General features: G+C 55.9%; 5 protein-coding genes across 9 annotated transcripts; all 5 read right to left on the bottom strand.

Annotated features, from left to right (window-relative positions):
* Positions 1–4,645: 4,645 nt before the first annotated feature.
* CD248 (CD248 molecule) lies at positions 4,646–7,134 on the bottom strand (the record flags this gene model as incomplete). Its single annotated transcript, XM_079929276.1, has 1 exon — positions 4,646–7,134. The coding sequence occupies one exon, from the start codon at positions 7,132–7,134 to the stop codon at positions 4,840–4,842; it is 2,295 nt and encodes a 764-aa protein (XP_079785402.1). The 3' UTR covers positions 4,646–4,839.
* Positions 7,135–17,324: 10,190 nt separating this feature from the next.
* Positions 17,325–23,976, bottom strand: RIN1 (Ras and Rab interactor 1). Its single transcript, XM_079929511.1, has 10 exons — positions 23,771–23,976; positions 23,447–23,627; positions 23,235–23,349; positions 23,070–23,142; positions 22,836–22,927; positions 21,944–22,681; positions 21,035–21,340; positions 20,592–20,723; positions 20,315–20,466; positions 17,325–19,367 (listed from the first exon to the last, which is right to left on the bottom strand). The coding sequence occupies exons 1-10, from the start codon at positions 23,854–23,856 to the stop codon at positions 18,882–18,884; spliced, it is 2,361 nt and encodes a 786-aa protein (XP_079785637.1). The 5' UTR covers positions 23,857–23,976; the 3' UTR covers positions 17,325–18,881.
* Positions 23,977–24,870: 894 nt separating this feature from the next.
* Positions 24,871–32,039, bottom strand: BRMS1 (BRMS1 transcriptional repressor and anoikis regulator). 5 transcript variants are annotated; one of them, XM_079929237.1, is made up of 11 exons: positions 31,909–32,039; positions 29,163–29,308; positions 29,005–29,095; positions 28,762–28,889; positions 28,535–28,614; positions 28,354–28,450; positions 27,689–27,781; positions 26,478–26,542; positions 25,942–25,981; positions 25,699–25,808; positions 24,871–25,429 (listed from the first exon to the last, which is right to left on the bottom strand). In XM_079929237.1, the coding sequence occupies exons 2-11, from the start codon at positions 29,299–29,301 to the stop codon at positions 25,364–25,366; spliced, it is 909 nt and encodes a 302-aa protein (XP_079785363.1). In that variant the 5' UTR covers positions 29,302–29,308; positions 31,909–32,039; the 3' UTR covers positions 24,871–25,363. The 5 variants fall into 5 exon arrangements, with proteins under 5 accessions (XP_079785363.1, XP_079785364.1, XP_079785366.1 ...); XM_079929238.1 differs by having other exon boundaries at positions 28,762–28,880; XM_079929240.1 differs by lacking the exon at positions 25,699–25,808.
* A 278-nt stretch (positions 32,040–32,317) lies between these two features.
* Positions 32,318–35,961, bottom strand: B4GAT1 (beta-1,4-glucuronyltransferase 1). The gene is made up of 2 exons (XM_079930456.1): positions 33,420–35,961; positions 32,318–33,178 (listed from the first exon to the last, which is right to left on the bottom strand). Exons 1-2 carry the CDS (start codon positions 34,473–34,475, stop codon positions 32,987–32,989), a joined length of 1,248 nt encoding a protein of 415 aa, XP_079786582.1. The 5' UTR covers positions 34,476–35,961; the 3' UTR covers positions 32,318–32,986.
* A 5,433-nt stretch (positions 35,962–41,394) lies between these two features.
* On the bottom strand, positions 41,395–48,370 carry SLC29A2 (solute carrier family 29 member 2; the record flags this gene model as incomplete). Its single annotated transcript, XM_079929943.1, has 12 exons — positions 41,395–41,506; positions 42,153–42,352; positions 43,219–43,304; positions 43,403–43,508; positions 43,770–43,906; positions 44,474–44,558; positions 44,780–44,877; positions 45,523–45,657; positions 46,043–46,182; positions 46,416–46,576; positions 48,009–48,090; positions 48,342–48,370. 12 exons carry the CDS (start codon positions 48,368–48,370, stop codon positions 41,395–41,397), a joined length of 1,371 nt encoding a protein of 456 aa, XP_079786069.1.
* Between the last annotated feature and the right edge of the window lie 9,629 nt (positions 48,371–57,999).

The following is a 57,999-nucleotide window of genomic DNA, read 5'->3' as shown; positions in this document are numbered from 1 at the left end:
GCTCCGCAGCATGTGGGATCTTCCCGGGCCAGGGCTCGAACCCGTGTCCCCTGCATTGGCAGTGTGCCACCAGGGAAGTCCCTAGGGTGCCTGGTCTTAACCACTGCCAGTTGGTCTCCTGGAAAGAAATCCCCAAACTCACCAAAATCACGCTAAAGCATGGCCACTCTCAGGGGCCCTAAAGCTGCATCTGGTCTGGACCCCTTGTCTGGATCCCACGAGGTCACAGGCCATGCCTCACTTAGCATCATCATTCACCAAAACCATAACAACTGACTGTGAGGAAGGCTTCACCTGCCTCCCCACACCCAATCACATCATGATCAGCCTGGGAGCCCACATCTTGCAGCCTCACCCCTAAAAGCAAGTTCCCTGGGAAGTGGGCATTTTCTGATCAGAGACATGGCGGTCATTATGCACTGGCTCTGCTCTAGGGGTGAGGATCACAGAATCTACCTGGATTCAAACCTCTACTTGCTAACTTGGTCAAGTAGGGCAGGTGGCTTAACACAAGGCACTCAGGCAAGTGCCTTCAGCTTCCTCATTCATAAATTGTGGTAAAAATGGCAATTCTTGGGGATTGTTATGGTTCTTAAATGTTCTTTTCTTAAAAATTTACTTATTTTATTTATTTATTTTTGGCTGTGTTGGGTCTTTGTTGCTGCATGCGGGCTTTCTCTAGTTGCGGCGAGCAGGGGCTACTCTTTGTTGAGGTGCGCAGGCTTCTCACTGCGGTGGCTTCTCTTGTTGCGGAGATGGGCTCTAGGTGCGTGGGCTTCAGTAGCTGTGGCACGCGGGTCCGGTAGTTGTGGCTCACGGGCTCTAGAGCGCAGGCTCAGTAGTTGTGGCGCACGGGCTTAGTTGCTCCACGGCATGTGGGATCTTCCTGGACCAGGGCTCGAAGCCGTGTCCCCTGCATTGGCAGGTGGATTCTTAACCACTGCACCACCAGGGAAGCCCTTTTAAATGTTCTTTAAATGCTATGTTCTTAAAAGATTCTTAAATGTAAAGCCCTTAGAATTGGGCTAGGCATATAATAAGGCTGCAAGCATCTACTATTCTTTTAATTAGTATTTGGCACCAAACCCCACTCGCATTTGTAGAGGCCAGGACACCAGAGGTGGAATCCCCTCTGGAAGGCATCCTACTCCCCAGGCCTGAGTTTGCCGGGGGTGGTTCTGAAGCAGGGAGTGCTGGCACCTAGTTGAGCTCAGTAGGTGTTAGTTCCAACCCCCCTCAATTATAGCTCCCCGGCCTGTTCCAATATTGTTTGAAGAATGTTTTATTGAGTTCCTAGCGCTGAACTCCAGAACCTCCAGGGCTCCCTGGAGAACTCCCCCCAAACCCCGTCTAGTGTAGGAGTCAGCAGACTAATATTTTCCAATGTAGGGATGAGCACTGTTATAGAGGTCGGCCTTGAGATCAATTCCGCTCCAAAAACTGTGACTGTCAGATCCCAGCTGAGGACCTCTGAGCCCAAACCCACTCCCTCCCGCTAAACACACACCCCTATGAAAGGTGTCCACACATCCGAGCGCTAGTTGGGGGAAGGGAGGGCCCAGCACTAACAGTTCTTGACCCCAGGTGAGACGCTGTTCTTTCGCCCCCGGGAAACAGGATTCAAGAGGAAGAATAGCAAGAGTCCCACCAGCTGCTATGAAGACTGGCAGGGACAGCCTCAGCTTGAGGACCAATGTGAAGCCGTCTTGGGGTCTTCCAAATACGACGGAGGGCACCTGCGAGCAGATCTGCCGTTTTGCCGGGGGAACTCGGCAGATATTACGTAATAAACATTTAATAAATTAAGCAACTATTCATTGAACACTAGTGTGCTCTGGGAGAGGCCGGATTGAGGCTTTCTGGTGGCTTCAAGCCACCGAAGGTAGGTGGCGCCAAAGGCCCATTCATGGACACCGTCCGCCGGACTCTTGATACCGTCTTGGAGCTCCCTCCAAAGAACCCGCGATCTAGACGAACGGAAACCGGGGGCAGGGAAGGAGAGTGGGCGCCCGGGTCGGGTCCAAGGGGCATCCTGGTCAATAGGGTTCGGACCCAGTAGTCTGAGCATACCCGGAGGCAGTGAGGACTTCGAGGGTCCCAGGTCCGGAGCGGGCGTGGCTTCCGTCCTGAGAAGGTGGGGCCTAGGGTGGGTGGGGCTATACATTAACAGGAGGCGGAGCCTGAGAGGAGAGGTTGGGTTACTTTCTCTGCGTGGTTGATGCCTGTGCTCAAAGCCCCAGAGAGCAGCGCTCTGGGTGGGCGGGACTTAAGGGACCATCAAGGGCGGGGCTTCTGGACATTCTTAGTGGGAGGGCCCTGGGGCTCTGCGTAGGTGGGCCATTACCTCAGTAAGAAGCGAAAGTGTGTTAGCCATACGTGGGCGGAGCTCTTCCCTTGGTGAGGCCGGTCTGGGGTCCCGACCCTACGATGTTGGATGCTGGGGGGGGGCGTGGCTTGTAGCTGGGTGTGTAGCCTGAAGAGACGCTAGAATGGAACGCGGTGAACCCCTGGAGGGCGGAGTTTGCATCTCTACCGGACAGAGTTCCTGTCTCTGCGGGATTCCCTACACTCGTGGACCTAGTCCCCAGCTCTGCAAAGGGCGGAGCTGCGTGAGGAGAATGTGCAAACTCTGGGCGGAGTTCATACCTCCTGGAAGCTGCAACTAATAACCTCCAGTCTCCTAGCGCAGGCTGCGCTTAGGAGGCGGGGCTATGGCCCTGGTGGGCGGGGCCTAGGTACTGCCTTGGCCGGGGCGGAGCTGATAGAGCAGAGGGGCGGGGCAATCGCTCGGCGAGAACCTCTGAGCTGGCAGGGGGCGAGGCTTGTGGCCTTGGTGGGCGTTGCCTCTGGAGAGTTCCCGAGGGGACGCCAGACAGCAGTGGGTGGGCGTGGCTCGTAGCTCCGAGAAGCCAAGCTGATAGTACAGGCCCGGGTCGCGCCTGGAGGAGGCGGGGCCTGAATCAGTGGGCGGAGCCTCAAACGCAGCGCTGGGTCTGGGCGGAGCCCCATTTCGGCGCTAGTGGGGGCTCTGCCCTGGGAGGCTGTCTGTTTAGGGCCGCACGCAGCTCCGCATCTGGTGCTCATTACAGGATGACAAAGAGCCGGCTCTGGGCCCCCTTCCCCACTCCCATCCCCGCCCTCTGACAGCAGTGCTTTTAACTCCTTCCTGCCCTCGGGGCGCTGTGGATCTCCTGCCCAGGGTCACAGGAGGGAGCTCTAGTTCTTCCCGTCCTGGCAGGCTTTGTCAACCCCCAGTCTGCGCCCCCCACCTTCTTCTCAGACCTAGGCCTTTGGACCACCTCGCGACCCCCACTCCCATCCAGTGAACCTCTCCGGCGGCGCCTCCAACGTTAAAAGCTTGGGCTAGATCTGTCGGGGGCGTCTGGTTTGAGTTAGGGGAACGTGAGAGCGGAGGGGGGGGGGCGGTGCGTAGCGTTCCCTCCGCCCCCTCCGTGCCGCCCCCCACCCCGCGCCTCTATTCGTCCCCAACTCCCGCCCCTCCTCTCCTGGTCCCTTGGGGCCCAGCTCAGCCTTCTAGCCCAGGCCCAGCCCCTGGGGTCAGAGGGTGGCAAAGGGCACTGCATAGGAAAGGGGGCTCTGGGTCACCCCTCCTCGCCTGCCCGGGTGGTCGTGGTGGTTCTGCTCCGTCCTAATTAGAGGTCCCTTAGAAGCTGCAACTGAAAAATCACAGAGGTGGTGGGAACCCACGCCTCCCCCTCCCCCTCCCCCTGCCACGCCTCCCCCTCCTTGGTCCCCCCAAGGCAATGAGCCCAGGATGAGGGAGGTTGCTGGGTCCCCACAGGCTGTGATTTTTTTTTACTATCCCCTCCTCCCGTTCATGGCACATCTCAGCCTGGAGCAGCCTGAGCCTTGCTCGGTCTGCTGTTCTCCCTCTCCCAGCACCATCCACACAGAGAAGGGCACAGTGTGGTCCAGGATGGGAAGGCCTTGCTCAGGAGGCTGCCCAGGGAGCTGCGTGTGGGATCTCGCTCCTGGGCTCCTGGCTCTCCGCAGCCCAGCTTCTAGGCTCTTACTCCCACCGCCTCCCCAGAGCAGAGAGGAGTGCCTCCCATCGCCTACACCCCAGGGGGGTGACAGCACCCTTGACTCAAGCCGCCTGAGCCCCAGACACCAACTTCTGGGCGGCCTTTGAGGAGGGGAAGGGAAGTACCAGAGCTGACTCTCTAGACCGCCTTCACTCTCCAGAATCACCAGGCCTAGAGCTTGCCTTTGACCCCCCTAAACCCCAGTTTGGCTCCAGTTCAGCAGAAGCCCTCATTCCAGATTCAGTCCCACCTTCTAAGAGTTATGGTAAAAAGAGGAACCAATATGAAATTCTCTTCATGCCGAACCTCCCACTCCTAGGCTCTCTGTGTGACCTTGGGCAAAGTTCTGCCCTCTCTGGGCTCCTGTTTCCCTGAGAATCTCTAAAGCATACCCTGCCTTGAGGAGTCTTACCTTATTTCCTGGGGAGCCCAAAAAAGCTGAAGGAAGATCCCCTCTTTTTTTCTGAGTCCTCCCAGACCCTCCCCTCAGGCACCAATGGGGGTCAGGAGCTTTGGATGAGGTTGGCACCCCGTTTATTGGAGAAGACCCCAGAACCCACCCCCTGAGGTCCTGGGGGGCCTCGGCATCTCCTCCGTCGTGAGTGCTGGGCCAGGAAACAGAGCTCCCAAGAGTCAGGTCTAGCGGTTGACTGAGAGAGGAGCCTGGCTGGGCCCGGGGGACCAGGACGCCTTCTGTCCAGCTGGGCAGCCCCCGTGGGTCCCTGGTGCAGCCTGGCCCATGTGTCCAACGCATGGCCCTTCCCCCACCCCACAGAGCGGGGGCTGCGCCCCATCACACGCTGGTTCTGCAGGTCTGCACCCCTGTGAGGCTGCCCCGGTGGGGCACGGGTTCCGTTGAGCCCTTGCTCCCGGCGTGGGTGACCCAGCGATAGCAGTCGGTCACGCGCTTATTGGGCGCGTGGGGGCCACAGCGGGTACAGTACACGATGCCCAGTGCAAGTAGGACCACCAAGAAGACGCATGTTGGCACTAGGAGTGCCACCAGCAGCCACCGATCATCCCTGCGGCTGCGGCCTGCTGGACTGGCCTCCCCCAGGGCTGTGGGGACTGCCGAGGGCAGCCACGGGGCCAGGTTGGGGTCAGGGGTACCTTCCCTTGGGACTTGTTGGGCTTTGGAATGGGAGTGTGTCGGGCTAGCGAGTAAGGTCTGTTTAGTGGGGCTCTCTGGGGGCAGGGGAGTGTGGAAGGCTGGGGGCTGGGTGGCAGCAGGCACGGGGACTTGACGGGCAGGCGACACAGGGGGCCTGGAGGTAGTGATTAGAGAAGATTGGACAGTAGAAGTAATGGGATGGTGGGTGGCCTGGGCTTTGAGGACCGGGATATCTGGGGTCACAGGGGTTTGACGGGCGCTGGAGGTGGTTACCAGAGGAGCGTGGTTAGCTGGGATTCGAGGCAAATGAGTGGCGTTCTGGGTATCTGGAAACATGGGGGACTGGTGAGCGGGGAACAGTTCAGGATATTTGGCTGAGATACTTGGGGGCCGGTGGGCAGGGGTCGGTCCTGGGTGTGTGGCAGAGATAACGGGGGGTCGGTGGACAGAAGGCAGATCTGGAGAGTTGGCTGAGATCTTGGGGAACTGGTGGTCAGAGGGCAAAGCTGGCTGTACTGCAGGGATCACGGGGGGCTGAGGGGCAGGGATCAGGGGTGGACGCGTGGCAGAGACAATAGGGGGTTGGTGGGCAGAAGGCAGTGGGGGGCGTGTGGCAGAGACCACCACAGGCCGGGTGACAGAGAGCACTGAGGAGTGGTAGGGGACCCTAGGGGCACTAAGCGGGGGTGGCCAGGTGGGGTCCAGGTAGGGCATCCGTGACTCTCTGTCCTCTGGGAAGCTAGGTCTATAGGCCAGGCCAAAGTCAGGTGACTGCGTGGCCTCCATCCACGGGATCCCAGGCATCTCTGTCCAGCCACCATCGAAGACCTCCCAGGCTTCATCTTCATCCTCTTCATCCTCCCCATCATCCAGCAACTCGTCCCCAAGGTCCTGGGAAGCCCGGGCGCCCATGGCCCCAGCGGGGCTGCAGCTGATGCCATCAGCCTCCAGCTCGTGGCCCTCGCTGCAGTAGCACTCAAAGCCACCAACGTAGTTGACGCACATCTGCTGGCACACGCCGGCAATCTGGCATTCATCTGTGTCCACGCAGCGGTGCGGCTCATCCTCGGCTGGCCGGAAACCCAGGCGACAGTGGCAGCTGTAGCCCTGTGGCCCTCCAGGCTCACACTGCTGCTCACACAGGGCATGGGCACAGGGGTCCTCGCAGCTGCGCCCGTCCACTGCCAGCCGGAAGCCCTCGGTGCAGCGACAGGACACCCGACCATCCGCCTCCTCCACGCACTCGTGTTCACAGCCCCCGTTGTCCGGGCCGCAGCCAGTACCGGGGCACAAGGGCCCAGTCCGCGACCAGCCCACGCCACCGTCAGGCTGCTTCACGCAGAGCAGAGAGGCTTCTCTGCCAGCCTGGCACGGCACGGCAGCCACAGAGCCGAAGGGCAGCCACTGAAACTCTGCAGAGACCAGGTGGAAGGGCGTGGTGTAGACGGCGGGGCCGGCCTGGCCTGCCTCATCGGGCAGCGCTGGGCAGGAGCCCTCGAAGCCAAACTGGCACAGGTAGCCATCGACGGCCAGCGTGCACGAGCCCTCGAGCCAGCGATGCTCGCCACTCGCCTCAAGGGCCGCACAGCGCTGGGCCGGGCAGGGCCCACCCGTGGCGGGCTGGGCCCAGTTGGTGAAGGCCGTGTCCTGGTCCCCTGTGGTCCACGTGAAGCCCCGCAGTGGGCGCTGAGGCTGGCAGTGCCGGGCCTGCCGCTGCAGCCCGATCCACAGCAGCCGGCTGGCCGGGCCGGGGCCCACCAGGCTGTCCACGCGCCGGGCCTCCTCGGGGGTCCGCGGCGTGGCCAGGTCGCCCCCCAGCTCACGGCAGGCCCGCCAGGCCTCCAGGAAGGTGCGGCGCCGCGGGAAGAGCGCGTAACAGCTGCCGGGGCCGCAGGCAGCGCGGGGCTCGGCGGCCCAGGGGGCCTGGCCCAGCGTAGGCACCGCGGCCGCCCAGGCCAGCAGCAGGCGCAGCAGCATCGCGACGCCCCCTGACTGGCCCGGGCCCGGCCGGCAGCCGCTCTTGACAGGGGGAGGGACTGGGGCCTCCGACGGGCGGGCCGGGGGCGGGCCCGGGCCGGGCTCAGGCCTTGTAAGGAGTGGGCTGGGGCCGCTGCCAGCTCCCTTCTCTCGCTCCCCGGGGGCCGCCAGAGCAGGAAGCAGTCGGGCGGGGGGCAGGGGTGTGGGGGGGGTGCTGGGAGTGGGGGCAGGGGAGGGGAGGAGGCGCTGCTAACGGGCTGGGAGTCGAGGAGAGGAGGCTGGACGACCCTCAGAAAACTCCAGCGCCGTCTGGGGCTCTTGGCGGAGGGTTGAGGTCGCTTCCCAGAGACTCACAGAGACCCCAATCGGGACACACTGACCTCATCACACCCGTGAACAACTGCTTGTCATGTGTGTGGAAACATGCTCTGACTCACGCTCTCACATCACACACGTGTGTATGCTCCTCTCCACACACAAGAGCACTCTCTCGATACTCTGTCCCTTCGTCCCAGGTTGCACATACTCTGACATGCTAAACCCTTTAGGTGTACATGCGAAAGTGGTGTGGCGTTCTGCAGGCCCTAACACAGGAAGTCACCCACCTTCGCATGCAGGCCCTGGACGTGGGAAGCACCTCGATCACACAGGCGTGGGCATCCGCAGCCCTCATTTATATACTGAGCTCCTACCTCTGCCCTCAAGCCTCCTGGCTCCAGCTGGACCGGGTGTTGGGGGTGGCCGGGGAAGGAGGAGGGGCAGGGGGCTGCCCTCCCTTCACCTCTGCTCAGCCTGGGGCCCTGGGAACCTGGACTTAGAGGGGGAGGAGGCGGCCCCCAAACAGGAAATGCTTCTCTGGGCTCCCTACTGCAGGAGGGCAGGGTGCATGGGGGAGGGGGTGGGCAGGGTGAACAGGGCTGGCTGGGAGGGGACTGGTGAGAGGCCACGTATGGACATGGGGCGCACAATGGTACACACGTGTGTGTGACACAGCCGTCACATGTGTGGAGCCCTCCTTGCCCCCAGACAGGGCCTGCTGCGCAGGCCTGGCTGGGGTCCTCTTCCCGCCCCTCCTGGAAGCCTCTGGAGGCATGTGTACTGAGCCCATTATTCAGGATGGTCCCTGGGGAGCTGGTTGTCAGATTAACCCGTGCACACCCACTGCACTCTTAGCAGAAATTTGAGCCGGGGCGGGGATGCTGAGAAGAGGTTCTGCCCCTCAGCGTGCTGTCCTGATCCGGCTTCCCACTCTGCCACAATCGGCTGTGTGACTGCAGGAAGTCGCTGACCTTCTCTGGGTCTCCATTTTTCTTACCTACAAAACGGGGCTAACGTGTCAGGGCCCTTCAGCTCAGCAGGGCTATTGTATCACGGCACTCAGGGTGTGCAAACGTGCTTTGTCAGCTGCAAAGCATGAGACAAATGTTCCTTAGTCTTCTGAGCAAATCTGGGGGGGGGGGGATGGAACCAGGGCGGCTTTGCTAACCTTCTTACAGTGGCAGGGCTGGCCTTGCAGACGCGGCCAATCCCCTTGAGAACCAGGACTTTAGAAGGGCTTGCTATATGCCAGGAAGGTCATTCTTTCAAGGTTTACATCTGTGAAGCACAGAGAATTATCCCCCTTCTCATGAGAGGAAAGTCAATGCGGGGCAGTTCATCCTTCCCCTGGCTCAGACCCAAAGCCTTGAGGTCATCCTTGACTCCTCTTTCTCCCACACCCCACATCCAATCTCTCAGAAAATCCTGTTGTCTTCACCTTCAGAACAGATCCAGAATCTGACTGCGTCTCACCACCTTTGCCACCCATGTCTGGCCCAAGCCACTACCCTTGTCCATTTAGATTTGTGCAACACTCTCTCCTCTGGTCTCTCTCTTGCCTTCTCCATCCTGCCAGAGGGATCTTTTTAAACCCCAAGTCAGATCCAGTCACCCTCCTGCTCAGAACCCTCGAGGCCCCCGTCTCAACTCAGAAGAAAGGCCAGTCTTTACCACGCTCGGCCTCCAGGCTCTTGTGATCTCCCCACAAACTCCCTCTCTCATCCCTCTCCCTTCCCCTCACTCCCTCTGCTCCAGCCACTCTGGCCTGTGGATGTTCCTTAAACTCACCAGGCACATGTCTACCTCAGGGCCTTTGTATTGGCTGTTCCTCTGCTTAGAACACTCTTCCTGAAAGATGCGAAATCTCTGCTTCTTCACTTTCTTCGGGTCTCAGCTCAGGCATCAACATCCCAGACCACCACCCTCCTCCGCCGTACCCTGGGGCTCCCTGGCCCCCTGGTCTTGTTCCATTTTTCTCCTTTGCACTTACCCCTATCTGACGTGGTATATATTTGCTTGCTGGCCTGAATTCCCAATAGCCAGGGTTTCTCGCCTTCGGTATTATTGAGATTCAGGGCTGGGTAATGACACTTTCTAGAGACTGTGTTGTGCATTGTAAGATGTTTAGCAGCATCCCTGGCTTCTGTCTAGATGCCAGTAGCATCCCTCCAGTTGGGACAATAAAAAATGACTCCTTGGGACTTCCCTGGTGTTCCAGTGGTTAAGACTCCACGCGTCCACTGCAGGGGGTGCAGGTTCGATCCTGGGGAACTAAGATCCCGCAGGACTCACGGTGCGGCCAAAAAATAAAAAAGACCCCAGACATTGCCAAATGTCATGTCCCCTGGGGGCAGCATTGCCCCTAGTGGAGAACTCCAGCCCTAGGAGACTGCGAGCTCCATTTGGGCAGGGTCATTGTCTTATTCCCTACTGTATCCCCTGAGCCTGGAAAGCTCCTGGCCCACAGATGCTGCTCAATGGGTTTTGCTGAACGAAAGAATGAATGAACGCACGCATGAATGAGTGAATGAGACTCAGCTAAGTGAAGAATCTGGCTCAGGGCAACGCAGGGGGGGTGATGCGATTCTGCCTGGAGCCAAAGCCCACCTGCTCCCCACATTCACCCAGCCTTCCCCAGAAGTCATACCATCCCAGGCCTGGGAGATCCCTGGAAATCAGCAAGCTTTTTTGTGGGTGGGTACACTGAGGCCCAGGGAGTCTCAGAGAGTTTGTGTGGGAGGCCTCGGACCCTTCTTCCAGTTCTTTTTGCTGCAGTGCCCTGAGGAGTCGTTGGAGCAGTCTGAGAGTTGGGTATGATGTCAAGAAATGAGGATGGAAGGAAGGCATGATGGGAAGAAGGCACAGCCTAGACAAAGTTACTGAGCTGCGAGAGCTCAAGATGTGTTTGGAGAATACAAAGGACTCTGCCGGGCCCGGAGGGAGGTTTAGGGTTAGAGGGACAGTGAAGACTGGAGAGAAAGTATCAGAAACGGGGTAGAGGCCTGGCCTGGAAAGCGATGGAGCTGCCCCTGGAAGGCTGGCCTCCATCATGGGGGTCACGGGGAAGAGGCGTGATGAGAGATCCCTGTGGCTGGTATGCGGTGGGTGGAGGGGGGACTGGAGGCCAGGGACCAGTCAGGAGGTTGCTGCAATAGTCTGGGAGAGGGGAGGGAGCTGGCTGTAGATCTGGGTAGCAAGGCGGGGCAGGCTGGGGAAGGCAGCCGCTAGAGGCTCTTCAGGGGCGGGCGGGGGCTGGCCGGAGCCTGGTCCAAGGGTGTGGCGGTCCCAGTCATGATTCGGGCAATGGCCAGTGCTGGGGCGTCTGAGGGGAGGCTGCAGGCCGTCTGGCGAGTGGGTGGGTCAGATCAGAGGTCAGGACTACAGCCTCAGTGGGGGTGAGGCATTGGGGGGCAGGCAGGAGGAGGAGGGTCAAAGGCCAAATTCCAGATGGCCTGGCTGGGCAAGTGGAGGGAAGCCTGAGCCAGGAGGCGGGCGGTAGTGGGGAGGAGTGGGACACCCTGACCCCAACAAGACTAAGGGTTTGGTAGGTAGAGAATGAGACTTGGAGATGCACCTGGGTGCCCAGTTTGGGTGGGCATCTAGCACTCACTTACCCCCCACCCCCAGGGCCATCCATGTTGGGAGAGGTGAGGTGGAGGCTGCCTAAGGTTTCCTTGGTGGCGCAGTGGTTAAGAATCCACCTGCCAATGCAGGGGACACAGGATCGAACCCTGGTCCAGGAAAATCCCACATGTCGCGGAGCAGCTAAGCCCGTGCACCACAACTACTGAGCCTGAGCTCTAGAGCCCGCGAGCCACAACTGCTGAGCCCATGTGCCACAACTACTGAAGCCTGGGCGCCTAGAGCCCGTGCTCTGCAACAAGAGAAGCCACTTCAATGAGAAGCCCGCGCACCACAACAAAGAGTAGCCCCTGCTCACCGCAACTAGAGAAAGCCCATGCAAAGCAATGAAGACCTAACCCAGCCAAAAATAAACAAATGAATGAATGAATTAATTTAAAAAAAAAAAGAATTTCCTACCCTCGTCAGGAGAAGGTATTTAGTGGGCACAGCATCATGGATTTGGGGGTGAGGGGATAGAGGGGGGCTTGTTGTGGTCTTCATGCCAGTCCCGTTCAGCCGGACTCATCTTGATTCCCCCATAGCACAGAGAAGATGCTAACTGATGCAATAAATGCTTGGAGGATGGGGGGATGGATGGATAGATGGATGGGTGGACGGATGGATAGATGGATGGATTTAGGAATGAGTAAGTGGATGGATGGATAGATGGCTAAGTAGATGGGTGTGTGGATGAGAAAATGTTTAGATGCGTGGTTGGGTACAGGGAATCAGGCAGAAATGCTAATTTATAATTAGCTGCCACCGTGATGGATGGCACACTCAGAATGTAACCCTATGGGTCTGTAGGAGTGCAGCCCAGGAGGACGGGACAGCTTGGGTCACCATCAGCAGGCAGCATGCGTGACGCTTCCCGGTTACCACACAGCCTGTTTTCTCCGTTGGGGCCTGAGGCCAATGTGTCTCCCTGGCTGGGGTGGGGACAGCTCAGGACACCAGGCGTGGCTGACTCACATTGGGAGTCAGGAGGCTGGGGTTCCCTGCTCTGATCATGGCCCTTTTGGGGAGAGCTCACCTCAGGAGGGCCATGGAAACGGAAGCCCACTTCCCCAGAAGGAACGTTGTCTTCCAGCTACTGGGACAAGCCAGACGGTGATTCTGGATGCAGTATGTGGGCCTGTTGGTGTTGGGGTGAAGGCGGCTTGCAGAGGGACTGGCCCTCAGAGGGCCCAGTGGAGCAGCCAGCATGGGGGAGCCGAGTGTGATTGGGGGGCGCCCCCTCCCCCCCGGGCAGGAGTCCTAGAGAGCATTGGCATGAGGGCCGCTGAGCCAGCACATTGCTTTGTGTACAAATCACCTCCTTTCCTCCTTTCTCTTTTGTCCCCATCCCCCCACCTCTCTCCATTTCTAAATTCTTCCCAAACCACCCCAGCCTTCAGGCTTCAGGAGGAAGGGCCAACGGGTGGGCGGGAGGCGCCTGGTCTTGGGTGGGAGAGGTCCCAGGGCAGGAGTGGGGAGGGAGGGGAATCTGGGAAGGAGGGGGTTCATTGCGGCCCCCTCCCCTGCCCCACGTGCTGTGCCACACCCTGTGTGCTTCTGGATGGGAGAGACCCACAGGAGGGGTGTGTGGCTGGACCAGACAGGGTGGGAGAGAGAGGCTTGGAGAAGGTGGGACCCAGGATGAAGGGTTGTCTCCAGGCCTGGCCCCTGGGGTAAAGGATTCTGACAGCTGGAGGGGGCTGAGGTGGGGCAGAGGTGTCTTTGTCATACAGAGAGACTGTGTGTTTGTGGATGTACCTTGGTGTCTGTGCATGACCGTGTGTGTGTGTGTGTGTGAGCATGCGCGCACGCTTGTGAAAGCCTGGCACTGCTGTGGGTGTGCACAGCTGGGTGACGTGTGTGTCCTCGAGGGCCCGCACGTGTGCCCACAGCTGTGAGGGGAGAAGCATATGGCTGCCCCTGGATTGCCCAACCTGGGCCCAGCTGGAGCCCCAGTCTCTCTCCTGGCAGATGCCTGACCTGAACATCTGGCCACATCTGCCCAGGGGGCCATGAGTCCTGGAGCTCCCATCAGAGCTAGAGGGGCCCGGCCCTTCCACTCAGTGTTCACACGGCCCAGAGAGGGACGAGGCTTGCCCTAGGTCACACAGGCGGAGGCAGAGCGGGGACTGTACCCGAGCCTGGGGATCCCAGGACAGGTGCTCTCCCGGCCCTCACTGTTCTTGTCCTCCCTCTGGAGCCCTTTGCCCGTGCAGCTCCATGGAGCATCCCTGAAGCTGGTCCTGCCTTGGCCCTGCCATGTGCTCCAGGGACGTCCCGGATGGCCCTTCTCGGGCCACAGCTTCCTCATCTGTGTGAAGGGTACCTATGCGAGTGGACTCTGATCCCTGTGGCATCTGGCAAAGGCCTGCCACCCAGGGTGACCCACTCTTCCCCGTTTGCTGAGGACTTGCCTGGTCTCAGCACTGCAAGTGCTGTGTCCCTGGAGCCCCCTCAGCCCCGGGCAAACAAAGATGGTTGGTCATCCTGTCTCCAGGGACATTTCTCTTTCCACCACATTCTTTCCATTGCTACCCTGGTCTCCGCCCCTGCCGTGTCCACTGGCACCTGGAACTTTCCCCTTCTCTTCCTGCCCGTTCACATTCCCCGGGGACCTCTGTGTCTCACTGTCCCTCCCTCTGACTGCAGGGTCTCTTCCTCCCTGTTCCTCTCTTCCCTCTCTGTCGGGGTGTCTAGCTCCCCTGTCTGTCTCTGGGGTCCCTCTTTCTCCTCTCCTGTCCCCAGCATTGTCACCTTGTTGGTTTCTGGGGTCTCTCTGTTCTCTGCCCTCTTCTGTTTCCCCCCCTCCATCTCTGGTGTCTCACCCGCTCTGTCTCCCTGGTCCTGTCCCCGGGTCTCTGGCTCGCCACCTTCCCTGGGTGGTCCAGGCCTCCCTCGCTCCTCTCCCCCAGCTCGCACCCCCAGTGCTGGTTGGGGTGGGAGCCAGGTCTGGGGGCTGTGACCGGGCTGGGAAGGGGAACCCAAGCAGACATGGTATTTATGTTAGGACTTCAAAGTGGAGCAGAGCCCGAGGCGGGGGTGGTGAGGGCTGTCAGGGGTGGGAGGGGTGGGAAGATGGCGGGCAGAAGCCAGACTGAGGTCAGCTCAGGCCCCTCCCTGGTGAGGGTCTCCTTGGTGACACACACCTCCCCCGTGGGGACACTGAGACCCAGAGTAGGAACAGAGTGGGCTATTTTGGTGCAGAGTTCCAAGAAAGGCACTTCCTGCACCCCCGCCCTGTCCCCTCCTTTCTTTCTTTCTGTCACCCTGCAGGAGCAGCTGTGTCCTCTGAGCATCAGCCCGGCCTGGGAGGCAGGGGCTCCGGGGGCAGCAGGAGCAGAGGGCTGCATCTCAGCAGGAAAACATCCCTGGCGCTGGGACAGGAGCGCGTTCTCAGCTCTCTGGCAGAGGTCTTGCCTGGCAGGGCAGCGAGGGTCTGTAACCCTGTCGGCCCCGACTGGGCCAGGCTGGTTCAGCCCCTCGAGGCCTCTGGGGGCCACTCGGGCTGCCTGCCCCACGGCCCAAGGGGCCAAGATGGCCGTGAAGGTCACCCCACCCCTGCCCCCCCACCCTTGGCCTAACCCCTGCTAAAGACACCCAGCTGCTGGGGCCGGGAAGGCACGGGGTCAGGGGCCCAGGCCATGGGCGGGGTGGGCAGGAGGGACTGATTGTCTCATCCTGCGACTCAGATCTGTGTCCTAAGCCCCTCCCAGGAGCCAGACCCAGCAGACACTCCTTCAGCCTGGGCCACCCCCTCGGGAAGCCCCCCTCCCAGACCAGAGGCTTGCTCTGGACCCGAGACCCTCTGATCTGAAGCCCACCCAGGCCTCCAAAGCCCCTGCCCCTGGACCAGTCTCCCCCCCCCTTCCCCAGGCACTTCCCGTGAATCACTCAGGCTGGAATCTGATGAGCTCAGGCCTCCCCACCCAGTGCTGCCGGCCTCTGCCTTCTGCCTGGCCAGTGGGGTCACCACGCCCCCAAGAGGGTCTTCTCAGCAACTCCCAGCCCCCAGCAGGGTCCACCATGGGGTGGGGTAGCTGAGTGGTGGCAGGGATAGGCCACGGCTGGGGGTGAGATTAGTCAGGAGAAGGACTTGGACCTCTTTTGCATCATCAAAAATGTATGTGTGTCGCTATGTTGTATGTGTATCTCTGTGTGTGTCTGCACTTGTCTCTGAGTTTGTGTGTGTGTCTGCACTTCCACGCCTGTGCAGCGTGGGAAGCAGCAGGCATGTCCGAGAGGGGGCCTTGGGTATGTCAGCGGCAGTCCTGCAAGGGTAGGTGTAAGCGTGCCATGAGGGTCCTTGTGGAGCAGGTCACCACATGTCTCTGTGTTGGCCTGTCTCCATGTATGTGCGTCAGGGTGTCACATTCTGAACCCGAGAGGGAGAGTGTGAGGGAATATCTCTGAGTTTGCAGATCTAGGGATGTCTGCGTCAGGGTGTGGCTCAGGGGAGGGGCCAATGTGTGTCACTGTGTCCCATCCTGCAGGGCATGAATGGCTAACAGTGTCAGGGTGTCCTAACACTCTGGGTGTTCCTGTTAAGGGTGGCGGTGCTCAGGCTTCACTGTAGGTGACCCTGGCAGGGCAGGGTGTCACACAGCCTGTGTGCAAATGTGAGTCAGGGTGTTTGCGTGTTAAGCTGTGGACATGAAGGCGGTCACAAGGCCATGGCGGGGAGTTAACTGCTTGGTGTTGAAGTTGAGTCAGGGTGTTGTGGGTCTCAATGACCGCTTTCCTCACCACCCTGGCAGGGTCCTCTCTCAGGCCACCCCACAGGCCTGGCTCCTGAGCCTGCCTGGCCAGAGAGCCCTGGGGGGAAGAGGCCGCTCTCTCATTCCCTTCCCAACCTCCATTAGCAGGATCCCCATTCGCAGGACGGTCCCAGGGCCCTTCCTGGCACCAGGCCCTGCACAGGTCCTCTGAATGCCCTGGGTCCCCGGGGGGGGGGGGGGGGGGGGGTGCTCAGGAGAGAAGGGAATCTGGCATGTGACTGGGAGTGGGGCACGCCCGCCCCCTGGTGGCAGCAATGGAGGATGTGCCGCCCCATGTCCCAAGCCATGGGATGAACAGTTAGGCGGAGTCTTCAATCACTCCACATATATTTACTACATGCCAGTTCCGGGCCAGGCATTGTTCTAGGCCCCCAAGATTCAGCAGGGAACAAGGCCGACTTGGCTCTGGCCTTCTGGTGAGGAAGACAGACAATAAACAAACTCACACAGGGAACTACTGTGAGGTGATAAGTGCAACATTTCCAAGTGAGGAAATGACTCTGCTGCTCCTCCAGAGATCCAAGCGTCAGGGTTCCAGCCCTGCCCTGCAGCAGTGGATGCTGGAAATGGCACGGCACCTCTCAGAGCCCTGACTTCCTCTTCCAGAAGGCCAAAGGTGGAAGGCAGTAGTGGGAGTGGGGGGGGGGGGCAGTACAGAGTCTGAGCGCACAGTAGGCCGTTACTGCCCAGATCACAGCTGTCTCCCTCTGGCTGGGGCTGCGGATGCTTGGTCCATACGGACACAACGGATTGCTGAGTGGATGAGTAAACAACTCCTTCTGTTTTGGAGGATTGCAGAATCCGAAGCTCCACGGAACCTGGTGTCTGAGTCCTCTGCCCTGTAACAAGCCACTTTGCCTGAGCAAGCCTCAGTTTCCTCATCTATAAAATGGGGACAATAAGATCAGTTCTAGACCAGCCTGTCATTGCCTGCCCTGCCTGGAGCCCCAACCCCTGTCTCATGACCCTTGGTCATGCTGATTTATCTGGCCGGGACCCCTAACCCATCAGAATTTCTTCAGAAGGTAAACCAGAAGATTCAGGGAGCAGGCAGGGCCTGGCAGTGCTCCAATGAGCCACTGCTGGGGGCATGCTGAATTCTCAGAGCCAGGAATTAGGACTGAGCATGGGAAGGAGGTGGGAAGGGCTTGCAGAGGCCCCCTCGCAGGGGCCCAGAAGCCTCAGCCAGCCCTAGTTCCCATGAGACCAGCTCTTCATCCGGCCCTGGGGTTCTCTGAACACCCCCTGCAACCATTCCAGGTCCTTCCTCTGAGACTGAACTTGAGACATCCTGTGTTTAGTTCCCAGAACCCAGCCCTCCCTTAACCTCCCAGCCCGCTGCCCTTCCCTCTTAGTTATCAAACTCCAATTAGTGGACAACATTTATTGTGCGCCTGTGGAGTGCCCAGCACTGTACAGGGCACTCGGGTGGGTGCGGGACTGGGGGGGACATACAAAAGAGTGAAGGGAGACTCCCCACCAGCGAGAAACTTGTGGGGGGCGGGTAGAAGTGGGGGAAGTTAGAGCTGCTGATGGCCTAGTGAGAAATTTGGGAGCCCTGCAACCTGGGCTGTATCTGGAGGGTCTGAAATCCCAATGTCCAGGATTTCTACCTTCCAGCTGTCATGTCTGATATATGAGCTGATGTCCCTTTGTGCTCAGTGTCTGAGGGAGCACCTCAGAGACTGGCTAGGGTCCTCCTTCCACCAGGGGCTAGTTCCTTCCCAGGGAGTGGTCCCCTGAGGCTGGCCTCATTCAGACCCCTGACTCCCAAGACAGCTGAGGGCCAGAGGTCTTGGCCCTGGCACTGTCCCCAAGTTGCCTGGCAGCTGCCAGACTGCAAACCCCGTGACCACCTACACTGCCGCTGCCCTGGAGCTGCGTTCGTCCATCAGGTCACCCTCTCGGCAGCTTCCTGAGCCATGTGCACCCCCTTGTGGTTGTTGCTGGTATTTTCTTTGCTCATTTGTTGCCTGATCCGGGCCTCCCTTTGGGGTCTACCAGACCTTGAGGGTTAATTTACTGGTGGTTTAGAACACAAGGAGTAGCTGGAACCTGACCCCTGGTTTGGGTGTGGGGATCCCAATGGCCTCCTGTGTGGTGTCTTAGGAGTCACTTTCCCAAGCCTCAGTGGGTAAAAAGCCAGGCCCTGTGTCCCGTAAAGCTCTTGTGAGGTCCAAGAGAGTCAAGTGCAGAGAAGATGATTTCTGAATCCTCACCTCACTTCAGAAGCCTGTCTCCTCTGTCCCATTCCCTTGGGACATCACAGTGCCTGGGAGGACTTCCCATCTTGGGGAAAGACCAGAATGTGGGTGTTCTCTCAGCTGGACCCGACCCAGTCCCCAGGGCTGCCTGGAGAGCCTCTCCCTTCTGTGAGAGTGAAGAGCAGACCCTTGGCGAGGTGTGTGTATGTGTGTTGCTAGCAGGCCCCTTTCCCCTAGTCTGAGCTCTGCTTTGCCACAAAACCATCCATTCTGACCCATGGAAGACTTCTGGGAGAAGGTAGGGCAGCAGTAGCACCCCGACTTCACAGATGAGGACACTGAGGTTTGGAGGTGCTTGGCCTCCAGGTGGTCTGGGCAGCACTGGGCCCCAACATCTTGCTGCCTCCCCAAATCCTCCTGACACCCAGGAGTGGGTGGGGCCTTTCAGGGCCTTGAAGCCCCACCCTCCACTGCCAGAGGTCAGGCCCCTGTTTGATTTGTCCCCTGTTGGGCACACTCACCACTGCGGGACGGCTGGCCTCCAGCTGGGGGAGAAGGATGAGAGGCCAAGGGGCCTTGGGCCCTTCGTCTGGGCCCCCCCTCAAAACCCCCTGGGCTTTACTCCAGTGCCCAGATGTGGCCAGTCCAGGCACCTCCCAGCAGGTGTGATCAGAGGGCTAGACAGTCAGAGGAGGTGGCAGACACGGAGCGGCCCGGGGTGGGGAAGACTAGGGGGCTGTGCCTTGGCCAGTGGGGTGGATGGCTCTGAAAGGCCTTCCCCCCAGGCTCAGAGTTTTCTGCCCCAAATGGCCCTTCTGCCCACTCCCAGCTACTCCTCTGCTGCCTGGCTTCCCTCAGCCTCTGGCCCCCTTGGCTGGGCAGGGCCTCCCCTGGCCTGGTCCTCGCCCCCCTCGGCCATCGTCTCAGACTCTCCCCTGCTGTCCCTGGGACTGGCTTTGACCTTGGTGTCCCCATCTCCCCGGCCCCCTTTCTCCTGCTCCCTGCCCTCTGCCTCTGGCCTCCCACTGCCCTCCTCTGGGGCAGCCCCCGGGGAGGTGCCCTGGGTCTCGCGCCACTCTGTCCGGCGATAGATGAGGTAGCCGGTGGTGGGGAGCTGGTGGGCCAGGGCTCCGGGGGGCAGGCGGTGGTAGTCCTCCTCCTTGTATAGGAAGAGGCTGAAAGTATCAGGCTGGGTCACCCGGAACTTGGTGGCACAGAGCTTATTCAGCATGGCAATCGAGGCCCCTGGGGGCACGGCTAGCGTCTTGGAGGTACAGCCACTGCTGGGGTCCTGATAGGCTACGCGGAGGAGGTGCTGTGCAGGAGAAGCAAAATCAAGAACTCAGTCCTGCCTGGTGCGAATCTGGCTGCAAAGCTTGAGGTCTCAGTAGAAGCTCTGCAGGAACAGGGCTGGGATGGTACATATCCAGTGGTAGAACCAGTGGCAACAGCTTTGTGAATAAGGTGAGCTCTGAGCAGGGGCTCGGAGGAAGGGAGGGATGTGCTTGGGCTAGCGGGTCACAGCTGCAGGCTGGAAGGACGCCCCAGCAGGCCTCTACAGCCTAACAATCCTACTCAGGTAGAGCTTACTCTGCGCCCTCAGTACTTGTCCTGAATTAACCCATTTCATCCAAATATCAACCCCAGGAGGTAGATACTATTACCCCATTTTATAGACAAGAAAATTGAGGCACAAAGAGGTTATATAACTTGCCCAAGCTCCCAGAGCCAAAAAGCAGCAGAGCCAGCATTTGGATCCAGGATCTGGCTATCAAATCTGGACTCTTAGCCAAGGCTAGAAAGGGTCTCTTGACTGCATGGAAGGAGGGTGAAGGGCAGAGATGCTGTTTGGCTCTGAGGACACCACGCCTGAGCCCAGATGGGAGGGTATGGGGGTCACGGGCTGGAAGCCTGAGTCCAGTTGGGGGCCAGAAGCCAGGATCTGCCTGTGTCCCTTTCCCTCCCCATGTCATGTCTCAGTTTCCTCATCTGTAAAATGGGGATAATAATGATCCCACTTCAGAGTTTCTGTGAAGATTCAAGGCTGAGCCGCCAGAGCACTGAGCACAGTGCCGGCTCGTGGAACGCAGCCTCCAGAAAGCCTGGCTCGGACGTGTGTTACGCACGGGGCGCTGCTTCTGTCGTGGGCTAATGCAGGACTGGCCTTTCCCCTTCCCCCTCCTTTCCTGGGTCTCATTGGGCAAAGGAGAGGACTGCGCCAGACAATGCCAGACTCCCCCCGGGGGTGGCCAGTCCTGTTACCTGGAAGCTGTGGGTGGCGGGCAGGCGGCGCTGCTCCCAGAGGCTGAGGGAGGACTGCAGCTCCTGCGAGGGGCTCAGCGGGAGGGTGTGGGCCTCGTTCAGGCCACTCAGCAGGACCAGGCTGGCCGAGAGGCTGGTCAGGTAGTAGCCGCCTGGGACACAAGGGGAGGAATGCGGCTCAGGCTGGGCGTGAGTGACCTGCTCCTTCCGCCTCCTCTGCTCAGTCAGGGCGCCCCAGCCCCACCCAGACAGAAGGGGCGTGTGCGGGGTTCCTCACCCTCTCCAGTGAGCAAGGCAGGCTCCAGCAGCTCTGACATGTACTCGGCCTCCAGCAGCAGCTCAGGAAGGTCGCACTGGGCCAGGACGAGGCTCAGCAGTGGGAGGAATTCATCGGCCCCTGCACCCTCCCCTGTGGTGGTGGAGGAGGAAGCTTCAGGCTCCTCTGGGACCCCAGGGTCAGAATCCGCTACTTATCTTAGACAAGGACCCTCCCCTCCGCCTGCCAGGCCTTGGGCACTGTGGTCCCTATGGCAACCAGGGGGCAAGGCCTGGGGAGTGGATACTCTGCTTTCTGGGCCACAGTTTTACCATCTGTGAAATGGGAGGGTTGGACCCTTTTTTTTTTTTCCCCCTCCCTGCTGTGCCATTCCTGGAGCCTCTGCCTGGTGGCCTGCCTCTGACTTGGCAGGAGCCAGTGGGAGGTGGTGGGAGGGGGCATACCTGCCTGGGTCCTCAAGGCTGTGTAGAGCAGCTTGCAGGCCTGCAGGAGCCGCTTGACCTGGGCGCTGGGTGAGTAGGCACGAAGTAGCTGCAGCAGCTTCTGGCGCACCTGTTCCATCTCTACTGGGGAGGGCAGGCTTAAGTGGGACCCGAAGGCTCTGGGGCCCTGGGCCCGGGCCAGGCAGAGGCCTTCAGCCAGGCGGCCCAGGGAGCCGTTGGTGGAAAGACGGCGCCGCAGGCGGGCCACCAGGATGGGCCGGAGAGGCTTGAGCACGGAGCGATGCAGCGACTTCTCCAGGACGCATTCTGCGGGGGAGAGGTAGGCTGGGGTCAGGGGAACCAGGGGGGCAGAGTCCCTGGGAGGAAGGGCATGATCAGGAGAGGAGAGGGATGAAAAAGAGGAGGAACCTTGGGACTTCCCTGGTGGCGCAGTGGTTAAGAATCCACCTGCCAGTGCAGGGGACACAGGTTCGATCCCTGGTCCAGGAAGATCCCACGTGCCGCGGAGCAACTAAGCCCGTGTGCCACAACTACTGACCCTGTGCGCCACAACTACTGAAGCCCGTAAGCCTAGAGCCCGTGCTCCACAACAAGAGAAGCCACCACAATGAGAAGCCTGCTCACCACAACAAAGAGAAGCCCCTGCTCGCCGCAGCTACAGAAAGCCTGCATGCAGCAACGAAGACCCAACGCGGCCATAAATAAAATAAATAATAAATTAAAAAAAGATTTGGAAACTTGGTGACAGGGAGGCAGGCGGTGGACAGAATTTGCTTGAATGGTGGTGAGACAAGGTGGGTTTGTAAAGCCGCAGAACAGACTGAGAGACAGGCTGGCAGTGTGGGGAGGCAGAGAGAGTGGAATGCGGAGATAGTGCTGAACCGGCAGAGCCCCGGGCTGGAGTCTCACCCAGCCTTTCTGGTGGCAGCAGCTTCTCCGGGCCCAGCTCCGCGCTCAGCATGGCTCGGGCCCGGCTCAGCGCCTCGCGGATACCCTGCAGCTCCTGGGTCTCAGGGCCGGCCCGCACCTGGGTCAGTAGGTCCTGCACCAGCTGGCCCACGGCTGTGTGTCGGTCCTGCATCAGCGCTGCGGCTGCCCGGCCCACCTGCCGCTCGGGCGCCAGCAGGGAGCAGAAGGCAGCGCTCATGGACCGAAGCAGCGGCCGCCGGCGGCCCAGGCGGGGTGAGGTTGCTGGGCTCCCCTGGGACCCTGGCACCCCCTCCTCCTCTGAGCTGCTGGGGGAGCCGCAATCCACCTCCTGGAGGGAAGGCAGTGGCGGGAGGCTGGGGCCGGTGCCCCCTGGCACACGGTACCCCACTGAGCTCTCCCTCCGCAGCAGCTGGCGAGAGGGCAACCTTTCTGTCTGGTTGGGGGCTGTCCCTGGCAGCACTGGGACTGGGGGAGGCGGCACAGCTGGTGGAGACAGGGGGCTGGAGGTCTCTGTGGACACACGCACTTTGAAGCTCCTCTTGAATTTCTCCCGCTTGGTGGGGCCCAGATCCCCTGGGAACAAGGGGTTGAAGAAACACAAGGCAGCTCCAGTGCCCTGGTCCAGCTCTTGTGGGGACCGGGGCTTCAGCCTGGGCAGCAGTGGGCCTTCAGATGGGCCTGGCTGAGCCTTGGTGTTGAGGGAGGAGCTCCAGAACTCTAGGGAAGAGAAACAGGTTGGGGCCTCAGGGGGTTCAGGGAGGGGGCCCAACCGAGGGAAAGGCACAGGCTTCAGGCTGTGTGCCCATGCCTTCCCTTTCCCTCTTGGCCTCAGCTTGTCCATCTGAGCAACGGGTAGCAGGGGAGCCCTTACCAATGCCCAGATGGGAGATGGCTTCCAGCTCCTTGCGGGTGGCTGCCTGGCAGATGGCTCTGGGGAGCTGAAGCGGGAGGAGAAGAATGTCCCTGAGGCCGGAGAGGGGAGCAAAAAGTCAGGAGTGAGGAAAGCTCCGGGCTGTGGGCACTGAGAGCGTCTGTGTGGGAGGAGGACAGGGCATCCCAGGGAGCAGGGCCCCATGGACAGCAGGCGCCCTGCAGGCAGGCTCACCGGGTGTGGCAGTAGGCACAGATGAGCTGGACCAGGTCCAGGAACACAAGCTCTGAGCCCTCCAAGGAGACGCCTGAGAGACGGGAAGTGAGGTTGTTCTCTGGGGAACCCCGGTGCCCTGCCTTGATGGCTTCCAGCCCCTCCCTCCAGGCCGGTCCCTCTCACCCCCAGGGCTCTCCTGGATGTAGTGGCTGGAGACGAAGGAGGGGCCGCTGGCCTCGGGCAGCCGCATGCACAAGGCTTGGCACTGGCGAGTGTTAGATTTCCGTACCAGGAATGTCTGCGAGTCGACAGGGGTCGGAGGCTCAGGACCTCCGCGTCCAGCCCCGCTCCCTCCCACCCTCGGCCACCAGCCCCAGGGGTGGGGGAAGACTCACCCCGGGGGGCTCGGTCCTCAGCACGTGCAGCGCGGCCGCGGCGTTGGCCCGCAGCTGCAGCCACACGGGCCGGGTAAGCAGCAGGCGCTCCCGCAGGCTCACGGTGCGCCCGGGCTGCTGAGGCCCACCTGCTCGTGCCCCGCCGGCATCAGGCACATCGTACAGCGGGTCCTGCGCTGGCCTGGGGGCAGGCGCCAGACCTGAGCAGGGGGCCAGGGGCTGGGAACCTTGCCCAACCCTCTCCCCCTCCTTGCCCCAGGATAGACCCAGTTCTGTGGTCCCCCCGCCCCTGCCCCAGCGGGTTGCCCTTCCAACTTCACTAACTTTTCTCTCTCCAGGTGCCCAGGTGCGAAGCTGGTTGGGCTGGGGGCTCCGAGAAGGCCTGCTCCAGACTCTCCAGGGGCTTCCATGGCTGGGAGCTCCTTCGGTATCTCCGGGGACTCAGGAAGAGAATCCAGCCCCCAAGGCAAGAGCACTCACATTCCCAGTGGTGAGTAACACTTCCTGAGGGCGGTTCGCCCTGTCACAGCCACCAGTTAACTCTTGTGTGTCCACTCAGCCCGGGCAGTGCCTGCTTCCTCTGTTCTGGGCCCAGCCTCTGGGGGCAGGGATCGTCTCCATGCAAGTGGCCCTCCGAGGGCCCCAGCTGTGGGGCTACCACCTCCACACAGTGCGTCCTAAAGCCTTGCCAGCCTCCTCGAATCATACAGGTGGGCAGAAAGGGGTTAAGCAGGGCCTATCTAGGTCCCCACAGGCCTCGCCTTTGGGGCATCTTTAGGTCTGTGGTCAACCGCTCATCTGTCCACGGTCTTGAGCTCAGCCTTGTGGGAGAGCGCCCCCTACAGGTCACCGATGACGCATTCCTGAGCTTAACTTGCGTTTTGGGATTTCAGGTTGCCGTGGAGAAAGGATGCTGTGTCTCCATGGAAACTAACCTCTTTGCTTAACTGAGGTTCTGGGGGCGGTTCTAACAGTCAGCGCTAAACAGGGGGGAGTCTGGCTGTGAGGTCGTCAGAACATGGCGCTGCTGCCAGCTGCCTCCCACGCACACAGGCTCTGCCAGCCTGCCTTGCCAATCTGCCAAGTGACTGGGGCAGGTGCAGACATGATCCAGTCTCCAGGCACCGAGTACCCAGTCCCCGTCCCCACCCAAGGCCACGTGCTCTGCCTGTGCCACATGTTGCTTCAGACGTTGCTCACCAGCACCAGGCAGTCCAGGGCCCAGCCCCCCAACCTCTGGGGAGCAGGCAAGTGGGAGAACCCCCCTTCCCCAGCCTATACTCCAAGTTCGAGTGGGTAGGCTCCCGCTAGGCAGTGGGAAGAGGTACCAGGGACCCCAGAAGAGACTGCCTGTCACAAGCACTCTCCATGAGAGCCCCGATTCCCTTGCAAGGTAAATTAGACACACGCCGGTCACGCCAGAGTCCCGGAAAAGGTTTTAATTCCAGTCCCTGAAATCTGGGAGGCGGACACCAGGAACCGCCTTGAGAAGGAAGACCTGGGGAGCCTGCCTTCTCACCTCCAACAACAGCCAGGACACAAAGGTCCCCCAAATATCATTTCTGGCCCAGAGTTCCCGTGAAGTGGGACCCAGCTCACTGGCTCGGTGACTAGGGAGCCGGGTCCAAGGTCAGCAGAAAGGATGTTGCTTTGGCTTAAGATGAGACACATCTTCATCAGGGAGGGCACCGCGAAGGCTGACCTTCAGTGGGGGCAGGTGGTGGGCTGGCCGGGGATGGAGGAGACAGTGTTGCCTGGCTAAGGCAGCTCCAGGCCACCGTTGAACAGGGCCCCGAGGAGGGGCAGAGGAGGAGTCCAGACCAGTGGCGGCTGGAGGGGAGGGCCACAGCAGCACTGCAGGGCTGGCTGGGCAGACGCTGAGGGGCCTGTCAGTCTGCCTTTCTGCAGCAGGTAAGTTCAAATGCTGGGTTTGCTGCCAGCTGCTCCAAGGGCCCCCTGGCTGTGAACAGCAGGGTCAAGGTCCTGGGGGTACACAGGAAGGGAAAAACCACTGCAGGTGAGAGGACGCCGAACCAAGAGGGAAGCAGGCACTTCATGTGCGGCACTGAGAGGAGTGGCCTCAGTCTGGCCCAGAGCAGGCAAGGCCAGGAGGGCACAGGTCAGCTCCACACCGCTGATTCCTGGGCCTCTCTGGTACTCTGGGCCCGCCAGGCCAGCTGCTAGGGCTCAGCACTCCACCCTCCCTAACCAGAGCTGGCGGGGCGGGTCCATCACCTAGCCCCATTACTCACCCCCACCGTAGCTCCCACAATGCCCTCACACCCAGACCGTCCTGACTCTCTCAGGTCACTGATCTGACACAGTCCCTGCCTCCCTCTGGGCTCCTTTCCTGGAGGCTGGGCTGGGGGAGGAAGAACAACCCCAGTAGTTTGTGGGTTTTTTTGACCAGGGATAGAACCCGCGCCCCCTGCAGTGGAAGCGTGGAGTCTTAACCACTGGACCGTCAGGGAAGTCCCGACCCTGCCGGTTCTTACCATCTGATTTTCTCTTCTGAGGGGACACAGCTGCTCTTGCCTGGGTGGGTAAGAAGAAAACCCCCCTGAGAGCCTGCCTCCAGCTTGGCAAATCCCCCTTCCACCATCAGCCTTTCTGAGGTGGAGGTGCTGCTGGGTCCGGGCTGCACTAGAGGGGTTGCCGGGGTATAAGACCCCTTCTAGGCAAAGGTTTGATGTACTCTCCAGTCAGAGACTCAGGCAGCCCAGCTGCTTTCCCGCCTTCCTGACCTCCCTTTACCCCCACCCCCATCAAAACCTGCCCTGCAACAAGGGGCTGATGTAGACTAGGAACTCCCTCCTCCGGAACAGCCTCAGGCCAAACGAGCCTCGTGAGCTCAAGCAATGCCAGGGAACCTGGGCTGAAGGCAGAGGGTGCCCAGGGCTGAGCAGAGAGCTTCCCAGGCCCTCAGGAAGTCCACACGTGGAGCGCCTGCAAAGCCCAAAGCTGGCATCTGGTTGGGGAGGGGGCACTGCACTGCCAGCCCCCATCCTGAGACAGGCAGCACCGGACCCACCTTTTTGATGGCTGTCCAGTCCTCCAGGATGTCGATCTCCTGCAGCATGTACACGATGTAAGGGCCTGCAATGGGGGTCAAGGAAGCAGGAAGCCTGGTGGAGGGGGCAGGTGACGGGCCTTGGCCCGGGAGCTCCAACACTCAGAAGAGGCGGTGCTGTGGACATCGGGGCAGGGAGCCGAGGACCTAGTTAAGAGCTCAGGCTCCACCTCCTACCTCTTGGCCCCCGGGTTCTCGGCAGGGTGGAGAGGTGGCATGGCTATGGCCTATTTCACCCACTCCACGGGGGCCTTCCAGTCTCAACCCTACCACTCCTCAGCTCCCCTCACCTATTCTCCGGTCTCAAGGTCAGAAGGCCAAGGTCCATGCCACCCACTCAGGGATCTGGCCCCTTTCCCCATCTACAAAGAGACTCTAGTCTCCTCTGTCCTGAAAACAACCCTCCTTCGGTCTCACACTCCCCTGTGGGGACCAGCCACTCTGTCCCCCTGATGTCTCCACACCCTCACCTCCCATTCACCCTTCAAGTCTCTGCAGTCCAGATTCTTCCCTCCCTCCCTGCGTGAACCTGATTCCCACCACCAGGAGGTCAGTGCCCTGAGAATCTGGTTGCTGCAGGAATATGAGGGGTGGGGTGGGTGCACAAGAGAATTCAATTCAGTTCAACTCCGTGCTGCTGTGCCAGGAGGGAGGAAGGCACAGCAGGCCCTGGACCAAAGGGACGCACGCCTGGGGCGGGGCAGAGATGACCATGCCCAGATGGGAGGCAGGTGCCCCAGTTTAGGTACAGGGGTAATATCTAAACAGCCATTTCGGCGGGGAAACCAGGAGAGGCTTCGTGGAGGAAGTAACAACCGAGACAAGCACTGAGCAGGCACACGGGCAAAGGCAGCCGATAGGAGAACGGAAAGTCAGCAAAGGCATGGGGGTGGGAAAGCCTGGGACGTCATGGGAAAGCCAGAAGGGCCTCAAAGGAGAGCTCACTCCGGAAATTACGGCGAAATCTCTGGATGGATGTTTCTACTTTTTTACGGTCCACACAGCCTAGGAGGACCCCGCAAAAAATCCCTGACGGCTGGATTTGACTGGACATGGCCACAGGATGCCAGATGACCATAAATGAGTCTGGTCTGCCTCTGTCTTGCGTGTCCCTCCACCCTCCTCCGCCCTGACCTCTCGCCCAGCTCGGGCCACCGTGGGGGAAAGGATACCGGAAACAAGAGGGGCCTTCTTCCTCTTGCTGGGCGGCACGGAGCCCCAGGTCTTCGAGCTGCCTCTGGCGTGCAGTTTGTCATCCCACCACTCTGTGCCCCAGACCAGGGTCAGGATTGGGGTGCCGGCCATCCCAGGACGCCCCACCCCTGTAGCCTGTGTCCCTCACCCGGGCCAGGCCAGCCCTTCCCCATCACTCGCGCCCCTACCCCAACCAGGGCAGTGCAGAGAAGCCTGGGCTTGGGGTTGGAAGCTGAGTTCAACCCTGGGAAAGAGGTCACTGTGATTTTGTGAGGCTCGCTCTCTTCATCTGTTTCATGGACAGGGGTACGATAATAATTCCTCCCTCCCCAGTGCCCTGTATGAACGTCGGCCTGTGGACATGGAGAGGACTTGGCCATGGCATGTGCGTGTGTCAGAATGACACCTCCGTTCTGGAAACTGAGCAGGGGGGCAGGGGACCCGCTCTTCCTGAGTCCCCACTGTGTGCCAGGCTCTGGGCTAGGCGCTTCCCTGGCTGCTTTCATTCAGTCCCCACAGTGACCGCGAAGCAGGTCCTCTTACAACCCCCCTGTGCAGGCAGGGAAGCTGAGGCCAAGATGGGGGGCAGGCACTGAAAGCACAGGGCCTGGGGCAGGGGTGCCCAGCCAGCCGCCCGCCTCACCAGAGCTGATGTCCAGGCTCTGGCGGTCCTCCTCCAGCCTCTGGATCCGCTCCTGCAGCTCCCCCTGCAGGGTGTCGTAGAGCAGCAGCTTCTCACTCTGGAAGAGGCGGAGTGGCTCAGCCAGGCAGGCCGGGGTGGCCACTTCCGTCCCCACCTAGCGCCCAGCGCCCGGCACATTCACCTCCAGGTGCTGCTTGGCTCCCTGCAGCTCACACTCGTACTTGTTCCTGATCACGTCCAGACAGAAGCCCTTGTAAATCCCTGTGGAGGGAGGGAGTGGGAGGTCCTGCTTGGCCAGGGACCCAGGGGCCCATAAAGGGGGGCCAGGGGCACGGGTGAGGCCGAGCAGGGACGAGAGGGGAAGGGGCCGGAGAGCCATGGCTCCTGGTAGGGGAACAGGGCACACACCTGCCACCTGAATGCGGATCTTGAGGCTCCGCTGCAGCCCCCCGAGAGGCTCTGTGTATTCGGGCGCCCTCTCAGCTCCCACCTCCTCCAGCCGCACCCGCAGCTGACTCAGCCGTTCCCTGAACAACCTGGGAGGTAAGAGGCAGCCGCGCACCCGTGTGCTCGCCCGTCAAACACGAGCGGAGCGCCCGCTCCACAGCAGGCCCCAGCCAGCCCTGCCCGGCCCCAGGGTCCCTTGCTCACTTCTCCTTCAGCTCCGAGAACTGCTTCTCCAGGTCCAGCATTTCACTGACGCACTCGCTGCGGCGGCGCTCGTAGCCCTCATCGTCCATCTCTGGGACAAGAGGCCAGTCAGGGCGGGCAGAGCGGGGGCGGGCGGCACGCGGGCGTGTGGGGCTCACCTGAGCTCTCCTCCTCGGACTCGGTCTGGCTGCCGCTCCGTTCCTCCTCGCTCTCTTCCTCCTCCCCATTCATCTCGGCGGCTGAGTCGCCCTCTGCTTCCATCTCCTCTGTGTCTTTGCTTGGAGGCTGGACGGGCATCTGGGCTCTGGGAGTAGGAGTGGAGCCATCACTCGCCACTGCCCACAGCTCTGAGCGGGAAAGTGGCCACTTGGGAAGTCAAACCAAGCCTCACTGCTGACGGGGACAACCGGGGGGTGACTGGACTCGCCACACCCTGGGCACACACTGGGTGGGGCAGGTGCAAGTGGCCCTGCCTGCACATCTCCCGAAGCCTGGGAACCACAGAAATGCCCATGCCCTTGGACGCTGCCAGTGATCCCAATCCCGGGAACAGTGGCCAAGGTGACGATCCATAAGATGGGAAAGGCCAAGGTGGGCTCCCCACTGTCTGTGGGACTGGGCCCAAACATCTGACTGGGGCTTTCAAGGCCCTGCATAGACTGGACTTGAACTGCTGGTCTGGCTCCTTCACCCCACCTTCTAATGCTTAGTTCTCAAATATACCATGCACTTCCTACCCAGCGCCCCCCGCCCACCGTGCTGCTCCTTCTGCCTATGATGCCACCACTTCTCTTCCTGAGAACACTCTACAATGCTCATCTTCTCACCGTGCTCAAATCCTATCTCCCTCTGCTTCCTCTAAGACCTCACGTCATCAGTGCTCCCGTCTTCTGCATCCTCCACTCTCCCTCTTGACAGCTCTGTCCCATGAAACTTTAGACGCGCTCAGGAATTTCCCACCATATAGAAAAAGCAGAAACACAAAACTTCACCCCACTCCACTCAATCGCCCCCCGTTTTCCACCTTTTCCAGGCCTTGCTCTTCCTACTTTCACCTCCCGCTTGTTCTAGTCTGTTTCTGTATCATCGCTCTCAGCTGAAACTGATCCTGCAGAGTTAACAGATGACCTCCTTGTACCTAATGCCAGTATTTTTTGGTGCTTACCTCAGGTTGACTTCTCAGCAACACTGAACACTGTTAAGCATTCCTTCATTTATTCACTCATTTAATCTTTATTGAAAATCTAATATATGCTAGGTACCATCAGACACCACGGTAGGAGGCAGGCACAAGTGTGACAGAAAGACAGTCTCTGACCTCAAGGAGTTTACAAGTTCCTGGATGAGAGAGAGGCCAAGAAGCAGATCATTACTGTGGGGTGAGAAGAGTTAAGATGAGGGGCATATGGGAGAGACAGCTAAACTGGGACCTGGAGCCTGCTGCAGTTTTGAGGGCAGAGGAAGATGGGCCAGACAGATGAGCTGAGCTGGTTGAGGGAGGGAGCATTTAACCAGAGTAAGTAGTGTGAGCAAAGACCCCAAAAGGAGAGAAGGGGCAGGGTTGGGGGCACCTGGGTCTAAGCCTCAGAGAGAAATCTGGGCTGCAGAGATCTGGTCATCACATATAGTGAGTTCTTCAGGCCTTGGGAGAGGGTGCAACCAGCAAGGCAGAATGTGTGGAGTGAGAAGGGGCTCGTGATGGAACTCCCAGGGTCACCAAAGGGGCAGATGATGCGACCCCTGCAAAACAGAAGGAAAGTAGCAAGAGGTGGAGGAGGGAAAACTCAAAGCATGGAGAGAACTTCAGAATGAAGGAGACGTGACAGTGCCAAGTGCGGCCAAAAGATCACTCAAGAGGAAGAATAAATAGTCTTCTCAACAGATCATCTCTTTGTCTACTGGGGGCTTCTGGTTCACTGTGATATGCTTGTCTGGGCACTTCTCTTGTAGTCCTTTAGTTCCGTGTAGACACCCTTCCTTATTTATTTACATGTCTATTGGCCCATTCTCATGTCTGTCTCCCCAACCAGTCTGTAAGCCTCACCAGGGCTGGGCTGCACATGCGCTTTATTCGCCTAGCACAGTACTAACTCATTCGATGACTGGAGGATTTGCAAATACAAATTAAACCAAACAAACTTTTGCAGGGCAGGGATTGGCTTTTACTTCTTGGTAGCCCCCGGCCTCTGTAGTGGTAGCAAACGTCAATTCAAGTAAATTAACTGGCCTAGCCTAGAGGACAGTTTCGAAACATTCCTCAATGATTTCACAAATGATCTGACCCTGACCTGAAAACTTCGGTTCTGCAAACCAGCCTCATCTTTCCCATTCTCAAGCCTCAGTTCCTGCATTTCCCAAACTTCGCAATTCCTCTTCACTGTTAAATATATTAATTTTGGAAGATGCAGCGGTAGGTAAGTCCTACCTTTCCGGACCAGAAAGGGTGAGGGGTTGGGGGAGGTCTCTCCAGCAGTCTGAGTCTACTGGGTGAGCTGAATTAAATCACAACCTCCCCCTCCTTACCTTGGGTATAAAAAGAGAATAATAAAGATTGCAAGCGATAAGGAATGGAAAAGCAAATTATAAGGCACTGTGTACAGGCAGTTTATCTCTCAGAAAGTGAGCATGTCGAGGGCAGGCCTCCTCGAAAGGAAGATTCTTCCCTACCCTCGAAGAAGCCAACACAGCCCCTCTACGGCGCGCCGAGAGCCCCCCGTCCCGCTCCATCTGCGTACGCGCGGGCGCGGGCGGGACAATCACTGGCTCTTCCACGGCCAGCACCGGTCCCGCGGCCCCCGGCACGCATCCGGCCGGTTAAGTCTCCGCTTCGGCCCTGGAGATTGGGCCGGCTCCGACCCACTGGCCGGAGAGGGCGAACCAGGCGCCAGGGTTGGCGTTACGCACCCGCGGGGAGTGGGGCCTCCGGCCTCACGTCCGAGACTCCCTGAGAGGTGCCGGAGGCAGCCGGTACTGTCCACCGCCGCGGGGCTCCCAGAAGCGCCGAGCGAGCCTTTTTCCTGAGGCGAGAGCCTGTCCACGCTTCCGCATGCGTCATCAGCAGGGGCCCGTCGGAGTGCTCACAATTGGACAGCTCGGGGCTAGGCATGCCGGGATACCGCGGGCCGGTTTCCATAGCAACCGACTGAAATTCACACAGGCTTTCAACAGGGCAGGGAAGGCCCTCGTGCGTTTCTTGCTTTGCAGCCAGCGCGCCTCGGTCCGCAGCCACCACCCACGGCTTGAAAGGGGAGAGCCCGCGACCTGCTCCCCCACCCCGCCCGGTTCAGGAGAGTAATGGAGCCAGCTTTAGGTGTGAACACTCATTTATTTACACATTGTAGTCGGTAGGCAAATTACCCAGCCCAGCCTATTCAGAGGTCCAGATCTCAGACTCCCACGCACAGAGCCTGCAGACCCATCCCTTCTCCAGGGCCCCTGAGACGGAGGCCTAAGACAACCAGGAAGTTGCCCAAAAGCTAAGAACTAAATTCAACGCCTTCAACTGATTTCTTTCCAAAATGCCCATTTTGTTAAGTACTCGGACTTCTCAGCTCTGCCCCATTCATACTTTTTGCTCTCCTATAGCCCACCCACCCAAGAGTGTTAATAACAATAATAATAACAACAATAATAATACTGTAATAATATTAATAATACTTCACATTTGTACGAAGCTTACAGAATGTTTTCACATGTAGCATCTCATCTGAACCTCCCAACAGTTCTGTGAGGTAGGTATTCTCACCTCCCTTTAACAGATGGGGTAACTGAGGCTCAGAGAGCGAATGGGATTTGCTCAAGGCCACACAACTAGTTAGTGGTTAAGCTAGGACTTGATCCCAGCATCCCATACTCAAGTCCAGTGTTCAAACACCACAGCTACCACTGTAAAGTGGAGTGACATTTCTTACCCCAGTCAGGCCTGAGGCGCGGCCTAAGGAGTGAGGAGGCTGAGACTTCTCAGACTAGGGGAGGGAAGGGCTCAGCAGTGACGCGGGGAGTCAGGGTACTTGGCCTTCAACTCCTGTTTGAACTGACGGTAAAGGATCTTATTGTGCTGATTTTCGGCCTCTTTCTGGGGATGGAATTTCAGAGCTTCTTTGAAGCCCTTATGAACCAGGAAACCTTCGTTCAACACCTCGAAATCGAATCCTGCCACGTGTAGCTCACAGGCCTGTGGGGGAAGAGACAGGTCAGCAAAATTTGATGACATTCCTAGGGCAGAGACTGACATCCCTGCTCGCTCCAGCATTCCCATTCCTCTGGAGGCATCCTGGATCTTCCAACCATCCAACCACCTCCTGAACTATGATCCCTCCTGCCTCATTGCCTCTTTTCCATCCAGAGCCACTCATAGCTCCCTGGCCCCACCATCCATCCTGCCCCATTTCCCCTGCCCTCTCCCTTATGAGCACCTGGCTGATACGATTGAAGCCATACTGCCGAAAGCGCTCGTCGAAGTTGGGCACCTTGCCTCCGGCCACGTAGAATGGCTCCCAGGGGTCTTGCCAGGGCACCACGTAGGCAGGCCTCAGCAAGGTCTCTTCTGGCAGGTTGACCCAGCGGGAGTAGTTGGTGGGCGCCTGGCAGGGGGTGCACAGCCCATAATAGAAGGGCCGCACCTCGCCCACCTGGTAGAGCTGCAGCAGCTCGTTTTTGTTCGTGGGCATGCGGCGGGCTCGACGGATCTCGAAGGCAGGCACCACCAGCGCTGTGCCCGCCCACTGCTTGCTCTGATCCAGCATTTCTCGCAGGCCTCTCCACAGCCCCTCACTGGGCACCATGTCCACGTCGATTACCAGGGCATAGTTGGCCCCCTCACGAGCCAGATTCCTCAGCAGGTTATTGGGGTAGGAGACATTGGTGCCCAGCGCGTAATTGATCCCGGGCTGGGCCACCCTGGCTAGCTTGTCAAAGACCTCCTGGCAGGACCGCAACAGGGCAAACTCCCCTGGCTCCCGGGGGTCGGGCACGGCGGCCTCATAGCGTGAGGGGCACACAAGGTGCATGGCAACCCTGGCACGCATATCGGGGCAGTGGCTGCTCAGCGCGTAGGTCAGCACCGTGGCCAGCTGCGCCTCCTCCTTGGTGGCGGCGAACACCGACACGGATAGCGGGCCCTCCCAGCGCTCCAACAGGCCCGATAGGTGCAGCAGGTTGTCCACACTGGCGTGAGTGGCCAGGATCACATCGTTGGGGTCCATGGTGGTCTTCAGTAGGCCCCTGTAGACGCGATAGTCGCCGCTAGCGTCCAGGACGCCTCCGGAGGCCAGCGCGGTGCGAAGCTGCGCCTTGACTTGGTCCACCGACCGCGGGGACGGGGGAAAGAATTCAAAATATTGGTCTTGCTCCTCCTGCCCGTGCAGCCCGGACAGCAGCGACAGGTAGAGCAGCTGCAGCATCGCCACCAGCATTAGCGCGGCCAGCAGCAGCTGGTAGAAGGCGCACCGTATGGCGTAGGACATCTGCATGGCTCTCGGGGCTCGCGGCGCGCAGCAGAGACCACCGGGCCGCAGCCTCTGCCTGCCGCCGCAAGCCCGGATTTACCGCAGCCTGCCGAGCGCGGCCGAAGCGAGCCGAGGCGAGCCGAGCCCCTCGCGCAGCCGCGCCCGCCCGCCCGCGCCGGCCTCGGGCGCGCCAGCTCGCCCCCTGTGCGCCGGGAGGAGCTACTGCATTCTCTGCCCGCGCCGCGCGCTTTGTAAACGCTGGAAACTGGCCGCCACCGCTCCGCCGCGCCTGCTGGGTTCCCAGAAACAGGCACCCCCCTCCTCCGGGTCAGTGCGCGACCTCCTGGACCAAGCGCGTCCTGAAACCCCGGCGCGCTCGTCCCCGACTTAGGGAGGGGAAATTGTGGCAGAGCTTGGCTGCAGAGTGGTGAAGGATGGCGCGGGTTCCCGCCTGTGGCAGGCGGAAAGGAACACAAAAAGCCCCTTTCTGTCCGCCGTCTCTCCCTCCTCTAGGTCTCATCACGTCTGTACTGAGGAATGCCTGCGAGGGTGCCGGGAGGCGCGGAGATGAGAGATAAAGGAATGTGGAAAAGAGTGCTGCACGTGGGACGAGGTGGCCGAGTGGTTAAGGCGATGGACTGCTAATCCATTGTGCTTTGCACGCGTGGGTTCGAATCCCATCCTCGTCGGTCGTGTTTTACAGTGGAGATGATTCTTAATTTTCACAACCCGATGTCTGGAGCAGCGGGTCGAAGAGAACTGAACAGGAGGTGGGACCCAGTTCCGTCCGGACCGGGCCTCTCTTCTGTCTTTGTTCAACCTGCATTCCTGGCCGTTTCATACTCCAGGTACCTGGACCTTATGGGAGGAGGTTGGAGGTGTGCTTTTCCTTCTCCCTAGAAAGAGGGCCCGGGGTTTGGTGGCACCTAAAAACCAGAACCGGAATTCTGGCCAATGCTAAATTGGGGGCCAATATGTTTTCCGCAGGAACTAGAGAAAACCACCCTGGAGGAGCTGCTCTGTCTAAAGTACTGGAACTTGATGGTGGCAGTGGCGGTGATGCTTGATCATTTAAATTATTAATCTATTCAGCGCACTGATTCCCCTCCCCCAGCACTTCTCCCAGGGCAGAGACCTTGTTTGTATCCACACACCCGCCTCCCTAACACACACACACACACACACACACACACACACACACACACACACACACACACTTAAGCAGAAGGCCTCAAATATCTAACACCAGTCAGCGTACACAGAAGGTGCTTGATAAGTGTTTGTGGAATGATTGCTCCATGGACTCTTTCAAAGAGGAGAGGCTGTGGGGAAGGGCAGGTACTTTGATATGTATTGTAGTAACTGTTCGAGCGCTGTGAATCTTGGAAAGGTGCTTTAGGACAGTCAGGGGAGGACCTGGAACGTCAGGATAAGGTGTTCGCCGGCTACTCCACACACAGTAGGGAGCCAAGGTTGTTGAGTTGAAGAGTGATCAGGAGACCTATATTCTGCGGCTCCAGCTTGTGGAATCTGATGCTGTCTCCAGGTAGACAATGTCAGAACTGAGTTGTGTTGTAGAGCACTTAGCTGGTGTCAGAGAATTGCTTGGTATGGGGGGGAAAAAACCACGCATCAGAATTGATGCCAAAATTGTCTGTATAGAAATAAAACTGAATTTTGTGTATTCTTGAATCCTGCAACTTTGCTGAAGTCATTTATTAGCTCTAATTGTATGTGTCGGTGTGTGTATTCTTTAGGATTTTCTGTGTGTGTGTGTGTGTATCACTTGTGATTATGGATAATTTTCCTTCTTCCTTTCCAATTTGGATGCCTCTTATTTCTCTTTCTTGCCCAGTTGTTCTGGCTAGAATGTCCAGTACGAAGTTGAATAGATGAAATGGTGAAAGCAGGCAGCCTTGTCTTTTTCCTGATCTTAGGGGGAAGACTTCAGTCTTTCACCATTAAGCATGAAATTGGTTGTGGATTTTTCATAAACACTCTTTATCAGGTTGAGGAAGTTCTTATTTATTCCTTGTTTGTTGAGTGTTTTTATCTTGAGAGGATGTTGGATTTTGTCAGATGCTTTTTCTGCCTCAGTTGAGATGATCATGTGGTTTTTCCCCTTCATTTCATATTTGGTGTATTACAATGATTGATTTTTGCAGGTTGAAACACCTTGCATTCTAGAGTAAATCCCACTTGGTCATGGTGTATAATTCTTTTAATATGTTGCTGGGTTCAGTCTGCTAGTATTTTGTTGAGGAATTTTACATCTGTATTCCTAAGGGATATTAGTTTGTAGTTTTCTTTTCTTGTGATGTCTTTATCTAGCTTTGGCATCAGGGTAACGCTGGTCACATAGAATGACTTAGGAAGTGTTCCCTCCTCTTGTATTTTTTTGAAGAGTTTGAGGACTGGTGTTAATCCTTTAAATGATTGGTAGAATTTGCCTGGGAAGTCATCTGGTCCTGGAGTTTCCTGGGAGGTTTTTGATTACTGATTCAATCTCATTCCTTGTTATAGATATGTCCATATTTTCTATTTCTTCTTGAGTTACTTTTGGTAGTTTGTGTGTTTCTAGGAATTTTTCCATTTCATCTAGGTATCTCATTTGTTAGCATACAGTTATTCATAGTGTTCTCTTATAATGCTTTTTATTTCTGTATAATCAATAGTAATGACCCCCTTTGATTTCTGATTTTAGTAATTTTCAGGTCTTCACTTTTTTTCTTAGTCTACTCAAAGGTGTGTCAATTTTATTGACCGTTTCAAAGAACCAACTTTTGGTTTCATTGATTTTCTGTGTTGTTTTTCATATTCCATTTTGTTTATCTCCAATGTAATCTTTTTTTTTTTTTTTTTTTTGGCCACATTGGGTCTTCGTTGCTGTGCACGGGCTTTCTCTAGCTGCGGTGAGCGGGGGCTACTCTGCTGCGGTGCACAGGCTTCTCATTGCGGTGGCTTCTCTTATTGCGGAGCACAGGCTCTAGACACACGGGCTCAGTAGTTGTGGCTCACGGGCTTAGTTGCTCCATGGCATGCCCACTCTAATCTTTATCATCTCCTTCCTTCTGCTAGTTTTGGGTTTAATTTGCTTGAGATCCTCCTTTTTAATGAGGCATTTACAGCTGCAAGTTTCCTCTCAGCACTGCTCTTGCTGCATCCCATAAAGTTTAGTATGTTACCTTCATTTCCATTTGTCTCAAAGCATTTTCTGATTTCTCTTTTTTTTTTTTTTTTCTGATTTCTCTTTTGATTTCTTTTTTAACCCATTAGTTATTTAGGGGCATGTTGTTTAATTTCCACATATTTGTGAGGTTTTCAGTTTTTCTATTATTGGTTCCTAGTTTCGTTCCACTGTGATTGGAAAAGATACTTTGTGTGATTTTACTCTTTTAAAAATTATTGCAGGGACTTTCCTGGTGGTCCAGTGGGTAAGATTCCACGCTCCCAATTCCGGGGGGCCCGGATTGAATCCCTGGTCGGAGAACTAGGTCCTGCATGCATGCCGCAACTAAGGAGTCTGCGTGCCGCAACTAAAGATCCTGCATGCCGCAACTTAGACCTGGTGCAGCCTAAATAATTTTTTTTTTTTTTTTTTTTTTTTTTGCGGTATGCGGGCCTCTCACTGTTGTGGCCTCTCCCGTTGCGGAGCACAGGCTCCGGACGCGCAGGCTCAGCGGCCATGGCTCATGGGCCCAGCTGCTCCGCTGCATGTGGGATCTTCCCGGACTGGGGCACGAACCTGTGTCCCCTGCATCGGCAGGTGGACTCTCAACCACTGTGCCACCAGGGAAGCCCCTAAATAAATATATATTTTTTTAAATAAATATTTTTAAAAAATTATTGCAACTTTGTTTTGTGAGCTAATATATGATCTTCCCTGGAGAATGTTCCGTGTGCACTTGGGAAGAAGGTATATTCTGCTGTTTTTAGGTAGAGTGTTGTGTGTATGTCTGGCCTGTTTGGTTTGGAGTGTGTTCAAGTCCTGTTTCCTTGTTGATCTTCTGTCTAGTTGTTCTATCGTTTATTGAAAGTGGGATCCTGAAGTCTCTATCATTGTAGAGATGTCTGTTTCTCCTTCAATTTTGTCAATTTTGGCTTCATAGTTTTTAGGACTTTGTTGTTAGGTGTGTATATGTTTATAATTATTATATCTTCTTGATGGAGTTACGCTTTTACGAATATATAATATCCCTCTTTGTCTCTTCAATGATTTTTTAATTAAAGCCTATTTTTTCTGATATTAGTATATCCACCCCAACTGTCTTGGTTACTGTTTACATAGAATATCTTTTTCCATTGTTTAACTTTCAACCTATTTGTGGTTTTGGCTCTAAAGTGAGTTTCTGGTAGATAGCAAGCATATAGTTGAATCATTTTCAAATCCATTCTGACAATCTTTGACTTTTAATTGGAGAGCTGAATCAATTTACAAACCAGCAGGTGTCCTCCTCATAAAAAGGTGAGCAACTGGAGGATAAGGACTGACCTTGCAATGTTTGTGTCCCTCCACCAAGCCTGTCTCAGTGCCCTCCACACAGAGCCCTCTCCAACTGTTTGCTCATGGACACTGGCTGCTTCTGAGGGAACCTGGGCCTGTTGGCAGAGCTGTGTCAGGCTGGGGATGTGGCGGTGGCCAGGGGGGCTGGGCATCAGGAGAGGGATGAGCCAAGTGTAGCCCATCAGCCCAAGAATTTTTCTAACATCAAAACCAGCTGCATCCTGATCTGATGGGAAAGTTGGGCTAGGTACACGGGGAAGGAGGACAGGAAGAAGGAATTCCATGTTGTGACATCATAAGGATATCTTTCTGGGCCCATTGTCCACTGCTCAGCCCAACCCGGCTGAACGCGGACCAGTACCACTGGGTTCCCCGGGGTGGCTGGGTCTGGCAGGTCTAGGGAGCTTTTGGGTACAACAGACAACAGTCTCTGAAGGTAGAGAAGGAGAAGGGGACCTAGGAAGTACTGGGGTCCTGCTCCCACCAGTCCCAGCCAAAGGGTACAGCTAGGTCTAGTGGTCTGCACAAAATAATCCCAGAACTACAACTACCATTTAGTAAATGTCAGTCTGTACTCCAGTGCTTTCTCCAGGACTGCAGTCTCCAGGAATCCCAGTTCCCACTGCTGGGAAAGGGCCTGGCTTCGAACCCAGGACTGTGGGTCAGGGCACATGCACTTAACCACCAAGTTAAACGGCCTCTGTAGAGGCAGCAGCCTTCTCTTCTGTGTGCCTTCTCCTCTCTCTAATCCCCTGGTTAGGCCTCAGGCCTAAGGCCCTTCAGCGTTTGTCCCCAGCCCACTGCGCCAGCCTCATCCTCTCCCGTCCCTTTCCTCACACCCTAGGAGTTTCCGCTTCCCCGTGACCTGTCGCCAGAAGTCCCCACTGTTCCCTGAATATTCCGTGTCCATGCCTTCCACATTTTCTGGTACCTCTCCTGGGATGCCCCTCCCCTACCTCAGCCCAGCAAGCTCATATTCATCCCTCAAGGCCCAGCTCAGGGGACACCTCCTCAGGGATGCTTGCCCCAACTTCCCAGTTGAGATCACTGGCCCCCTCTTCTAAGAGTTTCATATTACACATTCTGCAGTGTCCTCACAAGCCCCATCACAAGTTACATTCTATTTCCCATGGCCTTGGGAGGAGGGTCACAACTCCTTCACTGTGGGGAAGCAGAGGACACCGGTGAGGGAGAGAGCGATAGTCATCCATGCGGCCAGGCACTCTGCCCGGGAGCACAGGGCTCCTTGCAGGCCAGTACCCCTGGGCCATGATGTGGTCAAGAGGGCCCAGCGCAGGGATGCCCACAAATCCCTGCCACTCTCAGGGCCTTGGTCATCCCATCTGTCAAATGGGTACAATCATCCCCACCCCACCCAGCTCATCAAAGCCAACAGGGCTGAAAGCACTTTGGAAAGTGAATTCATTGTACAAATGGAGAAGGTTATTATTAGACCCAGGAGCAGGGTCAGAGAGAAAAAACAAGCAAAAAGGTGGAGTAAGTGCTTAGGGCTCTCGCCTTGAGCCCCTCAAGGAAAAGGGAAGCAGGCCATGGGCAGGAAGAACAGCACCTACAGGGAGGTGGGAGCTGGGTCCTGGCTCTGCCAAGAACTGGTCACTTCCCCCTGGGACTCGGTTTCCTCACCTGTACAGAGGGGAGCACAATCCCTGCTGGCCTCTCTCCAAGGGCCTCAGTGTGGCTTCAGTGAGAGAGCGGGTGCAGAAGAGCTTTGCAAACTGTAAAGTGCAGTGCACACATGCAGGCTAACTGCAGTTCTGCGACCCAGGCCCAGCTGGGTTCTGGGGAGTGGACACAGTAAATGCCGGCGATGAAAACCCTGTTTGAGGCCCAGAGGGTCCTTCGAGCACCCTCAGATCCTGAACTCCTTCTCCCTGTCCCCTCAACTTCCCTGGAATCCTCTGTTCTGGAGTCCAGGAGACTTGACCATGGTGTCACTGAGGCCTGGAGAGAAGAGGAGCTCCTGTCCAGGGCTGGCCCCCACTCCCACTCTGAATCTGAAGCTGCGGCCACACCAGCCACACAGTTGGCAAGTTCCCACCTGTGGCCTCTGAGCCCCGGCACTTGGCCAGTGAGTTTCTCATGATTAACAAATGCACTCCTGGTGGTGAGGAAGGGCCATTGTCCTCGGCCCTCTTTTTCCTGATCATCGTCCTCTCAGTGAGGTCTGTGTGCATCTAGATAGTCTGTCTCTGCGTCAACTCCACTCCTGGGGAGGGTTAGAATGGCAGGTGGTGAATTCTTCCTTGCAGCACCCCAGGTGGCCACCAGCCCAGGAAAGAGAGCAGCACCCGCCTCTTCCTGGGACCCTCGGACCGCGGGGCCCCAGCCCAGCAGAGGCTTGAGCCTGGCCCACCATTCCCCCTGTGCTGGGTCTCAGCTCCGAAGAGAAGATGCTGGGAGAGCCCTGGACGGAGCACTTCAGAGCAGCGCCTTGAGGAGGAAGGAGAGCGAGGCTCCACAGGAGAGCCCCAGAGCCAGGAAGAAGGTCATGAGGGTGCCGGCCACCTCCCTCTCATGTGGCAGCACCTGCCTAGAACACACAGGAGTAGGAGCTCTTAGAAAATGTCAGGCCCAACCTGGACCCAGCCCTGTGCCCTCCGCCCTCCTAACAACAGGACGCCTGAGTTCTAGTCTGGGCTGACCCAACCTCTGGTCGCTATAATTAGGCCCTTCTCTCTGGACTCCAGTTTCCTGATCTGTAAAATGGGGCCACTGGACATAGACATCTCTCACGCCCCTGGGGTCTAGATGCAACTGCCTTCCTTCCTGGCAAAATGTCCCCTACCTGGTCCTCCCGGTCACCTCTGCTCTCCCTGGATTCTCAACTCCATTTTCCCTAGAGTAAATAGCCCAGGAACTCTGCTTGTGATCAAAACCTTAGCTCCCTTGCAACTGAGAATTTGGGGGAGTAGCTGGGCCCTAAGGAATGACAGTCCAACCCATTTATTTCACAGATGGCGAAGCTGAGGACCAGAGAGGAGGCCCCCAAATCAGTGCCTGGGCTACTTTACTGCGCAGGAACCTCCCAAGCCAAGTCCTCCTCTCCCCAGCTCCTGGCCTGGGACCGGCTCAGCAGTTAAAGCCTGACCTGACAGGTGGCACCAGTGAGGCCCCTCAAAGAGCTAGCCCACCTCCCTGCTCCCAGGCCCTCCCCCCCACCTTCCCATCCCCCAGACCTGGGCGCCAGGCACATGGTGAGGGACACCAGGTAACCATTTGAAACAGCAAAAAGCAGCATGAAAGTGATGAAGTAGGCGTCCTGTGGGAAGAGGATGGGCAGCCGGGACCTCTTGGGCACGTGGCACAGCATGAAGAGTGGCACAAAGAGGACGCGCAGGCAGACCAGCAGGGGCAGCAGCCGGCTGTCTTTGTCTGGCTGCGGCAGAAGGTTGGGGTGAGGGTGGTCCCTGGGAGCAGGGTCTCTGCTCCAGGGACACCCCAGATAGACTCAACTATCACTTCCCCTGACCTACTCCATGTGTGCCGGTGAGGACCCAGCACTTGGGCCTCTGGAGAGCGAGCAGCTGGGCCAAGGCCACCCAGCAATCAAGGACCAGCCTGGGGCTAGACTTTGCCTCTCCTGAGCTCCAGTTCGTGCTCTCTCCATGGAACTAGACAAGCATCTTCGGTTTTCAACGTCGGTGGCTCTGAGCACCCCTGGGTTCCGAAGACCCCTCTGGGGAAGATGGGTTTGGGAGCTGGGGATCCAGGCCCTGTCCTGGCTTGGATGCACAGCTTGTGGGATCTTAGTTCCCCGACCAGGGATTGAACATGGGCCCTTGGCAGTGAGAGCTCGGAGTCCTAACCCCTGGACCGCTGGGGAATTCCCAGAGCAGCTACTCTTTGATCTACTTTGTTTGTTGTGTGTCCTTGGAAGTTTTCATGTAAAGAAGCAGCATCTTGGCTAAAAGCAATCTAAATACTAGGAATCTTGTCTGACCTCCCACGTGGTGCAGGAAACTCCACATAACAGTCTCTAAGCACCAGGGCCTGGGCCCTAGGCTGGATGCTGGAGACACAGGTCAAGTGGACAAGGCTTCTGCTTTCAAAGAGTTCACAGTCTAAGCCCTGGCTTGCATATCTCCAGGGGCCAGGTGCTCACTGCTAAACCAGCCAGCTGTTCCATTACCAGACCCAGACCAGTGGGACTGTTGGGACATCACCTTTCTATGCTCGTTCACACCCTCTGATCCCCGACTGCTTCCCCAAACCGTCAGATCACCCCAGCCTAGGTGTGCTCACCCACAGGAAGTAAGAGGTCAGGCTCCGTCCCAGACAGTCCATGACGTTGAAGAGAAGGAAGCAGCAGATGGGGTTGAAGAACTGACCTGGGAGGGAGAGAGGGCTTATCCTGGTCCTGGCTGCCCTCTTCCCTCTCTGCCCTTCATTCCCACTGCCCTGTCCTCTTCCGCTTCCCAGCACTCACTCCACTTCCCAGGGCTGGTGGAGCTGGTCACCATGGCTGTGATGGCTGGGAAGACGGACAGGGTGACTGTGAAGACCAACACAAGGCACAGCGCCGTCAGCCAGATCTGGGGGTCGGAGGCAAGGGTGTGAGCAGGCAGGCAGACCCAGAGCCCAACACGCAGCCAAACCCTCCTGCTCAAGCCCTGGCCCAGGAACAGGGCACTGGGGCCTGGCCCAGCCTGTCTCTGACCCACCATGACCCTGTCATCTTGGGTGGACCAGGTGAGTACAGGCCTCAGCGCATTCTAAGAGTCTCTGGGGAAGGCTGGAGAGAGCAGCCCTCTCTTCCCCAGGGGTGGTGGTTGGGGGCTATATCCAAGCCAAACCTTCTGGAAGACAATGAAAACTGAAGGTTTCCCTGGCTTCTGGGGTTCCTCTGGCTCCATCTCTGTCTCCTTCTCAGGGTCAAGATCCAGAGTCAGCACTGCCCTTTGGGGGCTGTTGGGAATCCCGTTCTTCTCATCTGGGGCAAGAGGGGAGGGCAGGGTCATGCCTGTGACCCACGCTTGTGACAACCAGGCCCAAGGGAAGGAGATTCCAAGCAATTAAAACAAGTGACCCTCCACCAACCCAGGGTGCAGGCAAAGAATTAACAATGGAAAGATGCCGAGCTACTATGGGCACAAGCCTATACTTGTGCCTGGCAGAGTTAAGCACCTTAAATGGATTATTTCACTGCCACTGCTTTACAAATAAAGAAACTGAGGCTCAGAGGGGTTACATGACTTGACTAAGGTCACACAGCTTGGGTGTTATGAAGCTAGAATTCAAACTCAGACACACTAGGATCTAGAACTTGTATGCCTGAAGCTCTACTGCCTCCCCATTTTATAGAGGAGGAAACTGAGGCCCAGAGGGCAAAGGGATGACTTTAAGCCCATTGACTTCCCTTCAAGATCTTCTGCCTCTGATTACACGAGGCTACTAGGGATGAGGGTTCTAGTTGGGGACGGAGGGGAAATGCTTCCCTGTAGTGGTGGCTCTAGCCTCTGCTGGGACCTCCACCTCCCTGGCAGGGTCCCGGGCTCACCAGGCTTGAGGAGCTCAGCTTTGGTCTCCAGCTCTTGACCTTGTGCCTTTGATGGTTTCTTGGCCAGGTAGTAGCGGGCAAACTTCTGCAGAAGGAAAGCGTTGTCCCTGCCTGGCTTGGCTGAAGTGCCTGGATCCCTCCCCACCCTGTTGACTTAGAGGCTGGGGTCCCCCAGTGGCTGACTCCTTTGGGGATCAGGGCTGGGCCCAGGTCCCCTCTGCCTCCTTTGGCCTCTCTCAGGGCCTCAGACTCAGGGCTGTATCTGTGATGCTCTGAAGTGGGCCTTGAGCCCAATACCAGGCTCACCAGGTGGGGCAGGCTCAGGTAACACACGATGGACATGAGGATGCCCACGCAGGGCGTGATGAAGTACCCCAGGGCGGAGGTCTGGGCATCCACGCCACCTGTGCAGAAACTTCAGCTGCAGAAGGGAGGTGGCTGGTCCACCAGCTCCCGCAGGGCTAGCAACTCTTTTCCTGCTTCGCATTATACATGTCTCAGGTTCACCTCCCGGCATCTTCCACTCCTCCCACTAACAGACTCAGGACCCTTGTGCCGGGGGCCCCAGCCCAGCCCTTCACTCCTCTCGCTCTTCCCCATGTGTCATTTTTGTTGAGCACCTACTATGTGCTCATTATTACTGCATGCTCCTTACAATCTGAGGATGGAGCTATAATAATCATTCAGGTGGGGAACCTGACACAGGTAAGGGCCAGCCAATGCCCCCAGCTAGGGAGCAGTGGAACCGGGATTCAAACCCAAGTCTATCTGAATCCCAAACCTGTGCCCCCTTCCCTCAACCTCAGCCTACTGCCACATGCCAGTGCTGGCCTCAGGGATCCTGCCCCTGGCCCCAAGTTAACCCAATCCTCACCTAGTCATTCTCTCATTGTATAACTCAAGAGCCCCAAACCCAATCCCGAGCTCCCCCATCACCCCATCACCTCCATCTCCACCAAAGCCCAAGGCATCCTGCTCGTGGCACATTCTCTCTGCTCCCCAGATTCCCAGAGGCCACCCCTGCCCTCCAGCCACCCAAGTCTACTCACTGGCCATGGACATGAGCATGGCAAGAGCAGCGAAGATCCCAGCCAGGCCCTGCCCGCTGAGGAAGAGGGTGCTGTACGTGGAAGGCATGGTGCCCAGTTGCCCGAAGAGGCTGCCCTGCAGAACCGCACAGAAGGCTGTGGAGGGACAGGATTGGGGGCCGCTGCTCAACTAGGCAGGCCTTGGGGACTCCCTGGAGGAGGTGTTGGCAGGGTGCCTAGGGGACTCCGGACTAGGTTGGGTAGGCATGTTCCGATGTAACACCCCACATTCATCCCTCCTCCGAGGTGCAGCCCTAGGTGTGAGGGGCTAGGGGCCAGGAGACCTGCTCTTAGGTCACTGTGGGGCCTTGGATGAGTGACTTTTCTTCCCCACTGGGCCTCAGTTTCTCATCAGGGATATGGGTGATGCTACTGCTGTCTTCCCTTCTTGGATACCTTGGGCGCTTTCAGTAAAAAGAAGAGGCTGGGCTGAAGCCCTGGGGGGCTGGGTGGGGAGATGGGGAAGGGCAGCGGTGCTCACAGTTGATGAACCAGACAGAGGCCATGGTGATGGAGAAGAAGGGCTCGGGGCTCATGTCCACCTTGACCAACACTGCCGTCAGGGTAAAGAGCAGCAGGATGACCAGCAGGCTGCCCAGAATCCGCACAGTCTCAGAGATGCTGCTCAGAACGGAGGAGGGCAGCGTGGGCATCGCTGGGCCCAGGCCAGGTGAGGGGAGGGGGCAAGAGTCTCATCCCAGGGCTGGACAGTGGGGGCTGGGGAGAGATGCAGGGGGGAGGGGAGGAAGCATGGGAGGTCTTCCCTGGGCCCAGATGGAGCTGCCTCAGCAAAGGCAGGGAAGGGACAACAGAGGGATGGCCTGGCATTGAGCCCAAGGGGCAGGGCTTCTCACCACTGGTACAAGAAGGAGTTGAGGAGTGTGAAGAGCAGCAGAGGCAGCTGGGACAGCAGTGTCACCCAGTTGTTGAAGTTGAAGGTATCTGCAGGGCTCGTGTGGTTGGTGCCCAGGGTCTCGGTGGTGCCGTTGGCCCCTGCCAGACGCCCCTGGAAGTACTGCCAGGATGCCAGGGGAGTGGGGTACAGGGTCACCCTACAACCTACCCTCAGGAACCCCCCAGCCTTCTCCCTCTGCCTCCTCCCATGCTTGGGATTGCTCCGTTAACTTCTGCGGGACTGACTCTCTGTCTTTGCACCGTCCCCAGCACCTGGCACACAGTTGGAGCTCGATGAACGTGCATTGAATTGAACGGCTGAAGTCTGGGACCGAGCCCAAGCACTAAGAACCCCCAACTCGGGCTTTGCTCCATCTTTGGATCACCCCTCCTCTCCTGTGCCCTGGCTCCAGCCCCCACCCCCACTCCTGCAGCAGCTTCCACGTTCCCCAGTATTTATGGAGCTCCTACTGTAAGCCAGGCTCTGGCCCAGGTGCTGACCAACTGCTTTCTGTCTGGAACACACATCCTGCCACGACCCTGCTTAACTCCCCCGCTCCCCATCCATGGCTCCCTGTTGCCTGCAAGGCAAAGCCCCAAGGTTTTGGAACAGCATTTGGGCCTCTTCAGAACCAGACCCTGATCTCCCTTTTGGGCCCCATTTCCTGTTCCGTCCTGCTAAGCTCCAGTCACCCCAAGCTCTGGCCCTTTCTCTGAATAGGCTGGTACTCTCCTGCCTCTCGGTGTCTTTGCAAGGCTGCTGTCTCTGCCTGGAGTGCCCTCTCCCCTCCTACCACTCCCCTCCCCCAACACAAATGCTTTACCGAAGTTACAAATCACCTCTTCCGTTAAGCAGAAGGAATTGCTCCCTCCCCTGGGGACCCACAGGGCTCTGCTCCAAGCCTGGGATGGCACGTGTCATGTTACATTATTTATATTTCTTATGCACCCATCTTGCTCTCAAGACCAAGGGCTGATTCATCTCTGGGTCTCCAGGGCCCAGCACAGAGCCAGGCACTAAAGAGGCATCTGGAAAGTTGTTGCATTTAATATATAAGAATAACCCAGTCCCAAAGAGAACACCAGCCCCACATGCCTGCCTTCCCTTGAAAGAATGTAAGCTCCGTGAGGATGAAACCTTCCTCTGCTATGTTTCCTTCTGTACCCCCAGTGCCAGGAATTCTAGGTGTACATTAACTATTTGTTGGATGAATGAATGTAATTCATGCTATTTCAAAGAAAACCAAAGTCTTGGATAACCCAATTTTTGAGTGACTAGCAAGGAATAATGACAAACAGGGGAAGTAGGTGGGTAGCTCCTTGCTGGTTCCACAGGATCCCCTGACCTGGTGGCCTTGCCCCTCTAGGATCTGGGCATCCCTCAAAGCTTGGTCGTCCTAGCCATGAGAGAGGCACCTCCCCTCTCTGAGGATCCTGCCTCAGCCGACAAACGGACATAATGAGGAATCAAAAGCGGCGTGGTGGGGAAAGGCAGCTGGAGGGACGGACGGTGGTTGTGACCGTGGGGCTGTCACTCCAGCCACGAGTCTCACCGGGATGGCTGTGATGAAGAAGTTCCAGGGAAGGAGGGTGCCCAGCCCCAGGATGAAGAAGCTGATCCCGACCAGGTGGTAGCTGTGAGGATCATTCAGAAGGTCACCCGGAGGACATCCCGCTTCGGCGGCCCCTCCCACCTCCCAGGGCAGCTCCTCCAGAGAGCGGACTACAACCCCCATCACCCAGGCTCAGGCACCCGAGGGAGGCGGCTGACGGGAATTGTAGTTCCAGCTGGTCTGCTTTGCGCTTTGGAGAGCCCGAAGGGAGCGGGTCTGAGCTGCCCACGGCCACCGGATCCCCATACGCACCCCATCCGGTCCCCAACTCGCCTGTCCTGCGGGGCGTCTCCTCGCGCCATGGCCGCCCAGCGGGATGCGCCCGGGTGGGAGAGAGATGGGGAAGCCGCACCTGCACCTGCTCCGGGGCCCGTGGGCCGAGCCGGGGACCCAGGAGGCTAGGTCTTGCAGGTGGTGGACAGGGGAAGGGGGGTCGGGTCTCCCCGAGTCTGGAGCGGGGTAGGGGGAGGCTGGAGCCGGGCAGGGAGCCTCGGGCCGATTTCGCCTAGTCTCAGGCTCCGCAGGCTCCGACCTCGGCTCCGCCCCCGGGGCGGGGACAGAGGGTCGCACCACCCCTCCCGACCTCAGGACTGGGGGCTCCAGACTCCCGCGTCTGACCCCGGCCCGACCGTGCCGTCCCCGGACCCCAACGCACCCCGTGCCGCCCAAGAGGCGGTGGCCCGGGAAGATTCCCCCGCCGCCTCCCCTCTCTGCGGGCGCCTGGCCCGGACCAGTGCGGGCGGGGTGGGGGAAGGTAGTGGGGAAGGTGCCCCCCCACCCCCGCAGCGGAGTGCTGTGGAGCTGACCTGGCTCAGTGTTCTCCCGGCTCCGCCAAGTCGGAGGTGGTGCCGTGGCGCTGCTAGCGCCGGCTAACTTGGGAGACCGCCGAGGGGCCGGGTCGCCGCGCGCCCGCCAAGCCCCGGCCGAGGGTGTAATCCGAGAGCGGCCGGTGCTGGGGGAAGCCAGAGAGACCGTCTGACGCCAGCGGTCCTGGCGGGCTGCGCCTAGATGGGTTCCCCGGGAGGCAGAGGGGAGGGCCAAGTGCAGGTGCCGGTCTGGAAGACAGACGAACAGATGGACCCTTCTTCTCCAGTGGGTGCCTGGGGAAGCGCCGGGACTTTGGGGCGCAAAACGGAGGGGCGAGTCCCACCGGGGCCTCCAGGCGGGTTTCCCGGTGGCGGTGTGGCTGAGCTCCGGAGCAGTGAGGGGCTAAGCAAAGGGTCCGGAGGAATGAGTGAGCCGGCGGTGAGCCCAGACCCGCTCCCTAGCCTCGCCTGGTGCCCTCCTACCACCGCCGCTTAAAAAAAAAAAAAAAAAAAAAACTTTCATCGGTCCCACCTCACATCTTATCAAACATTAAGATGCATCCACTTCCCACTTTTTTCCGTTAAAAACTCTGAAAGGTGATAGACCATTGCCCTTTTGTAATTAATTCTCTCTAACTCATATAATTTACGAGTGGGTTTGTCTTCTCTTCAATCGCCATGCGTATTGGGGATGCTGGAGAAATAAGAGGTTTTAAATCACAAATTATTTTCATTAGTAATGACATTTTTTGGCCATTTCCAGGTTCTTGTGTTTTGTTTTGTTTTGTTTTCTCTAGCCAACTGTGAGTATGTGAAGCAAAGACTGTACTTACCTTTTTTTTTTTAATATTTATTTATTTGGTTGCACTGGGTCTTAGTCGTGACAGGCGGGCTCCTTAGTTGTGGCATGTGAACTCTTAGTTGTGGCATGCATGTGGGATCTAGTTCCCTGACCAGGAATTGAACCCGGGCCCACTGCATTGGGAGTGCGGAGTCTTAACCACTGTGCCACCAGGAAAGTCCCTACTTACCTGATTTACTGTTTATTGCAAACATCTAGCGCCACTGCCCGGTACATAGCAGGTGCCTGATAAATGTTTGGTTAATAAATGGATTGCAGTGATATACAAATGATTTTAGGGAGAACGGAGACATCATTAAATTACAGTGAGTGAGAAAGTTATTCTCTCTTCAGTTTGCTTTCAAGCTTTTGGAGTACAACAAGGGGGAAAGTCTCAACTGCGGTGCTAGCATGTTTCTAACACCTGTTAATCTCTCTCTCTCTCTCTCTCTCTCTCTCTCTCTCTCTCTCACACACACACACACACACACACACACACACACAAACTGGCCTCAGGGCTTCTGCTGACAAATTTACCTAAATAGAGATTAATAACTTATGTTAATTCTATCTATTTTTATAGTTACTTTATTTTTAGGGCCACTTATTTTAGGGCTACTGGTTTCCTATTTATTATAAGATATACTTTTCCTTGAAAATGAATTCATTTATACACTTAATGGGGGGGGCACAGCTGTGATACAAGTTTCCATGGAAGTACATGAAGAACTGAGGTTTAAGGAACATTGCATTTGTGAGGCTGTGAGCGAAGACGATGAAGGCGTTTCACCGAGAGAACAACCCGTACCACGGTCAGGGACATAAGAATGCCGACACATTCTGGGACATACAAATAGATCCCTTTGGCAGGCACTGCAGGAGGAGGGGACAGAGCTTCTGCGACAGCCGGTCTAGTTATGAACGGCCTGAGGGCTGAGTAAGGAGTGTGGATTTCATTTTAAAGGAGGGGTTCTCCACTCAATCAGACTCAGTCATCCTTCTAAGAGAAAATATTTTGTTACTATCCTGCAGTGAAATTCATCTGTAATAAAACCTATCTATATATGCAAAAGTTAATGTCAATAAAATACCCTAATTGTACTACCCAGGCTAGAGAGAAGTATCTAGTAATAAAATAATGTGTGTTTGAATATGTTAATGCTCAGGCACAGTGAAGCAGTCTGATTCTGGCCCCTCTTTATAAAACCACTGTTCATGCAATGGCTGTGGATGCATACACAGTACAGGCGAACCGGCCACTCCAAGACCACTAGTTTGCTATTGGTGATGTGATTTTCTGAAAGGGTGACCAAGTCTTGGCAAAATTCCGAACAAAACAAAGTGCAGCTGTCCCTCTACATAGAGAGTCTCTGCGTTACTGAAAAATGCAGTGTATACTCGAACCTTACAAATAATACATTTTATCCATACATGAAATGTGATTAGTCTAAGAGAAAATTATCAACATGGTTTTCAAAAATAAATAATAGATTTTATTTTTAGTACTGTTTTAGATTTACAGAAGAGTTGAGTAAATAATACATAGAGATCCATATACTCACCCTTGCACTCCATTGCCCAGTTTCCCCTATTACTAACATCTTGTGTTAGTGTGGTACATTTGTTACAATTGTTAAACCAATATCAATATATTATTATTATTTTAAAAAATAAATTTATTTATTTATTCATTTATTTAATTTTTGGCTACATTGGGTCTTCGTTGCTGCACACGGGCTTTCTCTAGTTGCAGTGAGTGGAGGCTACTCTTTGTTGCGGGGCACAGGCTTCTCACTGTGGTGGCTTCTCTTGTTGCAGAGCACAGGCTCTAGGCGCGTGGGCTTCAGTAGTTGTGGCACACGGGCTTCAGTAGTTGTGGCTCGCGGGCTCTAGAGTGCAGGCTCAGTAGTTGTGGTTCACGGGCTTAGTTGCTCCGCAGCATGTGGGATCTTCCCGGAACAGGGCTCGAACCTGTGTCCCCTGCATTGGCAGGCGGATTCTTAACCACTGCACCACCAGGGAAGTCCAATATATTATTATTAACTATAGTCCGTAGTTTACATTAAGATTCACTCTTTGTGTTGTACAGTCTATGGGTTTTGACAAATGTATAATGTCATGTGTCCACTGTTACAGTTTCATGTAGAATAATTTCACTGCCCTAAAAGTCCCCTGTGCTTTACCTATTCACACCTTCCCTCCATCCCCTGAACCCCTGGCAACCACTGATCTCTTTACTGTCAATATAGTTTTGCCTTTTCTGAAATGTCATATAGTTAGAATCATACAGTACATAGTCTTTTCCCAACCTCAGCACTACAGACATTTGGCTGGATAATTCTTGGTTGTGGGAGCTGTCCTGTTCATTGGAGGATGTCTAGCAGAGTCCTAGACCACACCCACTAGATGCCAGTAGCACCTTCCCCCAGTTGTGATAATCAATGTCTCCACACATTGCCAATTTGCCCTGGGGGCAAAACTGCGCCTAGCTGAGAACTGATGTTCTGGAGTCTTTGTTCTCAGCTCTGTCAGACCCAACACCCTCTTTTTTTTTTTTAATTGAAGTATAGTTGATTTACAATGTTGTGTTAGTTTCAGGTGTACAGCAATATATATATATTCTTTTTCAAAATATTTTCCATTATAGGTTATCAAAAAATATTGGGTATAGTTCCCTGTGCTATACAGTAGGTCCTTGTTGTTTATCTTTTTTATATGTAGTAGTGTGTATATCTGTTAATCCCAAACTCCTAATTTATCCCTCCCCTGCTTTCCCCTTAGTTAAACATAAGTGTGTTTTCTATTTACATTCTATTTCTGTTTTGTAAATAAGTTCATTTGTATCGTATTTTTATTTTTTAAAAATTTATTTATTTATTTATTTTTGGCTGCGTTGGGTCTTTGTTGATGCGCACGCGCTTTCTCTAGTTGCCGTGAGCGGCGGCTACTCTTCATTGCGGAGCTTGTGCTTTTCATTGCGGTGGCTTCTCTTGTTGCGGAGCACGGGCTCTAGGCACGCGGGCTTCAGTAGTTGTGGCTCGCGGGCTCTAGAGCATAGGTTCCGTGGTTGTGGCGCACGGGCTTAGTTGCTCCGCGGCATGTGGGATCTTCCCGGACCAGGGATCAAACCCGTGTCCCCTACATCCTTAACCACTGCGCCACCAGGGAAGTCCCCACACTCGTTTCTATCTTCCTCCCTGACATCTCTTTGCTGATACGGGCCACGAAGAATTGGGGATTATTGTTGCCACAATATAACATGGCCTACCATTACAGCTCTAACTTGTCAAGAAGTTCTTCCTGTTACTCTATTTAAAATTCCAAACCAATTTCCCCATCCCACAACCCTGCTCTACATTTTCTTTTTCCATAAACTTAACACCTCCTAATTTTTTTTTTCTTTTTTGGCCACGCCACATGGCTTGCAGGGCCTCAGTTCTCCCACCAGGGATTGAACCCCGGCCACAGCAGTGAAAGCCCAGGATACTAACCACTAGGCCACCAGGGAACTCCCTCTCCTAATTTTCTTAGACAGAATGTCTGTTGTTTGGTCTGTCTGTCCTCACTAGACTGTAAGCTTCACAGGGGGAGAAACATTCATCTGGTTCGTACACTGATGTATCCCAAGTGTCTTGAGCAGGATCTAGCATGAATATTTGTTGAATGAATGAATAATGCTTTCCTACTTGTATATAACAAGTTTTTTTCCCCCATGAATGTTAATGGGAATCTTTCTGTATCTGTGGAATCTAGTACCTTCAGGATACAGCTTTGTTCTATCCTTTCATGTGATTCCTCCTCTCCCCTAGGACATGTGTGCTTTTTCCATCTATGAGCTCTTTATATATAAAGGCCATTCCTTGTTTTGGAAAAGTGTGATACTATATCTTTTAATAATTTTACTGTGCATTGTTTTCTGATCTCTTCACTGGGAATGCCAGTTATCCTATGTTTGACTTCACTTATGAATCTTCCATCTCTATCATCTTCTTTATAATCATTTTACATTGTTGCTCCCTCCCACTATGTTCTGGCTCAGATATAGGAATCTTACTCAATGCCAGCCAATGAAACCAGTGGGATAGACCTGTAGGGGAGGGTGTCTGTCAGAATCCTGGGACCGAAGCAGATAGCACAAACTGGGACAACAGTATTATCTACAAAGCTATGGTTTAGAGAAACAAGGGTCGGAGAGCAAGAGCAGAGGGCCATCACCACACCTCAGCCTGAATTTAGAAAGTGGGAGCTGTATGGAGAGAGGGCTCCAGTCTTTGATACAGAAACTGCCACCAGTCCATGGTGGCCCAGCAGAAATGGAGCTGGGAGGTTTGAATACCTCGAACTCACTCTCCTCCTGCCTTCTATTCTCTTGCCAAGGACTCCTGTTGGCCACATTGCCTGGCAACAAATGGGCAAAGGAGCCCACTGATGCTATTGTAGAGGTCGCCCTCCCAGGGCTTGGAGCAAACTAGAGAAGGTGGCAAGTGGGTCTGGAGGTGCAAATGGAAAATAACCAGTACCAGAGATTTGGTGGGGAGGAAGCTTCCTCTCTTCTGAGAAAGAGATCCAGGAATAGAAAGACCCGCTCTCTTTCTCCTCTGGATATTAACCACTGACGTCAGCTTCTCCCATTCAAACGATGAACCTCATGCTGAGCCTGGCAGAACAGAGACATGGGATGATCCTGAGTCCTTGACGATATTCTCAGAAGTTTAAATCAACCACCCTTCCTCTGGATTTCCCCATCTGTGAGATATTACATTTAATTATTTTTAAACCACTTTGTGTTGATTTTCTTTTACTTGCAGCTGAACGCTTGATACATGGATGATAGTGAGCTGCCTTGAGTGGCTTCTAGCTACTAATAAATAAAGTTCTGTGGATTCAAATTTTCTATTTATGGGTGGTGCTTGTGAAACCTAATAACACAATCTTTTTTTTTGGCTGTGCTGTGCAGCTTGCAGGATCTTAGTTCCCTGACCAGGGATTGAACCTGGGCCAGGGCAGTGAAAGTGCCAAGTCCTAACCACTGGACCGCCTAATAATACAAATTCAGAACCGGGTAAACATCAATTCTAGGAATGCAATATAGAATAATGAACCTCTTATAAATCAAGGTGTGAGCAGGCATAATTCACTGTCACCATAACTGGCTGTCGTAGGGAAACTCATGGAGGCTGTGGTAAGTTAACTGCATTCGTGGCCCCAGTTTCTGGCCTCTCTGCATCCACACCATTTGCCCTGGAACTCTGTGGTCTCCTCACACTCTGATGCAGGGTTGAATTTGTGACTGATTTGGCCATATAGAATGTGGAGAAAGTAACACAATGTCATGCCTTGGCCTCAGAAGGCTTTGTATGCCACTTCTCTCTAGGAACCCTGTCACCTCCGTGTGGACAAGCACAGGCTTGGATGCTAGAGGATGAGAGACCGCATGGAAGAGAGCCCAACTGTCCCTTTCAAGACTATACTGGACCAGCCTACATTCAGCTGATCCCCAAACGTACGGGAGATCCCAACCAACATCAGCAGAATTGCCTACCCAACTCACAGCTGACCACAAAGCATTAACTGAACACATCCAAAACCAGAAGAACTGCCCAGATAATCCATAGACTTGTGTGCAATAATAAATGTGTAATGTTTTAAGCTACCACGCTTTGGGGTTGTTTGTTACAAAGCGATAACTAACTGATACAGAATCTCAAGGATTAACAAATCTGAACAGATATGATGCACAAAGATTCACATAAAGTGCACAAAGGTTGACCCCACTGAGTGTAGGAATAATGTGGAATTTTTAATCTTTTTTTTTAAAAATTTATTTATTTATTTACTTACTTGGCTGCACCAGGTCTTAGTTGAGGCACTCGGGATCTTCGTTGTGGCATGCAGGAGGGATCTAGTTCCTTGACCAGGGATCGAACCCGGGCCCCCTGTATTGGGAGCACAGAGTCTTAACCACTGGATCACCAGGGAAGTCCCGGAAATTTTTATCTTCAACCAGTGGCCGACCTGCAACACGTGGATTATGGTTGGCTTATAAGAATTTACTAGATATGGCTCCAATTGAAAATGCTCATGAGACAGTTCACAGCTCTTTCTGGTGGAAATTAGAACTGAACAGCTATGGGAAACCACAGCTGAGAGGCACATCCTTGTGGCCATCCCTGGGAGCCACTCAGGGACAGATATGGAATTGGTGGGAAATTACACACGTATGATCATAACCTAATGGTGGAATAGTGAATGGATAAGGAATTTACCAACTGGTCTCAAACTGTCCTACCCCTAGAGACTTTCCGGAGCTACTAACTGTTCCAGAGACCATTGATGTCAGGAGGCAGAAAGGGTCTATATGGGCAACTGTAAGCACACCTTGTAAGAGAAACTTTGGGGTCAGAAAGAGGGGACACGCTAATATCAGTCAGCAGCTGGAGGAAACAGTAGGAAAACATTTAGGAGAAGCTACTTGGGGACACATCTGGGAAAGTCTAGATAAAGGTCACTTCTGGATGGATTTCTCCAGCCCTTTCAGAATTACCATATTGGCAGCAAATCCTGTTTACAAGCTCACGGGAAAACAGCAGAGCCATCCAGGATGAAGGAAAGGGGTTGACTTAGTTGGCGTCCCTTGAATGGGACAAGATGGCCATTGACAGGCCTTGGAAGTCCACGATCTGGTAAGTGGAGTTATTGTCACCCACGTGGGGACAACAAGCCTTGTAGTTGATGGTTCACTGTAAATTCCTGAAAAACCTAAACCATGCTGGTTGCAGTGCCTTTAGCTTTAGAAATTGTGACCAGCAGCCCCTTGGATTCCCTTTAATGGTTAACACTCAATCCTTTGGGATCCTCAAGTGGCTTAGCAAAGAATAATGGGTAAGACAGGAGCTGCAGCTGAGGTACAGGGTTTGAATCTCCACGAATTCCCAGTTGAAAACAGAGCAACTAGATAATATAACCAAATCCTGTGGGGGATTTTTACACCAAAACTAGGTGATAAAGTGTGTCCTTCAACCCAAAATACAAGTTGGTAAGAACAAACCACCAACAGTCCCCAGAGACCTTCATGGAGTCAGCACCTCTGCAGGAAAACAAGAAAACCATAGACCTGAGAACAGTTACTCTCTGGAAAATTCACAGGTCAGTTTTAAAGCAGCAAGCTGAAACCAGGAGGCATTATTTTCACCCCAATAGTAGATAATAGCAAGTAGATAATAGTAGATAATAGCAAGATATATAATATATTATATATATAATATGTATATTATATATTATATTATATATATAATATATTTTTATACTATATTATATATATATAAGACAAACTGGAACATCTAGGACCTATGAACTCTCAAAACCTCGGGAGGTGAGGGAGAGTTCCTGCCCCTCTCCTGACCTTGGGCTACTCCATTTGCTCCATTGTCCACGGAGGAATAGCCCGGGATGAGCTAGTCCCTCAGTCTCTCTTGTCAAAGAGGTAGAGTCTCAGAGGAATGTGCTGGACTCCCTGTTATCCAGCCACCTCATCCTAAAATGCCTAGATCAGGGACCTAGAGGCCTGGGCTCCATCCATGGCTGCTCAAACTTTGGGCAAAACATTTCACTTCTCTGGGTCTCAGTCTCGTTATTGGTAAAATGGGAGTAATTTTAATGAGTGCTGTCCTGCTTATCTCAAGAGGCTATGAGCTGGATCAAAAGAGACCATGGGTTTGGAAGTGAAGGGGTCACAAACGCTTTTCGCAGTCATGAGTTCAGGTGGTGGTTCTGCCCTGTACAGCCGCCGTAGGATCTTAGGCAAGCCCAACTTCTCTAAGCCTGTTTTTCTCACCTGTAAAATGGTTAGTAGCTGTGGTCATCGTCATCATCTTCATCACCATCTGCATTGCAAGGTTGCTGTGAGAATGAAATGATATGGGGGAAACCCTTAGCAGCGATCGACACATCGGGAGCCCTCATTAAACGTTAACTACTGATGTTATAATGATGTCTTTGTTCATTAGGGTCTTAATGTGAGGACCGTCGAGATCCTTTATGCTCTTCCCTCTCACAAACGCTAGAGGACGACATAGACGGCGAGACCCCAGCCACAGCACGCCAGACGCAGCGACATTACCCGCCACGCGGTGGCGCTAAGTCACATTATGTCATTTTCCGCAGAGTTTGGGGAGCAGAGAGAGGTGACGGAGTGGGAAGGTAGATGAAGGTAAAGGGGAACCCTGGGAACTGAGGATGCTTGAACCAAAAGATCAGGGATCCCTGCCGGAATTGAGTAGCTCCC

Source organism: Stenella coeruleoalba (genome assembly GCF_951394435.1).
Source record: "Stenella coeruleoalba genome assembly, chromosome: 8".
NCBI classification, from domain to species: domain Eukaryota; kingdom Metazoa; phylum Chordata; class Mammalia; order Artiodactyla; family Delphinidae; genus Stenella; species Stenella coeruleoalba.
This window is presented reverse-complemented; position numbering and strand designations above follow the sequence as displayed.

Coding starts and splice junctions, on each gene's coding strand:
- RIN1 (XM_079929511.1), bottom strand. CDS start 23,856: ATGGAAGCCCCTGGAGAGTCTGGAGCAGGCCTTCTCGGAGCCCCCAGC. Junction 22,682..22,835: donor CATCTCCCATCTGGGCATTG/GTAAGGGCTCCC, acceptor TCTCTTCCCTAG/AGTTCTGGAGCTCCTCCCTC. Junction 20,467..20,591: donor TGCCTTGCTCACTGGAGAGG/GTGAGGAACCCC, acceptor CTTGTGTCCCAG/GCGGCTACTACCTGACCAGC.
- B4GAT1 (XM_079930456.1), bottom strand. CDS start 34,475: ATGCAGATGTCCTACGCCATACGGTGCGCCTTCTACCAGCTGCTGCTG. Junction 33,179..33,419: donor GCTTCAATCGTATCAGCCAG/GTGCTCATAAGG, acceptor CTTCCCCCACAG/GCCTGTGAGCTACACGTGGC.
- BRMS1 (XM_079929237.1), bottom strand. CDS start 29,301: ATGCCCGTCCAGCCTCCAAGCAAAGACACAGAGGAGATGGAAGCAGAG. Junction 25,809..25,941: donor TCAGAAGAGAAAATCAGATG/GTAAGAACCGGC, acceptor TTCCTCCCCCAG/CCCAGCCTCCAGGAAAGGAG. Junction 25,430..25,698: donor TTGTGGGAGCTACGGTGGGG/GTGAGTAATGGG, acceptor GTGTACCCCCAG/GACCTTGACCCTGCTGTTCA.